Raw genomic sequence first — 60948 nt, forward strand, 5'->3', positions numbered from 1 at the left:
TTATACCTCAAGGAGAAATAGAAGTATACTATTGTCATCATTGTTGTTAAAATTACGAGTTAACTCGTAAAATCATATGATATTTTATGAGTCAACATGTATCTAAAGTGCAAAATCGAACTAAAAACTTGAAAACCAGTAAAATCAAACTTAACTCATGCAAAATCGATAAAATTGGTAACATCAGTAAACTTGGTCCGATTTTATGAGTTTACTAAATTTGTGATATGAACCAAGTTAGTTCCAAATTTGACTTTAAGATGTCTACTGGCCAATTTTGCAACATTGGACACATCTTTCAAACCGTACATTGGATAGAGCTAAAATTTTGCAAGGATATATTAGACACATGAAAATATATTGTGGTAAATTTTTAGGTCAAATGAAGTTTGGAAACATAATATTTTAGAAGGTCAAAGTTAGTAGACAAATCTTATCAAATATGTCAAATTAGACCTTCGTATATTATTTAGGATATATCTGGAGCTATTGGTGGAATTTTACTGCAATTAAAGTTAGGCTAGAAACTAGACATCGGAAGCTTTCCAACCATATATTGCAGGCTCAGTAATTCATCCAAATAAGAGAGAACGACATGTTTAAAATCAAGACTTAAATTTGCCAAGAATATGCAAAAATTAAAGATTCGAGCTACATGGAGGAATTTTAACAGGAAAACTTTTTTATTATTATTCTATTCTTTTTTTTTTTGAATAATTATTTTTAATTTGAATTTTTCTAGCATATTAGACATTGTTTAGGGGTTTATTTTATTATTAAATTTAAGTTAGTTAATTACTAGTTTAGGCTCATTAGCTTTCAACCTAAAAGGGATCCATTAGGATTTATTGTGATGGGAACCAAGTTGTCACTAAATTCATGTGTATTTCCTACCATTCAGCAATTCCCTTGTGTTGAGAAGTTTTATTATGAGACTTTTTATTTCTCTATGTCATTAATTTATTGATTCATACTATTTATCTCTCTTATTTTATTTAGATCACTCATTGATTATAATATTATTGACTTATTTTATCAGATTTTAATGTAATTTAATTTCTTAACTAGAATTGTCTATATATAATTAGTTAAAAAAATTACTTACGATTTTATGATTTTACAATCCGGGTTTATATTTTATTTTTTGTGTTGTATCAAAAAAATATTTTTAACAACCTTAATTTTCATTTAAATTGATTCTAGAGTATCATCAATTCGATAATTAACATTCAAATTCGTGTTTTTTAAGCCTTAATGTATGTTTGCTATGGTTGTGTTTTTAAAACACTATTGCTTTTAACTATTGTGGCCCAAAAATAATATTTGATTAAGATGCAAAAACAAAGTTGCCGCTTTAAAAAGAAAACTATTTTATTTTAAAACAAAGTGCGATAACCTTTATTTTTATTTAAAAAAAATACAGCTACTTGCTAGGGAAACCTTTTTTCATTTAAAATGATAAATCTCTCTATTATTTATTTCAACAAATTACATAGATACTAAAGATGTTAGTGCTATTGTAATTCAATTTCAAAACTTTTCCTTATATTATTTATTATTTCTGAAATTTTTTTATTAAAATAATTCTTTATATTAAATGTTTAGTTATTGTCCCGAGACAAAAAAAATAAAATAAAATTTATTTTCATGTTTTTTTTTGTTTTAAAATAATATAAATTCACTCCAAAATTATAAGAGAAACATATTTATTTCATGTCTATTTATTTGTTTCTCGAATCAAAAATATTTATGTCTCTTTTGTATTTATATTTTGTATTATAAAATACTAATTAAACGTAATCTAGAAGTATTTTTATATATTGTGAGATATGAAATCTATTTATTTATTTCCTTAGTAACTCTTGATTAAAACATAATCCTATTTTTTAAAAGAGACCACATCGTTTAAGCATAAATTAATATGACGACTGCGTCTGCTTTTGTTAACAATTAATTTAATGGGAAAAGTCTAATGATATCTGTATCAAACGACGGAGAAATTACCGTGAAAGAATTATGAAAGGGAGAAAAAAGAACAACCATAAACGCCACGCCATTGGATCACCAATTCAATGAAAACTGATGGCAAAAATCTCGAATCTATCGTTCCTTGACTTCCAATGCACTAATTTTCTTCGTCGTGATAGAATTATCTCAACAGCCAAAAAGACTCGGACAACTCAACGTAATTGTCGGTTCACTTCACTCGGGACAATTTGTCGATGTATTCGATGTAGTGGTCGTCGAACATTTTCAATTGTCAGAAATCATACCGCTGGCGCTGTCGAGCGAGATCATTTTAAAATCACTTTCTTTCTTCTTTTTTTCGAGAAACGATTTTGAGCTCGTCCACACATCGGTCGAGTGCTCCGAAGAATCGAACAGATCGCTCGATTAACCACGAGAACGCGAGAATCTTTATTCTTTTGGAGAGTGATGTTCGGTGGGTAAAAACAAGGACCACACCGGGTCTTCATGATGATGCCTAGACCCACCTAAGCTTTAGTGCCATGTCTTTTTTTTGTTTTTTTATTTGATGATATTGGTATGTTTGCATCAGATTGTGTTTATCCTGAGATTTTAATTAGAGAAAAAAAAAAGTATCGGAGCATACTTTTTTAACCATCATTTTTTTAGAGATTATTATATATTTTTTTTATCATCATTAAGGCTAAAGATACCTGTAACTTTTTATAGATTTTTTTACATAGTAATGTGACATTATTCATTAGGGAATATGTTTTTTAAATCATGATAAATTATATCTCACAATTAATCGAGTGGTGTCGTCGTTATTGAATTGGATTGGATTTATATGCATCTACCACATCCTACTACATCTTTAGCTAAAAAATTCAAAAGGTATTTATTGAAGTCACACGCACTATCAGAAAATGTTTATTTATTGATAGAATTTATATATGGAATAATTTTCTAGCAAAAAAGAAAGATTCATTTCATCGGTATAAACTTAAAATACTAATGAAATTGCTTCTTCTTTTTAATTGTATATCAACATAAATCTTCATGGGTTCAAAAAAATTAATAATACCGATAGAATGGAATTTCATCCGTAAATAATTGAGATTTAAATCCCTATAGTGTTTTTTGTTCCCAAATCAGTTCTTTGTCTCGCCCTCAACCATATACACAACTAAAAGTAGCCCCTTCTTCACTAAATCCATCCCACGGGCTAAGCCCCCCTCTGATGATCGCCACCTTAATCGACTAGACCTAGATCCACATCGACCTCTTTAATGGTGGTTCTCGATGCCAACCAGAACGGCCTTTGACTTTTCTCATCGTTTCTCTCAACAAATACATGTAAATCTTTGTCTCTAATCATCTGAAATTTGTTAAATTAATGATTTTTAATGTGCTTCATGTAATTTGGTTGGATTTTCAATTACTAAGGATTTGGGGTGCGGGTACTATTTAAATGAACGTTGCCCTAAATTTTTTTTCATTTTCATGCTTAAATTTTTTTTCAACTGTATTTTTTTTACTAATTTAATGAGTTACAATTTAAATTTGCAAAAAAAAAAGGATTGAAACATAAAATATTAGAAACCCACATAGCCAATCTAAAATTCACATGAAAAGTTATTTTTATCTAAAAGTTTATTTTATTTATTTTTTTTAGCTTTTGAATTTAAAAAAGAAGAGAGAAACTATAAAAAAAAAATAGTGAAAAAGAAAAATGTTATTAATTGACCATATTCTAACCATAAAAAAAAATGATATTTGTGTCAATGAATTACTCTTCATAAGAGGAGTTCAATGAAGATATTTTTTTTTCTATAAACATTATAGGAAAAGCAAATTAATGTCTAGTTGTTTTTTGTATTCAATTAATTTTTATTTTCAAGAGTGATTTTTGAATGTTTTGAAGTGTTTGGGGATTAGTAAATAGTTTTTTGAAGCTAGTTTATATCATGTTTTTAAGGTGTTTTCAATTAAAAAAAAACCTGAAATTTGAGTTTTTAGAATTCAACAACTTGTACCTTAATTTTCCAATCTATAAAGATGTTTGGAAATTAGATCAATTAGTGACAATTTATCTACCACTATAGGAGACTTGTCTCCTGGTTTAGAAAAAAAAAACGAATAACATGTCATCTAATAAAAAAAATAAAAAACCCTAGGACATCGATGTCCAAACATGCTAGGATTTTCTATCAAGGCAAAGCACGTGGGCTTGACCCATTAGTGACTAGTCTTATTTTGTTTTATTTTTCACCCATTTCAATTTTAATATTGATTTATTCTCTTTATTTTATTTCTTAAAAAATGAATTAGCTTTGTTTTCTAAATAATAATTAATATTTTTATTTATTTATGATAGATGTTAGTTTATTATGGTTAAAAAATTGTATTAGTTAATTGGTGGTTGTGATTATAGTGATGATAATAATTTTAATTTAAATGTTTTTATTTAATGTATAGTGGAGGTGTTTGGTGTTAATAACGGTGTAGGCTAAAAAAACAATTTCAGTAGCGTGTCACTATCACGTTGCAAAACTGATACATATATATGATATAGGACATTAAGTTACTAAACTTTAAACTAGTTAATTGTAATTAAACATATTATTATAAAATAAAAGATAACATTAAAACTCATATAATTACCATGCGCATGACACCTAAGGTGAAAAACAAGTTAAAGTAAAATATATCTATATTAAATTAAATAAATAAAATATTATCGAATATGTGGAACTAAATTGCCAAGGTTTGCAACGAAGATATACCTTGTACTGTAATTTATAGATTAGAATTTTTAATTTTTTTAATTTTTTTTTAAATTTTAATCTTATAGAGAAGTGCTAGAGAGAGAGAGAGAGAGAGAGAGAGAGAGAGAGAGAGAAAGAATTCAAAGAAAAAGACATTTTAAATAGTTAAAATGTGATTTTGTTTTTCAATTTAAATAGGAGTGAATGTATGTGTGATATCTAAAAGAATATGTGAATAAATCAAGATGGGATATAGTTTTAAGTTTTTCAATTTGAGGAATTTGCTACCAGTGTTAACAAGTGGGGAAAGACCGCCGCGTTTAAGCGGCGAGTGTAGCCTCTTCCAACGGCCAAAAAATGCTGATCATTGTATCTCTATCATTGTCGAGTGGTGTCTCTTCTAATGGGATGGTGTGCACATGGCGGTTGGGTGACAAAAGATTTTCCTTTCTCCCTTTTTTCTCTCTCTCCTAACCTTAAGATTTGCATTGCCCTAACCAGTGTCCTATTGTTTTTATATGTCAATTATATTTCTCATTGTTTTAATTGTTTTTTGTTTGTTTTAAATCTTTTTTTATTTTTCTTTTTACTTTTATCCCTTGACAAAATTAAAATTCGTCCTCCCATTTTATTTTTATTTTAATTATTGTCTTCATTCTTTTAATTGCTATGGAAAATTTATTTTGTGTTTTAATTTTGATCCTTATTTTTTAATTGCTATTTTTTCTTGAATCCTCTTGTATAATTAATTTTTTTTTAATTTTATTTTTTAATATTTGATTAATTGAAAATTAAGTTTCTTGATTTTTTTAGATATTATACTTTTGATCTAATAACCCGCTTCATGGGTTAAAAAGGTTAACTCAAGTTGATATATTCTTTTTAAGATGGGCTTTGTGATTTTCTTTGTTTTTTTTCCCACCGAGTTATCCTAATTTCATCATTCAGCATTTGATTGATTGATAATTGAGTTTCATGGTTTTTTCAAATATGGTACTTTCAATCTAATAACTAGATTTATGGGTTGGGAAAGTTAACTTAGGTTGATATATTCTTTTTAAGATTGGCTTTTATGATTTTCTTTGTTTTCTTTTCTACCGAGTCATCCTAATCTTATTACTTGGACCGCAAATTTGGTAGGATAATTGGGGTTGACTTGTCCCTGATTATCGAAGTTACAGGTTTGTCATGTTAACTTGAGTTGACTTAAGCTGATTTTTTTTAGGTTTTTTTTTATCCAATTTGGAATTTTTATGTTTAATAAGCTTGAGCTACATCATTTTCTTTTTTTGAAAAATTATTTTTTCCCCAAGTTATCATGATAATGTTTTTTAAAAAAATTATAGTCTATCTGTTTTTGTTGCCTATTTTTTTAATTAGAAAGACTTGAGTTGTAAAATAATTTTTTTAAAATGCATTCAAAACACTTAAACATTATTTTTTATATAAAAAATGGTTCCACAATATAGCACGATACACGAAAAATCTAATGGTCTATTTGGGAACACGATTCAAATGGCGTTCCCTCAAATTTTTGAATTTTTTTTGCTAAAAAATATATTTTTTATGTTTTCAGATCATTTTTGTGTGCTGATATAAAAAATAATTTTTAAAAAATTAAAAAATATTATTTAGATGCATTTCTATGTAAAAAAAATATTTTAAATCGCAACCGTTACCACAATCTCAAACACACCATAACTCTAAACCATAACTCTAAAGTAAAGCAAGAGAGATGAGAAGTAAGTTTTGGAATCTTGAGAGGTTATACATGAGAAAGAGTATGATAAATTTTTTTTTAACAAAAAAAACAATACGAGATTTGTTGTTAGATAAATGATGTTCATCTCTAATAAAATAAAAGGTGTATTAATTAAATGATTTCTCACTCTAAAAATCTTAATCAATTCGTTTCAATAATGAATAATTCTCCAACTCCTCTTTCCAACGATAACCGTTCACTTCGAACTCTAACCTCTTTATTTTTATTTTGAAGATTTTGAACTCAAGCTTGTTTGGATTAATTACTAGGATCCGATTGCTAGGAGTCGAGCGATCCGTCCAACTTCTCTATTTAATTGTTTTTTCTTCACATCATCCACGTCGTGTAAATTGGGCAAGTAGTGGTGATTATTCTTGTACAAAGAAGAAAATGCAAAGCAAGTGGCTAAAAATAATTGGTCCCATCACTATTGGTTGTTGTTACCAACAAATTCAATACCACTAAAGGTTACTTTTAAGACTTAAATGATTTATTTAATTCAATGAATTAATTAATCAAATTGCATTTGTTCTAGTTCAAAGTGGAAAACTATCCCTCAAGAGGCCTCCTCACTCAAATTTAATCCGAAAAATAAAAAGTAAAAAATTGACAATTGTGCTGCTACGAATTATTGGCTATGGTGAGTCATTAATTGATAGCTATGGTGGAACTATCAAAATTTGTATTCTCTCTTCAAAATTATTTCATTTTCTAATTAATTTTCAAACTTTTCTATGAATAGAAGATATAATATTCTTCGTTCTCAGTTCTTCTAGTATAATCGCATAATTCGGTTGAACAAAGTTTAAACTAGCGCTTATTTTTGACTTTGTAATTGAAAGATTAAAATGTTAAATTAAAGGCTCCTGTAAAAATCTAATCTTGCTTAAGGTGTTAGAATCAATTACGTGTTTGGTGGGGTGGTGTATAGTTTTTTTTTTTAGAAATTTATTAATTTTTTTTAATTTTTAATATCATCAAATTAAAATCATTAAAAATATATGTAAAAGATATCAATTTAATATATTTAAAAAAAACATTAAAAAAACAAAAGTTACCACACTCTTAAATATAGTTTAAAAGCTTGTTTATTATTGTGATAACGGTTGTTTTTTATTGTGTTTTTCACTTGAAAACACATGAAAATAATTTATATATTTTTTATTTTTTAAAATTTATTTTTAACATCAAAACAATATAAAAAAATTAAATTTTTACAAAATCATTTTCTAATCACAAAAACAAACCGCATACGCCTGCTATGGAAATTTAAATTTAAAATTTGGAAGCTTTGATCAATTCCGATTTCGAAACTTTCATGCTGACTTGATAAATGTGCCATGTCAGCTAAAAAAAAAAAAAACTCTCATTTCAGAACATATGTATGGGAGAGCATTGTACGCAAGAGTTAAGAATTAAGAAATTTAGGGGCAAAACAAAATTTCAAATTCACGTTAATGGGGCCGAATGGAGCCTTTGAAACTTTCTCATCGCGCGATATCACGCGACCATGCTTTTGTCAAGAGCCGTTGCTCGACGGTTTGGGAGGGAGACCAAGAAAAACAAAGGAAGACTTTGATCTGAAGCGTGTCTTGCTTATAAATAGGATCGGGCCTGCCTTGAAGCCAATGCACTCGAAACTTTTGAAACATTCTGGTGCCTAAATCAATACTGCCCTCAGGGAACCAGCAGTCTGTTCTCTATTAGGAGATTACAGGATCTCTCGAGGTGAATAAATATTTGAGTAGGCTTAATTAGAGCTGTGATCGATGGAGAAGTCATTTCTGAAACTCAGGAACACCGAGTCAATGAACGAGGGATGCAGCAAGTTAGTCAGAAATCGCCGGGCTATTGCAATGAAGAGATTTCGGGTAAGTACGTTAAGATTTTGTTTTTTGTTTTTTTTTCCTTTTAAGAATGAGTTTTCTTATACTAATACGAAAGAGATGTCCTCTGCTTTGTAAATTCTTAATTTATTAACTACACTATTATCAAACAAAGTTATAGCTTGCATGCCTAATTCTGCTTTTAATTATGACACCGGCGTTTAACGCTAGAGTTTTTAAGTTCTACATTATAGAAAAAGAAAATAGAACCTCTCAAGATTTAAAATTATAGTGTACTAAAATGTATAGAAAACTTTGAACCAAAGTTCTGAATATCAATAATATCAATAATCAATTTTACTATAAATAAATCCTTTTAAAATAAAAATTCTAAAAACTTTAATATATTAACCATACATTTTATCCGTGTTTGACATTAGAGCCCTCTTTCTTTTAATTCTGTATCTTTACTCAAATTTTAAACCTTATTTCATAGAATTAGGCAACAAAATGATCAAATCAAAAAAATAAAAATAAAAATAAAAGTATTAAAACAAAAAAATAAAACGATAAAGTGAGAAAAAGAAAGAAAGAGAAGATGTTTCACTATTTACATAAATAATGCATGAAACAAAATAAAAAAATCCCAGTTCTTTTAATGTTTTAGTTAATTGTGAAATGACATGGATTATCAATGGTCTATGTGTACTATATAATTAAACAATTAAACCCCAGTATCAAGTATTATCAACTTGTGTACCTTAATAAACTAGAAAAAAATAAATAAAAAAAAGACCGAAAGAATCAAGCAAAGAGAAAGAAAAGCAATGAATGATCACTATTGTTGCAAAAAGTATTCGGATCGTAAATAAGTGGTAAAAGAATTATTAATGATAGAATTACTTTTATCTCATTTAATGCACTTCTATTTAAATGTTGTAAGAAATAAGAAAATTAGAGGCTAAAAACATGTTTCGTCGGTACCTTTATTTTGAAGGATAGTTTTTTTTTTTGGTGAAAAAAACTTGTTTTTCTTCTAAATCTAACTCTGTAATTTTTTTTTAAAAAAATTACTTAGTACGTTCTTGGGTGTTTTAGATGGCATTAAGTGGCTTTAAATTGACTTATTAAAATTAAAATAACAGCTAAAGATAAAGGAAAAATCATTATACTCCGATAAACATTTTATTATTTATTAGAATAGTAAAATGATAAAATTGTACTTGAATTAAAAAAAACTTTGAATTAGACACAGAGAAAAAATGTTATTTCTCATCATAACTCAGTTGTTTTTTACAAATTATATAGAGTACTTAAATTAGTCGTTTTCTTTTCTATTTCATAGTAAAATTACTAATTTAATTCTAGAATAAAACAATATAATCCTAATGCTTAGGAGCATTTTGATCTTTTTTATTGTTTAAAAAAATGTAATTATTTTTGTTCATTTAAAAACAAAATCAACATAATTCTCTCACAAGGACTTTTTTTTTATCATCTTATAAAATAAAAAAAAAATTATGTTTTTAGAAAATTCTAATTTCAGGACCATAAGAGGAGTGTTTTATGCATTGTTTTCCCCTCAGCGGTTGTAAAGAAAGAAAGAAAGAAAGAAAGAAAGCTCACTCCATAAAAAGTTAAATCATATTTTTACTAAAACCATAATTTTGGCATGCAGAGATCAAAACAAAACCGAAAACTAAAAGCAAACATGGAAAGCTTAAGAGAAGACATGGCGGAGATTGGTGAACAACAACAGCGCATCAAAGATGGGCAAATGAAAATCAGAAGGAGCTTCGAAGAGATTGAATCTCAATGTGATCAACTCACCAAGGAAACGTCTCTGATATTGCGACAAACTCTGTACAATCAACAACGCCTCTGTCTTATATTCAAGATCATAAAAGCTCGAGAAGACAACGACTTTGCCATGGCTGCTGAGCACACTCGACTTCTCAGGTCAGCTCTCTCTGTCTCTCTCTTTTTCTTCTTTTATCTCTTATTTTTGTTGCCTAACTCTTCTTTTTTTACTTTGATCTTATTGCTAGGGAACTGATGAAGCAAAATATGGGAAGCAATATTTGACATTAATTTGCAGATGCAAGTGATGGAGTAATAAAAAGAATGGTTAATTAATAATGATTTTAGACCGTCGACGCCACCCATTCTCTAGATAGTTGGGATTTCTTTAAACAGCGAGAATTTCAGTAAGTTTAGGTTTAAGAAGCAAAAGATCAACGAGTTCTATCAAAATTCTCATTAATCAACAAGTAAATTCTTTAATTCTCTTTTTCAAAAAAGTTCAAGTTTCTTTTATATTTTCTAAAATACATTTTATTAAATATGAAATCATATATTTTTTTAATTAATTGTTTTAATTTTTTAGGAAACTTCTATATATATACCCTTATTTGATGTCCCCATTTGTTCGAAATCTTCACCATTATTTTTAATGCTCTTTTTTTTTTAAAAAAAAAAGCTAGCTACTTTAAATAAAAAAAAGACCACCAAAATATGGAGTCGAACATTTTTTTTATATTTTCTTTTAATATATTTTTTAGCTCATTTCATCATTCTTTGGCTTTAATCATAAAAAAATAGGGCACTTAATTTTTATTTTTTATTTTTTAATAATGGCCTATAAGGTGCTGTATTTTTCTTAGGTGGTGGATTTTTTGTTTGTTTTTACGTTTTAAAAGCGTATTTAAAAAAATTTGAATTTTTTTTTAATTTTTTATTTGTTTCAAAATAATATTTTTTTGGTGTTTTTAAATTATTTTGATGTGCTGATATAAAAAATGATTTTTAAAAAATAAAAAACATATTATTTTGATATATTTCTGAATGAAAAACACTTTGAAAAATAACTGCAACCACACTCCAACACGCAAGATTAGAAATAAATAGGGAAAAAACAGTTATGATCAATTGTGTTTGTTATTTTTTTTTGTGTTTTTTTAACAACAATAAAAATCATACAAATAAATTTTTGAAAAATATATTAAAAAGAAGATGAAGAAATCAAGCCAAATATTCTAATGTGTTCACTTATGGAAGGAAAAATAATTAGTGATAATTGATAATTTAAAAGCTTGTTTTATGAAGTATAAAAGTACTTGAGCATTTTCGGCAAAGAGATCTAAACGATGAACTTATTGGTTAACGAAAAATTTCATAGCTCTCGTTGATATTTTGTTTATAAAATTGTCACTCTTATATATATATATATATATATATATATATATATATATATATATATATATATATATATATATATATATATATAAAAAATAAAAAAAGTAGTAGGGTATTTATAATGGGTCCTTCTGGACAAAACAATTAGTCTTCTTCTATATCATAGAATTTACAATATCAGATGTACTAGTTTGTGGATTGAAAATTATATATGCACCCTGCTCGTTGTAATAAGACTTTTGAATTTAGTTTAATTATGGACAACTTTTCGACTATATGCAGTTTACTTAACTATAGAGTATATATTGAGATTGTTAAAGCTCAAATCGACTGTTTGATTTTATGTTTTAAAAGTATTTTAAAAAAAATTAAATTTTTTTATTTCAATTTAATATTTTTTTGGTATTTTTAGATCATTTTGATGTATTGATATTAAAAATAATTTTTTAAAAATAAAAAAAATATTATTTTAATGTATTTTTTGAGATTATTACCACACTCCTAAATAGACTTGCATGTTTTAAGATTATTGCCAAAATCAATGTTAAAAGTGTTTATTACAATAAATTAATAAACTCACTTGATACAACGCCAAAATCACATGATTATTCAATAAGCTATTTTTTAATATTTTTTTTAAAAAATTAACATATAAATTAACATTGGACTCACATTAAACTACAATAAAAACAATGATGTTTTTGGAAAAATTATCATTCTTATTTAAAAATAAATTTTTTATCCTTACAAATGTTTAATTTTTATTTCTATTCCCATCTCATTCTTTTCAATCAAATATCTATAAAATCTATAAAATAAAAATAAATTCTTTGTTCTCATTAATTTACCCCATTTTATTTCTAATTAATCTTAATTTCCTAGAGCCGGTGCTTACAGAAATTGATTAAAACATTAGCATCGGGCTCTTGAAAATACATCTTGAGCTAATTTTAATTTGATTCTGAAATATAACAAAGGGGAGACGTCGTTAAATGACAGACTTTTTGTTTGTTTGGCCTCAGGTAAAAAAACCAACAGAACCCTAGAGTTAAGAGAGGGATCACATTGCAACAAGATTAGAGTTCAGGGATGAGAATTTAGGGGTTCCTTTAGTAAATAATTTGATGTAGAACTAAAGTTCAGGGATACAATTAAAACAATTAAACCTAAATGAACGGACGGAATTCATTAACCCTAATCCACTTGTACTAATTTTGAATTAAAAAAAAGGGAAACTTGGAAGCGAAGAATCGGGCGTTTGGTGGCGCGATAAGAAAGAATCGCGCGGCATGGAAGGTGTCTCGCGCGACTCCGCTCTTTCATATTTACATGTTAAAATAACTTATAGCTCTCCATGAAGATAGATCAGTCACGGTTTATTGGATGAAATGATTCCCTTCTACCAGCCGCACTACCCAACAGCAGCAGGTAACTACTCAACACTTGCTGTTATTATTATTTGGATTTATATCTTGACTACGAAAGCGATTATCAATCAAGCAATCAGCTCAACCGTTTCTTTAATGATTTTGATTTTTTTTAATTTTTTTTTTACCTTGTTTCGAATTTTCTTATGCAAGCTTCGTTGTTGTTGTTTTCGTATAAAATTGCTCGTGAGGGCTTGATTATAAGTCTTATTTTAAAAAAAATCAAATCGGGTTGGTTGTAAGATTAATTCCAGTAATTTGTATAATTGTATTTCTGCGGTGAGTTTGTTAGGGACGATGGACGAGGAAGGAAGGGAAGGATCCTTACCTATTCTTTCTTCACTTCCAATTTGGGTGGATAGGCTTGCTTGCTGCATCCTTTCCTTTCCTCGTCAGCAAAGCAACTAGATGGATGGGTCGTTTTATCATTTGTGTTCATGCTCAGTGGAAGTTTACTTCCAATTTTAACAAATCCAACCCATAATTGCATGCTTTTATGTTAGTTCACCTTTAATTCTAGAGTTATTCATAGAGGAGTGCTAGACCATTAATGTGATGCATTTGTTGTATGGGTTTAGAAGATCTGACAGTGCCTCAACATATGTTGGCCCAACCAGCTATGCCACAATATGGAATAATTTTTTCTGTAACTCCACAAGATAGAAGGGAAAAGAAAAGAAAAATTGATGCTGAGTATCGACAACGATGTAAGGTATAGCATTCTACTTAATTGTCTTCACCACTTGAGGCAAATATCCATTTTTTTACCTTTCATGATGTCTCTTGATTTCTTTTTGGCAGGTAAAGAAAGAAGATAGAGAGATTGAATTGCAAAATCTTCGGGAAGAAAATGCCCAGTTGAAGAGGGAGAATGAATCCTGTCGGGAAGAAAATGATTCGATGGCTCATAAATTGCGGTCAAAAGAAGTTGAGATAGGGAACCTTAAAAGCGAAATCTGCAATTCAAAGAAAGTTATTTCTAATCAAGAAATTCTATTGGACACACTATCACAACAGCCGTTTTTGCAACAAATAATGGTGCATCTCTCTCTCTCTCTCTCTCTCTCTCTCTCTCTTTGTGTGTGTGTTTCTGTGTTCTTTTATTCTAGTACCCCACCCCATTAAATTATTCACCTAGTCTAAGCTGATTTGTTTGTTGGCATCACATTGATGCTGTTGGGCATATGAATTAAAAATTATTAACATGCTTCACCTTGGTTTGTTGAATCTATCAGATCATGTGATGTAAGACAAAACTTCAATGGTTAGTTGATAGCAGCTACACATGAAGAAAAAGTGTCCATTAGTCTCAAAACCTGATGCTAAATCTGTAACTATTACTTACATTATCTCTGTACATCTGTGATGAACCACCCATGAATGTTGATGAATGCTGATCCATTATAAATTTAAGGAGAATGCAGAGGATTTCATTAAATTTGAGATACAATTAGTGCCTTAGAGCCTCCTTGGTTCAGTCTTGTTATCTGATTTGCACTTCTCTCGGCTTGGTTCAGTCTAACTGTCTCTGCTGCTGCTGGTGGTGGATAGAGTATTACCCTTAGCATCTCCGAAAATATTAATGATCATGATGATATATTCGTGAATGTTGATGGATGTTCATCCATTATAACTTAAGGAGAATGATGAAATTTTATTAATTAAAAGATGCTATTGATGCCTTACCTTTTCCATGGTTCTGTCCACTTATCTGGTTTTTTGCACACTCTCACCTTGGTTCAGTCTAATTGTGTACTCTGCATCACTTGTTCTTTCTGCCTTGGTTTTGTCTTTGCTGCTACCCTGTGCAATGTGATCATGTCCATCCCTTCTGCTCTAGCTGGATCTTGAAATGTTTATCCAAGAAGTTTCATTAAAACTCCTTAGTGGCTGACTTGAAGTGCCTCCAGCTGGGTTCCTTTTTTTCCCTTCACTTCCTTAAATCTGGGTCAATTTTTTTGGTTTATGTTTAGTTCTTGTCTTAAATTCTGATTGGGTCTTTATAAAACCTTTTTATTTTCTTGGAATAAAACTTCTGCAAAAAAAATATAAAATAAAATATCAATAATATTTGTAGCCAATTACACATCATAGGGGGGCTGTTGATCACTTTGCTTAAAACTTCACGGCTTGTAGCTGCTGCTTCAAGTATACACCCTTATCTTTCTGTTTTTACTATGACTGCCTAATCAAGCAAGTCGATATGAAGGATTCATTTCTAAAAGGTAAGTTGGATGAAAATATTTTCTACTCAGCCACTGTGCTATGTTAATTCTAGTTGCCTTTTTCTTGTTTGCAAATCAGATGAATTTTGAGAGATACTAGTTGTTGAGCTTGGCTTCAGAGTTTTAAGCTTACTTTCTATTGCTTTGGGTTTTTAGTTTATCCATGCCTATCTATCCAAGATTATGATGGCAATTTGCTCAAACTCACATTCGATGCATCTGTAATCAGATGGAGTGAAAATATAGCTTGGGTTCTAGTGTTTCCAGTACGTGCTAATTTTATAGAATCTGGCTAGTGTAATTTCTGGTGACAAAACTACTTTTCCTAATGAGAGGTAACTAATTAGATAAATATCCTGTGGACTTTCATCTGTATTATTGCATGATACTTTTTTGCCGATTTTTTTTAAATATAATATGGATTTAATTTCAACCATCTTTTCTATTGCTAAATACTGGTACTGTGGTAGCCATGTGAAAAACTTTCTATCTCATTTCTCTTCTCAGTAAACTTGTGGTCGCACATCTTTTTAGCTGTAATAAGTTTGAGAACTTCTTGAATGACATTGCATTCCTTACTCTTGTAGCAAGGATGTAACCAACTTGAGGTGGCGCTGCTAGAAAATGAACGCAATATATTGTATCAAAATGCCAATTGGGATGGTTGGGAATCCGAAAGAAAACAACTTTTGGATGAGATTGAGAAGCTGAAACATCGGAATGTGATGCTCAAAATGCAAAATCAAGTTTTAGGCGACAAAATACTGAGCCAAAAAGATACGGAAGCAAGTATGAGAAGGTACCATTAGATGTTTTGCAAAAAGTATTTCATAGTCTCACACAAAAATTGCTTGCAAGCTTTATTCCCGTACAGTGTTTTCTAAATGTATTTATGTAGTTTCCTTGCGCCAAGTTTCTCTGCAAGCATGCCTATTTCGTGGTTGTATCATTTCCGCTACTTTTATTCTGTCTCCTATGTTTGAGTACTCAAATCAGGGACCACAAACACATTTATTTTTCTCATGCATTATGTTCAAAAAGAAAATGAGCAGGAGGAGATTTTTCACCACATATTGCTGGCTTTGCTGACAATGGTGGGAATCATTGCTGTCTTGAAGTGATTTCTTAAACTTGTTTTCTTTGATTAATTGAATTTGATCTCATTTTGCCTTTGATAGAATAAAACATGAAAAAAATCAAAAGCCAAAGGCCAACCACAAAACCAGCTACACTATAAGCTTATCTGTAGAACAAGCGAACTCCACACACCACAACCAGCACAGGCTCCTGATAAGCAACGGCCCACCTAAACAACAAACAGATCTCAGAATGACTCTGTGAAGTGAATAACCATTCCAGTCCATTGCTTGGCCTAACTATTAGCCACGGTATTTGCACCAAGTAAAGTATGTCTTAAAGTTGCCTTCGAAAAAAAATTGCATATTAACCATACCTTGTTTAGCACCTTTTCATCTGTCATGGCACCTCTCCCCTCCTTGTAGCCATGCAATAGCATCGCTGGTAGAAGATTCTGCAACAACCCTAAGTGTCTGCCTGTGACAGAAATCTCTGTTACCCTGTTAGTGGCCATCATCACTCCCATGCATGAGACCAGAACACCTATCATTTCAACATGAAGCACGCCACCTACCCCTGCAATCTGTCATGGTTTCTGCAAAGCTGAGCCGTCAACAATCTACTTTGTCCACCTATGATCAGGAGTTAACCAGGTCAGTCATGGCTTAACCTTCCATTTGTAAGACCGTTGTTTGATCCCATCTCCTGAAATCGATGGATCCAAGGCTCGATATTGGAAATAATGTTTTAAAACCTTGCGCCAAACAGCTACCCTAGCATCCACGATAGTCTACAATATTTTTTGAATTCTTCTGTTATAGGTGGACAAAGTAGATTGTAATAGTATCAGTATGGGCTCTTTAATTAGAAGAAAAAGTGCATGGGCTCTTTTCAAGAAGATTCGCAAAAGATAACTTATAATGCTCAGTCTTATGTATTACACAATGAAACGAAAGTAGGTAAGGTTTGGGTTACAATGTTGGATGAAGTATTAGAGATTCTTGAAACTTTTAAAAGCTCTTTGTAATTGGGAGTATAGTAACCTAAATTCATTCACAACGGAGAACTATTGGCCTATTAAGGTCTCATACTGATGACTGTGCTTGGTGTGCTCATGCAGGATATCGGGAGGCAATCTTTTCTCAAAGGGCGTAAAGCTTCTGATGTGATGGGTAGGGGTTAGAACCACTTGTGAATTAATTATTTTCTAGGTGTACGGTTTTAGTGAACAGAAGCAGTGTAGACATGTTCTGCAGAAGTATTGATTGAATGTTCTTGTTGTATCTTGATTCGATTCTTGCCATTATTCGATAAACAATGAATTCTTGTAAATTATATTAACCTCATAAACAATGAAGTCTTATTGCCTGAATGGAATAGCATGTCTGATCTATAGAATTTATAAAAAATGAAGAGTGCACGTGAACTTTCGTAGGAAGGTCATTGCTAAGAAGAGGTCTGTCTTTTGAGTGCTCATCTATGGTGTTTTAAGGTATCGAAGAGCACTTAATTGTCTCGGTTTGTGTGTTCCTTGGTATTTTTCGATTGATGGAGAATATGTAATGCTGCTCCTCCTTGACCCTGGGAATCACCTTTCTTTCTTGCCTCGTGTTCATTAAGGAAAACTGGCTTCTTCCATGTTTCATGCTCGTGAAATACATCAAGGGTTTGAATATTTTGATGAAGTGAAATTAACTACTCCAACCATTGCAAGGATGGAATCTTTGACTAAGAAAATTTGAATGATAATTTAGATTTAAGCATCATGATGACCTATAAGAAAGTAATGATTAAGTATTGTTAATGTATTTAAAGAAGAAGAAAAAATCTACGACTTGACATCATTAAAAAAAAAAATTAATGAACAAGAAAAAAATTAAAAAAATCATGGATAAAATTATCAAAACTTTTTAGAAGAAAAAGATGAAGCTTAATTTTTAATTAAAAATAAAGGTTTGATTTAAAAAGGACTGGATTTTGAAAAACGAAACCGAAAAGGAAAAAGAAAAAAAGGCAACCTTAAAAAAATAGCTGGACCACTCCGCCACACCATCTGCTGCCTATATCTATATTGTGTACGTAACCAGATTGGAAGGAAATCAAAAGGAATATTAGGTCCCGTTTGTTTGCAGGAAAGTAGTTTCCTTTTGGAAAGTGAATTCCTGGGAAAGTGAATTCCAGGAAAGTGAATTCCGGGAAAGTATTTTCCGATGTTTGGTAGTGTAATGAAAAATAAGTTGGAAAACACTTTTCAGTGTTTGGTTATGTTATGGAAAATGAGCTGGAAAATAACTTATTAATGTTTTATTTTTTCAAGTTTATTAAAATAATGAGGAACAAATCTTACAAATTAAAAAGTTGAATGAGAATGAAATTGAAAAAAAAAATATAATTTCATAAATTATCTCAAATAAAATAAATAATAATCAAAATAATAGAGATCAAATCTAAAAAATTAAAAAAAATAAAAGGTGAAGAAATTAAAATAATAATAATTAACATTTCATAAATTATTTTAAATAAAATAAGTAAAAATCAAAAGAATGAGGATCAAATTTGATAGATAAAAAATTTCAATAAAAAAATGATAAGGAAAAAGCAAATAGCAATTATAAAAATAAGGACCAAAATTAATATAAAAATTAAATTTTAAGAGAAGAAATTGAAAAATAAATATTCAAAACAAATTATATATAGCAATCAAAAGTTTGGGGATCAAATTTGATATAATCAGCAAATAATGACATTTCTAAATTTTTCACAACTTCCGAAAAGTGTTTTCCGCCCAAATTTTTCAGGAAAACACTTTCCTGAAAACCAAGCTAAATTTTTCTTTGACTGGAAAGTGTTTTCCATTGACCAACTTTTCCAATGGCAAACAAACACATGAAAGTTTGGAAAGTGGTTTCCCGGAAACCACTTTCCGGAAAACAAACACAAATTTTTCTTTGACTGGAAAGTGTTTTCCGTTGACCGAAAAGTGTTTCCGTTGACCAGAAAGTGTTTTCCGTTGACCGGAAAGTGTTTTCCGTTGACCAACTTTCCTAGTGGCAAACAAACACAGGAAAGTTTGGAAAGTGGTTTTCCAGAAAATGAATTCCGAGAAACAAACATGGCCTTATGTTTTGATATTTTATAGCAATCTTGAACGGGACCTATCATTGATAGCTGAGCTAGGTTTGATAGGATCCTTTTATTTTGCAAGTAGGAATTGGTTTATTGCTTATATAAAGCAGCCTAGGTTATCATTGTAAAGGGAAGGAAAACATTTTATCTAAGTGGTGGTTCTTTCTCGCCCAAGAAAGAATATTATCTTCTGATGTTTCATAGCAATCTTTTTAACACGAGACCTATCATAATACTCTCTTTCATCAATCTCATGCGGCAAAAACAAGACAACTCAAGTTAACTTATTAAATAATAAATTAAAAAAATTAAAATTAAAAATTAAATCAACTCGAATTAACTTCTTAAATATATAATTTAGGTTATAAAATTAAAATATGACAACAATTTTTTTTAATAAAACTCAATTCTCAACCAATTCAATGTAAAATGATATAATAAAAATTAAAAATCAAACTATAAAAAAGATTAAAAAAAGAGGGGCCTAAGCAAACATGAGCAAACTTGTCAAATCTCATATAAGGTCATGAGATCAGAATACCTCCATAAAAAGCAAGTAAAAAAAAGTTATGAAGCTTAATCTCAACCAATTTAATATCGAATAATGAAATTTAAAAAATGTTACTAAAATCAGGAACCAAAAGAATAAGGATCAAATTCAATATTAAAAAATTTATGTAGTCTAATTTGCTAAATTTTAGATAATCAGATACAAAAATCGAGAAGATAATAGAAAAAAAAAGAAAAAAAGAATGGTTAGCTAAAGCCAAAGCCAAACCAAATATCCCCTGTCAACATGTACTACCATTAAAGAAAACCCTCATCAAGATGATTCCAACAACATAAAAAAAAGATTAACGACTACACCCGTCATTTAAGTGTGACAACCTACCTCACATGTAAGCGCATTTTTGTATATGTGCCAAGAACTCTTTTACCTTTTCATTCAAATCAATCACTAATTTGACAAGTTTTGAATTCTCCTTTAAAAGATCAATTGTTTTGAACCAATTAAAATCAAATTTGATTTTGTCAAACAAGTATAAACTATGCACTTAATCTTTTTTCTTATCATTGTGAGAATTAAATGTGAAGCCATTAGAAGCAATCCTTCGCATAATCAATCTAATATAAAAATGATGAAAAAAAAATTTTAAGTTACAAATAACATAATGTGGAATCATTATTGTAATTCATATTGTTTTGGGTTTACACTAACAATTGTTTTTTGCTATAGTAATTTTACTATTTCTTTTAGTTTTTTTTATAATAATAATAATGATGATGAAAATATTTTTCTTTCTTTTAATTTTTTAAAATTATTTTTTTATATATTTTATATCAGTTTATAAAAGTTGAGATTTGGGAAATGATTTTTTTATAAAATTATCACAATAAAATATTTTATGATGTAAGTAAGTGACACGTAGTTGCATTAATTAACAGAAGTATCTATAAATAGCAAAAATATAACAAATATAAATGATATTAAGACAAAGAATAATAGAAATATATATCTTTTAGCAAGAGAGAGGTATTGTCACTATAATCTTTAATCAAACATTCAGAATATACGTGACGTGAAAATAGAGGGGCGGTTATCAAGAGCAGCGATTAACAGGGCGGCGCGTGAGCCTACTTTGAGCGGCCACGCCCCCTATATTTTCATAAAATCACTTTGGTCCCTAAATTCAAAGTCTATTTTCATATCAATTACTTAAAACTATTATTTGTCCCCCGGTAGGTTCTGCCTCTGGCAATAAAATCATATTTGACGGGTCTCAAACTCTCATTACAATTTCCTCTCCCTTTCTTGCAAACAAAAAAAAAGTTTTCATCATAACTTCTGAAAATATTATAAATTCGTCGTTCCATCGCTTAGTATTTTAGTCCCATGGTAACATACTATGACTTGTCACACGGTGCACTTGCCCATATATGTGGTTTTTTTTTTTTTAATTAATGCAAAGACTTCGTCAATGTTTATTTTTCCTTTTTGGATTTTGCCAACGATTCCTTGTTGTCATTTGCAATAAATTTTTACAACATGGACCTCATACAGTTTAAATTGATTAATGGCAGAACGGCTCACAAGACTGCTGATTGGTTCGTACAATTAAATCAAACGATATAATTGGTTTATTCCAATCGGCTAGATCTGAAAACAAAGATTTCTCGGCCAATAAAAGCCAAGTCCTCAGCTATTGTAACGTTCTGTAAAGTCTTCGTCAACGATCGGTTCTTTTCCCATTTAAAGAAGAAGAAGAAGAAAAACCCTGCTTGCCCATGATTCCTCACAACTGCATCTCTCCGACCCTCAATGAGCATCTTATTGTCCAGCTCTTCGGACATTTTCATCTGAAACTTGGGTATTGTTTCTGCTGGAACTAATGAATGTTCTGGTTCTGGTTTGCCGAAAAGGATCTAGTCTTGAAACTATGGGGTACGTACGTGAATATGTTTTGATTTTGTACATTATCATGTATCTGTCTCTGTTGCTGTTTAGATTTTTAACCTTGGTCCAACCCTCTCTCTGTTTATAACTCATAATTTGCAGGAAGGGCAAGAAAAGATGAGTAGAAAATGTGGAAGATGTTTGCTGTAGAAAATGCGAATGATCCAGGCTCGAAAAAGGGACCCTTAACAAGGGATAAAAGGATTCCATGAGTCACTAGCTGCGTCGATCTAGCAGCTTCATGGGGGGGGGGGGGGGGGGGGGGTGGGGGGTTGGGGGCGGCGCATCAAGTTAAAATATGAGAAGTACTGAAGCTGCATAATTAGCTTCGTCATCAATATTAACAGCTTCATGGGGGCGCATCAAGGTACCCCTCTTTTATTGAACAATTACTTTAATTTGAAACCGAGAACCAAAAAATGGCACTTACAATTATTATTTTTCAAAGATGTTATCCCTTAATATCACTTACAATATTAACAGCTTCATGGGGGCGCATCAAGGTAGCCCTTTTTTTAACACTGGATTTAAGCCACAGATATAAGTAGTTTTATCTTCCTCTTTCTAAGTTGTGTTTTTAAATTAATTCCTGCTTACCAACAGCTAATTGCTTTATTCCCACCACACTTTCCACCAATCCAACTAGCTTAAGAATAGGCCTCCCGAATTTTTTATAACCAAGGTAGTTGGTAGCTATACTTGTGTGTGGTAGGCCAAGCTAACTACTACTTGCAAAAAATCTTTTTTGATAGAGGTGGAGACTCTTCATACTTAAATAAATATCTTTTGATTGAGAGAGAAAAAATACAAGAATATTCTAAAGAGAGATAATCTGAAAATATATATGCACCAGAGAATGAAGATTGTGAATCTTTGTTCTGAAGGTCTCATAGTGTATTTATGGCCCATGAATCTTGTTCTTTTGTGAAGAGAAGAGTTTAGAGTGTACTCTTATCCTGATAACATTTAATGAGAAATAAATATTTCATATATTTGTATTAATGTTTGATGAGAATATGATGGGTTCTTTAATGACTTTTATATACTTAAAAGATGTAGGGAGATTAGGGTCCAAGACATTAAATGTAGTTAAGTCCATGAAGGCTGAGTTTTTCCTCGAAATAAGACCTAAAAGAGGTTGTTCATTCTTCTAAACGTGCAAGAAGAGACCGGTTTCTGTTCGGTTTGATTTTTTTAGAACAAAAACCGGTTTGACTCTGTTTTTTCGGTTTGACTTGTTTTGGCTCGGTTTTTTTCGATCTTGGTTTGGTTTGGTTATTTCAATTTCGAGCTTATAAAACCGAAACCGAACCAAACCGGTCGATTTTTTTAAAATTTTAATCATTTTTTCCAGTTATTTTTTTTTGTTTTCTTGGTTTAATCGGTTTTTTAAATTTTTTTTGCTCATCCTTAACTATGCCTAGCATGCCCGAGTGTGGGTGTGGCTGGCACCAAACCCAACATTCTTGAAGTTTCGCACACTATCAAGCCCTCATGTGACTAGACTTGACACACTATCAAGCTTCTACTTAGAACATGCTCATTTATTGGGCATGTATACTGTGAAGTCTAGTATGTCTAGGACTTGACACACTATCAAACCTAAGAGAGTTTGGGTATGGCTGGCACTAGACCTGTTATTCTTGATCTTGGCAGTGTGATTGAGCTTGACACACCCCGAGTTCCCGCTCAGGACATACTCATTCTTTTAAGTATCTCTAGGAAGGAGGGTTATAAGGGTTTATATATATATAAAGCAAAAAAACTTATGATTACAGTACGTTTACGGCACGCAGGCATCCCCATTCAATATCCTTTGGAACTTTTGTTTCTGTGAAATTCAGAATAAGCTTTGGTAAAACAGTTGCAAAAAACATGCGGAGACAACAACAGACACAAACTGATCTATTTTTGAAAGGTTTTTTTATTGTCAATGAAAAACAATTACTTCCAAATACTTCTTTTTTGTTTCTTTCAGAATTTGGTATTATTGTTCTGCTAATAAACAAGAAAAAAAAGGTGCAACTCAAGAGTGATGCGCGAGACAGCATGCAGCAACAGTAGCTTAAAAGGTCATGAATTGAATTTTTATTTTATCTACCGACCAATATATAAAATCCTGGGTAAAAGGAGTCCAGGCCCTTTTTGGCAAAATGATACGCATTTAATTAGATCATCACACCCATTCAATCCAATTCAACCCAAGCGTTTAATTAGGTCTGCTACTGTTTTTTTCTTCTTCCAACTTTACTTGTGTAGTTGTGTACCAGGTATAGATTGTATGCTACGTTGACCTTGTTAGCCTTTTCTCTGTTTTCTGTTTTAATTCGATGTCCTTGTCCGCCTTGCTCACGCGACCTAGTATGATCATTATTATTTTTTAAAATATATTTTATTTAAAAATATATTAAAATAATATTATTTTATTTTTAAAAAATTATTTTTAACATACGTCCATCAAAATAATATAAAACTATTAAAAAATTAAATTTAAAATAAATAAAAAAATAAATTTTTTTAATTTTTTTAAAAATACTTTAAAAAAGAAATTAAATAAAAAAAGAGATACTTGATCATTCCTGACTTCAATAAAATCCTAAAAGGACCACGGCGCCCTTTGAAGACGAGGACAAAAAATGAACACACGAATTAAAGCCAAAGGTTAATAAAAAAAAGTGAAGACCAATGGGTCCCTGAGTGACGTATCGCACGAAAGTTTATAGCCATGACAGGATACCTTCACGGTGCACGTAGATATCGCGCGTTTTCGCACAATTTCACTAAAATGCCATGCTTTCACTTATCAGCTTGTATATCTAAACATCATCTCTCGAACTCAATTGACAATTATGAACAAACTTCGTTAAGATCGAGCTTTATGAGTATTTTCTCTCTTGTCTTTGTTTCCATTGTTATCCTTTTTTGGAGTTGGTCTTCTCTAGCTAGTTCTGTTTGCTTTCGTTTTGTACAGGTAGCAGCTAATGGATCCGCTCGATGTTGTGTATTTAACAGAGCTGTTAGATACGATGCATCAACCTAATAGAAGTAAGTTGATCCAAGCACTACATCTATCGAGTAAATAGAGAAAAAGAAAGCGTGAGCTGTAATATATAATACTCCCTCCTCCCTGTTCTTTAATTTTTTTACAGTAACCAGTTAGCCAACCTAGTTCGCGTCAGACTACATAATCATATTGTTTCTGGACAGAATTTATAAATCAGCTTTAGTAATTGGATCTAGTCAGATCTGGTCGTATTAGAGGGCTTTTCCCCCTTGAATTATGGGTGCATGTTATGATTGAGGAGAAAAACTAGCCATCAAGATTCCGAATTCCTGCAGGTTCATTTTTTATTTTATTTTTTTGTCAGGTGAATGTGATGTTCACTTTTTAACTTCAATCTCCTTAGTTGCTGTTGTGGATGAAATACGGCAACTTCTTTGTTAGCAAGAAAGATTGTGGAATATATGTGGGTGGTGTATGCATGAGGATATGTATTGTATTAATGGCACCATTTTGTTTCACCAACAAACCCTAAATATGTCTTTCGGAATACGATGTGGCCATAACAGAGCAGGTTTTCTAATTGCCCATGTTTATTTTTCCCTTAATTTGTTAGCTTATTAAAGAAAAAGAAGGTCTCTGTGAAGGGTTTTGATCTTCTAAATTTTAAATGCAGGTGGAGCCAACGCATCTGCACTAAATGAAACCGCCAACAGCGCTTATGGAGCGAACCATGTGCCAATCGAGCAGTACCTATCACCTTTACCTGGAGAGTCTCCTAACACAGCTCATGCTAATCTGAAAAGAAAAGCTCCTTCGGACCGTGAAAAGAAAAGGGAGATTGACAGGGCATATCGGCTGCGATGCAGGGTAATTAACTCATTGCTTACTTGCCATATATTTATCCTTTGTGTCTTACTATATTTTTATTTAAATCACATCCTTAAACTCTTATGCTTTGAGAAATCATGCAGGAAAAGAAAATGAAAACTGAACAGGACTTGGTTTTGCTCACCGAAGAAAATAATAAATTAAAGAGAGAGAATGAACAGTTGAAAAGGGAAGGAGTTAAGCAGCCGGAGATGGTGCAAACCCAGGAAGAAGAAATGAAAGTAGTAAAGAATAAACTTTGCCATTTGAAGGACCAGCTTCAGATACAAAATGCTGTCGTGGAAGTGCTCTCAAACCAATTAGTACGTGTTTCTTCTTACGTCCTTCTGCGTTCTATTTTGCCAGTCACTGCATCATATATGAAAAAATATTTAGGTCAAATTATCTGACATAAGTGGTGGTAACGTACGGTTGGGCCTCTGTCTGCTCGCTCAGTCATCCAATCTTCTTTCAATCTACTCCAAGAGTTTTGAAAGGGATCCAGTTCTCTTCCCGAGGGATTAATGGTGTCAATATTTCACTTGAACTGAGAATAAAAAACCTTAATTTTTCCTACTTTGGATGACATGAATGGAAGATTTGACAAGTGATTAAAACTTTAAAAGAAACATTTGCACAGTTGAAACTTTATAAGAAGAAATTATATTGAAATTAACCCTTTTAATTTCTTTTTTATACATTGCATGGAATCATTATAATTATAGCCGCTCCTCTCTTCTCACCAAACAAAATTAGCAAATATATGTGTGTGTGTGTCAGTTGCGTGCCTCAGGTTTGGTGAAGCCGCTTTCAGATTGAAAAAGATTAAATCATAAAAGAAGTAATACATAAATGATCAATGTGGATGGAAATCATGAGTGATAGACAGGGAGATTTAACTTTGATGTGTAAATTGATGAGAACCTCACATTAATTAAAGATATATAGTATAATGCAATTATGCACATAGTTTGGTTATTAGTAAATGTGATTTAAATTATATTTGGAGTGTCATTTGATAATTTAACATTTTAAATTGAATTTTTTTATATGACTCAAAATTAATTAAAATTAAATTACTTGTTATCATTCTTTATTAAAATCTTATTGCTATATCATTAATTCTTTAAAAAATAAACTTGGTAAATTAGTTACTATATATCATGAAATAATTTATTTATTTATTATAAGTTGCCTAACTCAAGATTTGTGCATATAATTAACCTTATCATTTCTTTCTTGTGATTACAGGCTAGTAGGAAAAATAATATGGATCTTCAGTGCGAAAATAAACAGCTAAGATTAGAAAAAAGTCTATTGATCAAGAAGATTAATGACAATGACTATTTAAACGACGTCATTCAACTTCAAGAAAACTATACAAAATTAGAACAAGACAAGAATGCTCTCCAAGAGATTATCGATGCCTTATGTGAACAGATTAAAGAAGGATAATGACCTCATGCGTACCAAAACAAGCATTCTAAGGTAACATTAATTTCTACCTTATACATATAATTAACCTTTTTTATTTTTATTTTTTACATTCTCTTAATTTATAGTATCCTTAAATGATCAAATACAATTTAATCTGTATCTTCTTGCTATTTCTTCAGTTTTACTTTGTTAAGTTTTTTATTCAAGAAGTGAATCAATATGCTTGATTTGGTCTATAAAGCGCGAACATGTACATGAGACACTCATATGAAATAATACAGATACTTTGACTTGATAATTAAAAAAAAAAAAAGGATATGATATGTAAGGGATGAGTTTAATTTTTTATATATTATAAAAAATTATTTCGAAAGTATAGGAAAATTAGCATTAAAAAGATTATTATAGCGAATTGTAAAATATAAAATGTATAAAAATATATAAAAAATGATTGTATTATTTCTATATTTTTAAATTTTGAATGGATTTGAATTTTTTAAAATTAAATTATCTTGAAAACTATTATGATGGTTTTGAAAAGATCGATCAACCATAATTTTATTTTTTCTCCTTTAAATGTAATTAGTGCTACTCATATTTCATTTGATTTTTTATTTATGAAAAAATAATTTATTTTTTAATCTAAAAATAATGATGTTATGCCTTGTCATAAATTTTTTGTAAAACAATTATTGCTTATGTTTTAACTTCAATTAATATGTTTTTTTTTTATGGTATTAGAAAGTAGATACAATAAGCTTTTTTCTAAATCTAGATTTTGGTAAAACAAAATGCATATATTAATTCAATAAAGTTTTGGGATCAATAAAAAATTCTTCATCAAACACTTAAACTAACAACTTCTTACTTTTATACCTAATTATTAACCTAATATTTCATTAAATTAAACAATCATTAAACACTTTTAATCCATTTTAAAATATCATAGAATCTATCATATTAATCAATCAATTTAATCATAAAAAAACTCCACAAAAATTAACTTAATAACAATCATCTTTTCTCTCAATCTATTATTTATCATCTTCAAACGCTTTATAATCCATTATCAAACCCCATCCCCCCCCCCCCCCCTTATGGTATTAGAAAGTAGATACAATAAGCTTTTTTCTAAATCTAAACAAAATGCATATATTAATTCAATAAAGTTTTGGGATCAATAAAAAATTCTTCACCCCCCCCCCCCCCCCCCCCAATTCCATCTTTTTGTCAACAATTCTGGACACCTAACTTGTGCTAAACTTTCTGCCAGACTTGCAGCCCTTGTTAACAATGGACGATGCATATCTCTTGCAGCTACTTATTGTCAATGGACGGTGCTGCCATTCAAGCTTGGCTGGTGCATGTGGGCTGCTATTTGACATGAATGGCAACAACCCAACAAATTCCGTGGGGTGTTTTGTAACAGGTTTTGTAGTAGAGATTTGTTATGGAATTTGGGGATTAGATCGATGTTTGCATCTTGAAGTTGATTCCTTTATGTTTAGACTTTGGTAGATGATCGAGGAGAGGGAAGGCCCTATTAAAGTTAAATGCAAGAAATAAAGTTTAGTTTAACTATTATATTGTTGTTAATGATTATATCATCTATTCTTCAAATTTTATTGCATGTCACCTGGTGAAAAAATATTGAACACATAATTCAGCCTCCAATGGTACCATCACCGCTTTGATTAATTGCTCTGTTAATCAAGGTCAACGAACTCAAAAAAAGAAGAAAAAAAACTAAATGAACGAAGAAAAATAGAGGTGAATGTTGAAAAAAACAAGGAGGAATGAGGCAAAAATAGTTATTTCTTGGTATATATGCATAATTAACATCTTTCATTTAATCTTTTTTTACACTAATTTTTTAAATTAAAACTGATTCAGAATCACTAGAGCTAATTCTTGTTACCTTAATTGTCAATCATAAAAAAATAAAAATCTGACAGTTTGAAAAAACATGGTAAAATTATATATTTTGAAAAAACAAATACAACATTTGTTTGAGAACAAGTAAAAAGGGTTGGATATTTATCTATCTCATAAAAAAATTATCCTAAACTTTGAGTTAAAATGAACTCAGCTCTTAAATTTATTTATTTTTATTTGAGTGCTTTAAATTATTATTTTAAAAAAAATAGACTTTTTCGTTAATGTTGATTATAGGTAATAGTTTAGAAACATAGTACATATCTTGATAACACGTGATTTGAGAATAAAAAGAGATTAATGGATAGATGGGAGCCTGGATCGACAGGCTTTTCTAAGAAAAAATAGTTCATGGTGCTTAAATAAAAAAACAAAATCCAAGGACTAAATTTGATTTAATCCAAAGTTAGAGGTATTTTTGGATAATTTAGCCTATCTTGAATGAACAGCTGAAAGCGTCCTTGTTGGGCCGAAGTTTCTACAATTCATTACAGCTATCGTGGCCCATGAAACTGTCTAGTCGTCCAAGTTCCCACTCTGGACGAGCGATATCGAACGGCTTTTGCATGATTTTTTATTGACCGAGCTGTGTACCTCACGTTGCTTATAATTTCGATGCTTTTCTTCGCAAGAACAAAAGTCTCTCCATCTCTCTACAGAAGACAGATATTATGGAGGGTGCCACTACCAACATGTGGGAAATTCTCCCAGATATATTATCTCCAGGTGATGGTAAGTAAAAATAGCAGTTCAATTAACCCCAGATATATTGTAATTCCTTTTGTCTGGTAACAGCTATGATTGAATTGGATTTTGAATCAAATTTATGTCGCTTGCTTGATCTCTTTCGTGAATATCTTTTTTTTCTCTGTATTGTTCATTTAAATCTTAAAAAGCTGGGGGATCGAATACATTATTGTTCATGGAACCAAGTCCTAGCTCGTCGGCTGTAAGATATCAATTTCCAAAAACAACTGATGCTAATCTCAATGGAGCTACTAGATACACAGCAGCTCAGAGAAAAAGATTGGCTGACAAGGCATATCGGCAACGATGTAAGGTAAAACCCCATTTTTTCTTCTCTCTTTGGATTTCACTTAAATTCAATTAAATTGTTTCGCTCGCTCTATACTGTGTAAACAGAACTTATAATCTAGGGAGTAACTGATTTAATTTGTTTGCAATTATTTTTTCTTATGGGAATAATTTGTCTTAAGATTAATTAAAAAAGGAAAAACAACATTATTACTTGTTTTACCCATGTATCAAACAAAACCTTATACTAATTTCTCATAAATCCTATCAAACACATTTTGAATCTATTTAATGATTCTCTCCTATCATTTTTTTCTCTTTAATTATAATTTTTTTCTTTCTTGTATTCTACTATTTATTTGTAGGAATTGAAAATGATCACCATGAACAAATTGGATGAACTTACCATTGAAAATGATCGTTTAAGGAGAGAGAATGATTCCTTAAAGAAGGAAGAAGTCCTACTGGTACAGACTTTGCAACGTCAAAAAGATGAGATGAAGCAACTTGAGAAGGAATTTGGCCAATTAAAAGGCCAGCTTAATAGTCAAAATACGGTTGTGGAAGTGCTTTTAAAACGACTAGTAAGTGTTTCTCCATTCTCTTCCTTTGCTGTTTGTTATACACAACTACTTACATTTTATAAACAACCATAAATCAACAATTTTTTTTAGGGGGTTCTGATAGAAAAATAGATCAGAGAAAGCAAAATGTCACCAGAAATAGCAAAGGTTTCAACCCATGTAATGATAGGATGTAGTGAAAGCAATACAAGAGTCATATTCATTTACATTATTCCACCTGGCTAGAAAGTATAAGCTTACAAATATGATGGAATACTGGCCATTCTTCTGCCTTTTGATAACTTAAGTATATATGTAAAGGTTCATTGTATAGTTGATTTCTGAAGTTAACATCCTTATCAATTAAGCTTTTAACAGTTCGTTTCGACTATTGTCAAGTAGTTTTTTCCTTATGATACATCGATCAGATTGATTGAAGAGAGAAGAAAAGGAGTAGTACCATCAAGAAGATGGCGCATAAAAAACCCAAACCAGCTTACTAGACGACACCCTTGCTTTAAACTACCAAAGCCAAGTTACGTAATCAAAAGAACATTAAACACCTTGCTTAGTTAAAATATCTACTGCTGTATTTGCTACCCTTTTTGAGTGGCTAAAAGTAGCAAGTTGCAATCTCTTAGAGATGGAGTTGGTTAAGAAGTAATTAGTCAAATGGCATGGTTATTCATTTTAGTGGGATATGTAATTCTAAGCGAACCACTATTGTTGTTATTCATATTTCCGCAACATCTTAGACCATCATGAAAACCCCAGAAAAGTTTTCCTACATATAGCTTTGAATAATCAAACTCGGAAACATTCCATACTTGACCGTCTTATCATGTCCTTTTTGTAGATTTTATCTATAGCAAATTATGATTTAGTTTTTCAGATTTTTCTGATTTTGTATGCAAGTTTTTCTAGTTTTGAAAATTATAAGCTAGTCTTTTAACAAAACTTAACAATTATTTTTTAAAAATGTCCAAATTCCATTTTAAAATGTATTTTTTAATTTTGTTTGTTATTTGATTAGAAATGAAAGATATTTCCTTGAAAAAAAATTAAATAGAAAAAATGAACAAATAAATATAAAGATATTAAAATTCAAGGTTTGCGTAGAGGTTGTGATCATCATCAATTGATGAGGTTCATATAAAACTTTACAAAGATCATGGTCTTTGTGAAGTTGCCTTCTAAGGTTGTGATGGAATGTAAAACTTTACAAAGATCATGGTCGTTGTGAAGTTGCCTTCTAAGGTTGTGATGGAATGAAAGGCGTAGAAGATTGGATTTGAGTAACTAAAACACTTGAATAACCAGTCCTCTTAGGGTTCTAATGGATCATATGATGCTTAAATTAGTACTGATGGTGGAGGGGAAAAAAACATTAGGAGGTTGTGTTATGTTTGTTTCCAAAATAAAGCTTAAAAGGGAGGAAAATGAGCCTCCAATCTCTAGGAGAAGATTTTTTACTTCGAACGTTATTTATATAAACTTGAACCAACGTGGATGTGTCCATGTAAAGTTAAGATGATCAATGTGTTTGTTAGCTACAGTTTTGTACATCTCGGAGATAGGCTTTAAGTGACAACAAGTCACTACAAAAGTTGTTTTAATTCTGGGTTTTGTGAATTATGGATTGTTGATGACAATAACAGGACCAACCCCTAAAGGACACATTATCAAGAGGTGTGCTTTCATTTAAATCGTGTACTTTTTGTCTCCGTGGTCAATGGAGAGTAGACCATGTTTGACAAGGGAGTAGAGCATTTGGGGTAGCTATTGGATTTGAGCGCATTTGAGGGTAGCAGTTGGATTCAGGTGCATCTAGGTCTAATAGCTAGATTCGAGTGTATAAGTCATGCTTGGGGTTTAGTCTTAATTGATTCAGGGGGTATGAGCCTTGTTCGGGGTATTGTCTTATAGATTCAAGAGGAATATTCTTGTTCGAGAGTATTGTCCTCTTGGACTGGTAGTGAGGCTTTTATATGGTATTATTGTCTTATTGGGTCTTGTAAACGCTCAAAGTCCAATCTAGTGGGTTTTGTGGGAAACCAAAATTTCATCCCTCGGACAAGAATCCATCAAATAAATGTCATCTCATGAGAATTGTTTGAAAACAGTTTAGGATCTATGTCTTCCTACTCAATATAAAAGGAAGTAGAAGTTTGGTTGGGAGTCCAATCAACAAATTAATTTGGAAAGAGTATGGTAACCAATATTTGTTGGTTTCACCTTCTATTCAGTTCATTGTAGAGGAAATGATAGGAAGTGTACTTCCTCTAAAGATTAACGACGGCCAAGTGCAAGTAGTAGTTTATTATCAAAGCAAGGCCTTGGTTACACTAATTGAGAAGTTTTATTTAGCCTTATAATTCTCTTTCACCAAGATATTACTTGCTTCTTATAGTAGTCTATCCTCTTTTACACTACATAACACAACTTAATCAAGAATGTAATAGCACATGCAGCCACCTGCATAAAGGGAAAGGTTGGCTTGTGGAAACCAATTCACTTTTATGAGGCAGCGGTTCTCTACTTCTATGGTTGCTTGTTTAATTTCCCTGCGCTATATAACTGCATCTGATCACTTAGACTTCAATTGAAATAGCATTTCAAAGCTATCTCCACTGACTGACACTTATCAGAACATTTTAAAGAGAAAATCCAAATTTTGGCCCTCTTTAAGACTAGTGGGGAAGGACGCATTGTTGGTAACAACATGCTTCTCAGTCTAGGACAGCCCTGTATTCTAAGACATGTCAGTCGTCAAAGGCTCTCCTAGATTTCATCGATCCCTTTGATTAGCAATTCTGGCAAGGCAAAAATCCTCCCTTTCCATTGAAGGGAAACTTGTTGAAGTTGCCATTTGCATGAAAAGACCGAAATAGCTGCTTGATAACTTGATGAAGAAGTACATTCATGTCCTCGAAGTGTTTTGCCAACAACATTTTCCCTCCTAGAAAAGAATGGGGCAATATGAATTAATGAGACATCAAACTAGCAGTGAAACAAAGAATAACGTAAAAGAGTAACATAAAATCATTCATTAGACTTCACCTAATAGCTTAAGTTTTCAAGTCGAGATGGTTTTTCACATAGTTATCAAGGTCTAAATAACTAAGGATCATGTGTAAATTTCAAGATAAAAAGGATTTCACTTACAAACCCCAAAAGATAGGGCTGTTAGTGAACATATCTCACACTAAAAAAATATAAGAGCATACCCACCTTGAATAAATATAAGAATATAAAGTAATATAAAAGATTGAGAATGGGTTATCCACCATGAGGTTTTAAGTCTTTTGGATGGAACCTAAATTCAATTATTAAATTCTATATACTTGAGGGGGAATAAGAAAGCAATATAAAATCATTACTAGAACTTACTAACTATTAGTTTTTGGGTTGAGATAGTTTTTTGACAAGGATGATTGGATACTAGTAGGCATATGTTTTGAATCATATTTTTAACTTTGAGAGCTACCCTGTAGAGGTCAAAGTGTTTCATTTTTCAATTCTCATTTGACTTTGGCATGTTAGTTCAACAATGAGGTGAGCACCCACGAGATTCGGTTTCAACAGACTCTCTTTGGATGATAGGGGGCTCTTGCTTTCCTCCTGGACAGTGACTATGTAGTGTGTAAGCTTTTGTTGTATGTTTTTCAAAAGTTGAAGACCAGGTGTTGCTTGATTATTGATGTCGCACCCTCCCGAGAGCTCGACGTCGCGGCGACACTTCCTTCGTAGCGGGGATTTGATGTTGGGGTCTTTCTGTTGTGAAAAAAGGAGTCGCCACCTAGTATTATGGTCACTAGGAAACCTAACTGGTCTTTCAGAGATTCTAAGGTAAGGGACTGGTTGCGTAAAGGGAAGGTTTTAGCACCCCTAGTACGCCCTACCTAAGGTAAGCTGCTTGGTGTTTGATTTGCCTTATAACTGTCATGGTGTTGATGTTCTCTAATCCCATCAGTTTCCTAGGATAAGTCTGCTCTGATGAATGAAATCTAGGATGCTTTAAAAACCTATTTTTTCGTCTCGTAAACCGTGGAGTAAAAAAAATTGAAATGTCCTCGATTATAATCAAGGCTTCTTTCAAGGATCTGTGCGGATTTATTATTCCTAGAAAATTATTTTGGATATTTACCACTCCGGGTTTCTTTATCCAAATATTAACAGTGAATAATAACAAATTATTCCCAATAATATTTTGGATATTCGTCCTTTAAGGATTTCTTTATCCAAACATTAGCGGTGAATAATAGATGAATTCCCTCAAAATAAGATTTTTATATTTTTTGGAATATTAGCCAATACCCTTTGGAGTTTTACAAACATGTTGTAAAATCCAGAAATGCAAGAAAAATGATTTTTGTTGTGTTTAAGAAATCCATGCGAAAACACATTTTCAAAACTTCAAATATTTGTTTTTTTTATATAAAAAAAACGTAAAAACAATGTTAGGGTATTGGTCGTATGCAGGAAAACAAAACATTTTTCATTTTATATTTTTTTGATGTCTCGACGAAAACCGGGTATTTTCATACCGGACTTGTATCTTTACCATATAAAAATACAAGCAGATATTGATAAATAATGCATCAACAAACTTTCAGAAAATCACATATTTAAATAATTCTTTTAAAGAAAATTTTCCGAACGGGCCAGACCCGGCCCACAAAGAGATTGGGCCGAAATCAGCCCAACATAAAATAGGCCTACTTTCTACAGGGCTGGACTCAGCCCAGCCCAAAACCACATGACTAGTTACTGTTCACTGCAAAGTAACCGGGTTACTGTTCACCTATACAATACACATTAATTAATTAGCCGGTTACTGCGCACCTGTACAGTACCGGGTAATTATCTTCTTGCCAGGTCACTTGCCCAAACCAGTGACCCGGCTGGACTCATTCCCGCCAGCGTGCGTGAATAAGCCACGCACTCTTGTTGCAGCCACCATGTAATTAAATTCTAAGTGCACAGTGTTTGTGCAATTATAAACGGAAGGAGAAGGAATGAGAAGCTTACCTGGTTCACAGCGGCTGCTGGGAGAAATCCCTCCTGAGCTTGTCGCTGGGATTCTGGGAAGAAACTATGATGCCACTTCCTGTCTTGCTCGGTCTGGTTCCTGGTTCTGGAGAAGGGGAAGTTGGTGGGGATGCCGTTTTTGTCTACTGGCTTCTTGTTTCCTCCTCTTTCTATCTGCCTTCGGGTTCCCCTGGTGCTGGTGCTTGCTGAAGATGGAGGTCGGGAAGGATATCCTGCTGTCATGTTACTGCTGCTGTTTGCTGCTTCGGGAGGAAGGATCCGGCTACTGTGCTGTTCTTGCTTATTGCTGCTCAAAGTGGCTGAGGAATTGCAACTGGTGATGACCGCGCCCCTGCTGGTTTATGCACCCAGTGCAGAGCAGAACACAGCTACTGCTGGCGACGGGGAAAAGATATAGACGACTGGGATCAGCTGCTGGTGCAGAGACGAGACTGGTTGCCATCCTGGATTGCTGTTGCGGCTAGTACCCACTCCTGGTGATTGAGGGCCTGCGAGTCAGCGATGGCTGCTGGAGCTGAAGACAACGCCGGTGTTGAGGCTGGAGATGGCTGCGTACTGGTGCAGGACTCAGAGAAGAGCTGTCTGTTTGGAATGTGAAGCAAAGCTCCTGACGCTGCTTGTGGCTCACGGTTTTGGCTGGTCTTAAGAGAAGCTGCTGGATCGTGGGGGGAGAATCTGGTGGTGTTGGGAGGAAGCCGACGATGCCTCACGGTGGTTAGGAAGGTGGCGGTGTGCTTCCAAACGGTGGAGGGAGAGAGCAGAGAGAGAGGTTACCCTTCTTCTCTTCCCCTCTGTTTTCCTCCTTTAACTGCCATTTTTTTTCGTTCAAAACTTTCCCCCTCCTTTAGTTTTCCAGCCCTCTCTCCCGTTTTCAAAAACTCTTCCCCCCCCCCTTTTTGTTAATTAATTGTGAGCGGTATTCATAGGCACAAGTGGAGCAGGCTCTGTCATGCATGGACATCGAGTGAGGTCTCCAATAGGCGTGGCTTTGCAGGGCACACCTGCGCTGCTCTCCACTCCTGGGGTTTTGGGTTTTTGCAGCAGCATGCGGGGAGAGAGAGAGGGGAACAGTGTTTCTTAAAACGACACTGTTTCCCTCCTTTTTTTATTATTATTTATTTTTTTATTTGTGGGGATCCAAAAATGAGTTACAACAATTGATGTAATTATCTTTTTAAGATATATTTGCAAGCAAGTTATAGGATATTCATAGGGATGGTAATTAAACTCAAACCCGATGGATACCCACCTAATGATACTTATTGTCATCCCTAGATGTCCCGATTCTGCTAATTAATATATGGCCTATATGGTGATTCATTTTTACAAGATTAGCCATGATAAAATCTCTTCCGAACAACAAATTCATATACTAAAATGTTTTCTAGTCAATTTTTTTCATAGTAGTGAAATCCTATGTCAGAGCAGTATGGGCAATTATAGTTGTGTCATAAATTAATGAATAGAGAAATTTAGCCTGATGACATTGTGATGAAGAGTGTCTCTTTGATTGATTACTTTATTGGTTTCTTATAGAGTAACTATTCATTATTTTGTTTGGCAGACTGGCTCCAACTATAAAGATCTCCAGCGTGAAAATACTCAGCTTAAACATGATATTAATCTGTTAACAAAAAGAATCAGCAATCCAGAAAACATGAATGTAATTCAGCTTCAAGCAAAAATTGAACAATTAGAAAATGAAAAGAATGCATTGCAAGTGATAATCGATGCTTTATGTGAGAAGATAAACAAGGACAAGGACCGGCTTGAACCTCAGGAACTAGCATCACAAGGTACTGTTTTAATGTTGTAGCTGGATATGTTAGGTTCGTGCAAAATTGCGGGATTCATTGCCTCGCAATTAAGTTTTTTTTTATATTTGCTCTTTAGTCACCTTGTATTTGCTGCTACTTCTGATTTGATGACAGAAGAACATGTACAAATGAAGAGAAACTGCAGCATCCAAAAGTTTGAAGACGGTGGGGGTATCCCGCAATTGGCAGCTCTACAAGATTTATTTAACGGGGATTTGTGATTTCAGACAGTTGCAGTTTAAGAGACCGAACAAAGGAAAAGAAAAGAAAAGGATTGCCTGAAGAGCTAGCTAGTCAATGGAACCATTATCATTATTGATTTGCATATGCTTTGTTGTCAACTTATATTAATCTATTTCGAGTCCAGTTGCAGAAATGTTAGTTGTTGTTGTGTCATGTTCGGATGAGCTGGTTGTCTCATTTTTTTAGCTCTTACAATCAATAAATTATGGTGTGAGGCTATCAATTCCTACAATTAGTTGACTTCTCTTTGAATAGTCAACTTGGTTTTCGAAAACCTCACATGGTACACCAATAAAATTTTAGGGTCAAACGTTAACAGATCTGAAGATCCAGATTAGCATAGGCATCTTTTCTGTGTAGAAAATATAGATATTACACCAATTCTCTAAAATAATGTTTTATTTTTTTAATTGTTTACACCAATACCTTTAAGATAAGAAAACAAATATTTATATGTCGAATATCATGGAAAACAAGTTTAATTTACACATGATTTCCATTATTATTTTTCTCCAGATAGAAAATAATATAATATAATATGAACACATTTTTCAGTTATTACATAAGTATTCTCTTTTCTCTGATTCAATCTGCTACTCGTTGCAGATTATCTAGGTGAATCAAACTAAACTGAATGCTTGCTTCAACAACGGAGCATGACAAAGAACACGTGCGTGTGAGTGTGTCTCTATATATATATATATATATATATATATATATACAAAACAGACAAGTCCAAGATTTGCAATAGCATTCCTATTTATGACCTTTAACTAAAACCATTTCTGGGATAGATCACTTCAATAGATGATGTACTTGGCAGCTAAATTTTCTCTAGATTATTTTTTTCAAATGGTACAGTAATTTCTATATTATTCACAGAAGCCATCTCCATAAATTTAATTAAAATATTTACTTTTGAGTCATTTAAATTTAATTTTTTATATTTTCAGATTGTATTAAATAATATTTTTTAATAAAAAATATTATAAACAATAATCATTACTACACACCCGTGGTAAAAATATAAATGCAACGTGAAACCACCGGAATGGTGAAGGATGGCGGAGTAAATTAAATTAAATTTTTACGAGACTCGATGGTCAGCTTTTATTAAAAAACTGGAGAGGATATAGAAAAAGGCCATCGAGTAAATGGAAAACAGACAGAAAGAAAAGGAGAAAAAACATAACACAGCGCGAAACCCAAGCTTGGATCAGAACCGAACCAAGCATACAAGAAATGTTCAGCCTTTGATTTGTCAAATTAAAGGGTTAGCAATCCCATTGCCTTCCCTTCCCTTCTCGGATCAATACCTCGACAGAATTTGCCATTGCGTTCTTCAAGGTATTGCAGTGTACAAACCCACCCAATGTGAAAGTAGTTTTAGGCCAAAAAAAAAAAAAAAGGATGAATGTCGAACTTTTTTATGGTAATTATGGGAGTTTGAATTAGATTATATACACCTCAACTAATTAGTATGCTTATGGTGCTCTACATGCATTCCCTAACTTAACAAGTCTAAGAGCATAAGTATATATAAACTAGGTTAATGTCAAACTTTTTAGTCCCTCCAACAAAAGAAAATACATTAACTCTTGTGTATATGATTGGAAAAGTCATGATGAATGCTAAATTTACTTTCAAGTTATTGTCATTTTACTTTTGATTCAAATACATAAAAGCAAAATGAAGTTAATTGAAATAATGATTACTTAATTTGGGGAAAAAATCCTCTAATGTGCTAGTATTTGTTTGTACAGCTATACTACAGTTTTAAAAAAATTTAAACTGAAAACACACTCTTTTATAAAAATAATATTTACTATAATTTAAAATAAGTACTTGTGCAAATTAAAAACTATTTATTTTTGTTGGGTATTAATTAAAAAGCCAATGACTATATATATACTAGTGTGTTTCAATCAATTATTGGCACACTTTTAAATTTATTTACCAAATAGAAATTGGAAAGCAGCTACCTAACAAAGTGGAATATGACTATACAATCATTTGAAATTGATTTCGATTAGCTATTGCTTTGGAATTGAGTTCCTTCGGTCTTGATTTGCCGAGATTAATTAATTTGTAGTTGGAGGTCCCGAACACTCGTTATATGAAAAACAGTCATTTTATCTAATTAAATGTTAAAATAAGCCATTAATTAGGTTTTTTAAAAATAAGCTAATATATTTAGTATTTACTAAAGTATTCCCTGTAAAATATACATGTATGTTATGCTTCTTAAAATATAAGAATATTTTTGTCTAATTTAATGTCTTGATATAAAGCTCATGATTTTATATATAGGTATTTAGGTACCGGTTGCTATAAATGCTTTTATCCAATGACAATTATTTTTCCTTTCGAACTCCGGTAGTTTTTTTTTTTTTTTTAATCCAGTTAGCTCGTATGATGCTTTCTTTCCTAATTTCTTTTTGAGCTAGATTCCTTATTCAAATAGAAAATTAAAATTTTTGGTTTCGTGGTAAAAGAAACCTCATGGCTACAAAATCACTTTTAAATGCCGTTAAATTTAAAATTTTGGAACTCGAAGGACAGGTGGCTTATGTGATTGGCTCATATTTTGAGTACTGCTAACTAATTAAGTTTTGTGGAGTTCTCGAGTGTTTTTTTTTTTTAAAAAAAAATATGTTTAATATCTATATGTTAAAATGATTTGAAAATAGTAGAAAAATTAATTTAAAAATATTTAAAGTTTTTTGAAACTCTTTCTCAAACAAAAGAAATGTACGATTTTTCCAACACCAAGCAATGTGATATTTTAATTTTCTTTTCAGAAGTCTCGTCGGCAAGTCCTTGTGTCCACACAAAACGAAATTTGTCTCCTCGCCTCAAGTCTCCGTCAAAGTTCTTGTCTTTCTTTTTTACACCCAATCAAGGCATCGCACCATGCAGGAATAACTTTCACCTGTCCTTTTGATGATTTTTAATTATTATCAAACACCCACTAAAATTAGAATTTCAAATATAAAATCTTAATATGAAAGTCACATTTTCTTAACGGATTTGCAATGCCTTTTCACGTCCTCACTCACCTGTATTCATTATTCAAAATTCTGAATTACACCATTGATTCTGTAAAAACAAAAAAAGAAGAATCATGTTCTTGATGCTCTTATAAAAGAGAAAATAAATTGATTATTAATGATTCGTGTGACCTTATAAAAGTAACCCTTTAAAAGTCTTTCAAGATATTAAGATATAAATAATACATGTGTTTTTTAAGCCTCTACTGTACAAGCACTACTGTATTCTTGGATGAATCCACACATATATCTCTTTTCATTGGATTATAAATGAAAATCCAATTCTTAATGTTTAAGCTGTCCTATGAGATACCTTAATAGAGCATCTCGTCTTTCTATATTTCTAGCGTCCTTTCTTCCAAGGGAAAGCATTATCGATCACAGCCCCAGTACTGTACTATTTATTTATGTTGGGTCTGCACAGACAGTGTACCGGTGATTAACCAAGAGACCAGATGGTAGGTAGTTCATATATCCAGGAAGCCTTCGAACATATATGTTTTTGTCTGCAAGTAGTATATTTCCTGTCCACAGTACTTAACTTACAGATCTTCCTCTTGACCTCTAACTCTCTCTGCTACTCTTGCTTCTCCAAGGTGCAGGAAGGCAAGGACGTATTTCTCCGGTACTGCAAGATCCTCTTTGCCACAGCTAGAAGATGTGAGAGCTCTAGAACGTCCTCGGAGATGGAGCTGCTGGGGGTGAGAGAAACCTCTGCCGGGACCACAAGATGCAACGAAAGAAACAAAACCTGGTCCAGTATGTGGTTGGAGAAAACGGACAGCACCAGATGCCCAAATTGCGAAAAGCAGCCCTTTCCTGTCTGGTGATATGCACATTGAAAGGAAGTTTGATACTCCATTTGAGAGGTACAACTCTAATCTGACAAATTATAGAGGTAGCCTTATATATCCTCTATAAGTGCTAATTAACCATGTCATTTCCAGGACAATATTTTTTGATCTGACTGATCTTAGGAGTAATTAGATGTAGCTTTCTCTCACATGTTAATTTTCTCAACTCTAATTGGACTACCATTGCAAAACTCCCTCTGCTAGCGCTTACTTTGATTTTAGATCCAAGAGTGACGGTACTGTGGGTAATCTGCAAATTGTCCTCCCTGAAGTTTGGAGGTTGTTTTCATAAGCAAACTTTTTACTGAAGTCGTTTTAAACTCAATTGTCTGTGTTTTTCCTACTAAACAGTTCTCTATCAGCTATTTTCCTAAGGTTGATAACAATTTCACCTCCTCAAGTTTAAGGTTATTAATTTAGGTGGTTTTACGCATAATCCATAAATTATTAATCTCACTTGTATTTATTATAAGTTTTATTTGTGGACCAGTTTACCTTTTATCTTTAGTGTAAGCACGGAATATCTTATTTCAGCGTAATCAATGGAAACATTAATGGAAACTTTTTTAAAAAATATTTGTGAAAAATTTAATTATCATCAATTGAGGAAAATATAATTATGGGTATATATTTTATTATATTTAAGTAATAGAAGTAGTATACTGAGTGAAACTAACATACTATTAATTTTTAATTTTAATTAACCATTGAGGTTTCGAGTCATTTTTAATTAATTCCTTAAAATTTGGCATGGTTCGGTGCTTAACATGAAAAATCTGTCTTCCATTAATTATATGCTAATGATGGTAAGAAATTTCTCTAACTAAACCAAACCTCTTTGATATGTTAGATTCTCTTGGGCCTACACCACCTTTAAAAGAAAGCCCACCAAAGCTTTAGAAGGTAAACCTAGGAAAGTTAGGTCCAGGGATATGGCAAAACGTGACTTCCGTCAAAACCATTTGTTTTTGCGGTTTAATATGTTTTTTATTTAATATTCTACAAAATTAAATTAATATTTTTTATTGTTTTAATATAATTTATTTTTAAATAAAAAATAGACCAGTCACTATCATAAACAAGACTTGAAATGGGCCTGCTCTTGAACCACTTGCAGAGCCCAGTCATCTACTCCTTTTGTGGGTCCAACGGGATTACCGTTACAAAGGGGGCAATGCAATCATCTAATCACTCTAGCTTCTAGATTCTTCCCAATAATTATAATATTCCTTCGTGGTCCTACTTTAAGAAACTACATTCATCTATTTTCTTACTTAAAATTAGAATGACGTGTTTAAAGCATGTCGGATTCAACACAAAAGTGGTAATAACAATCTTGAAGAGCTTTATATGACGTCCCTTTCTTTTTCTCTTTCTGAAAAATTATCCTTTTCAGCTTATATTTATTTATTAAGAAAAAAAAGTAATTAAAAGCTAAAAACATTTGGCAAAATAATTTATTGTGCAGAAAGTTTTGGTAAAATAGTACATGTTCGTACTTACCCGTGTTTTTCAAATGCAACATCTAAAAATATCACAATTAAAAAACATGGCATTTGATATATATCGTGTTTTGAAATAAAGATATTTACTAAATCACAAATTAACCCTAAATTTACTCATAAATTAAAACTCTAAACTATATCTCAGACCCTATCTAAATTATAATCCCAACTAATTAAAGCCTAAATTTTACTACCCACTAACTAATAAATGATAAACAATAAAAAAAAGAGTTAACCATGATCCAAATTCTAAACACTCAAAAACCATAATCCAAACCTCAAATCCTAAATTTTACTTAATCATTAAAAAATAATATTCATCTCTTGCAATTAATTTTTTCCCTCCTATTACTTCTTACAATTTCTTCGATTTATATGACATCTGTTCAACAATTAATGATTAATGGGTTTGTTAATAACACAACATATGAATTTTCAATTCTTTCACCTGGAAATGAAAAACTCAACTATATTTAAAAAAGTTAAAATCACACCTATTTCTCAGGTCAGCAGAGGCGGCTCTGCAAACTTAAATTAATATTTATATTTTGGAGCTAAAACCCACAAGTAGTATTAAGTATTAACAAAAACTGTTCATTTCTTCGAGGCTTGCTGTCAGTTTGATTATGGGTATTACTGAAATTACGTGGTATTAATTTAAAATATTTTTAATTTAAAAATATATTAAAAAAAATTATTTTTAATATACACATCAAAATAATTTAAAAATATAAAATAACGCGGTTTGAACGCGTTTCCTTACAAGCGTACATGCAGTTACCGAACGTCATATATCGTTTTCTCCTGTTCTCTTGCGATTGGGTCCCCTCGAATCTTTTTTTTTTTTTTTTGATGATCCCACCAATACTATATATCATAATTTTTGTTTTTCTGACTACTCTAAGAGACTTCACTCCCAGATTTCCAGCACACCGGCGGGTCATCATCTCCTCACGCGCCGTCGATTTCTAGGACCAATCAGCCCATAACCATCAGATCTGGTAGTGTGTATGGAAAGAAAAGCAAAAGGTGTGGTGTTCTCAGCTGCTTGATCATCAACCTCATCAACTGATTTTAGTACTCTTTCTCAAAATATTGTATAATTTTAAACTTTTTAGGTTGATCCTTACTTCTTTTCTCTCTCTCTCAATTTTCGGCAGATCATATCAAAGAAGAACATCTGATGTCTAACGTGAAGTTATCTGATTCAGAGGGTAAGGGTAATTTCTTCTTCTTTTATATATAATCTTCTCAATATATAACATATTAGATGCCACTCTTTCTTTGTTTATGCTGTGCTAAATCTATGCGAAATTAACAAGTTATAATAAGGCATATAAAGATTTAATATGATCACATGTTCTACAATAACCTCATTATATGGGTGTGACATGGTCTATAATAACCTCATGCAACTTCCATTTTAAGCCAAATTATTTGCATTTTTATGCATATTTCTCATAACACGATCTCTCTCTCTCTCTCTCTCTGCTCACAGAAGGAAGTTTGTTGTATGCGATCTCTTCATTAATAGCTCTTTTGTTAGATTGATGGGAAAAGTCTAGCTCTAGCTAGGTCAATTCTTGTTTTCTAGCACTCAGTATAATATTATTAATTCTTAAAATCTAGGGTTTTCTTTAGGGTTTACGATGTTTCAAGCCTAAAATGAACAGCTAGCTATGCAAATCTACTATCGAGGTGGCACAGTATATCTCATTGATTTACTTAACCTTTACATCAACTGACAAAGCCTTCTCAGGTCAATTTAGGGTTTTTGATTGTCTACAACACTGTCATGATATTAGCTTATCACTTATCCATGAAAGATACAAACCTTCTCATCGAAGGCTATACTTGTTGGTTTTGATCACATTTTCAAATGTGAAAAATACTATCACAAGCTAACCAAAAGTTCTAACTATTTTTCATGAAAAAGATTTGATTCGATCACAAATGCCGTTTTTAATTAATTATTTAAGCATCTGATAACGTGGGCGAATGATATATATCCAAGGATTTAAAACTCTCAATGTTGAAAGGGATTTGGTTTATGAGAGAATTAAATGCCGCAAACCCTAACTAGTTTGGGATCGAATCTTAATTAGTTTTGTTGCTGTGCTGTTGTTTTTGCTTATGAAGCAAATTTAACTTGTTTGAATATTCTCCTTGAGGGTTTGATTGGTTTCAATTTCAGGAAACTACACCAACGAGTTTGGAGATCGTAGTGATGCCGAGAACCGTGGAATATTGTTCAATGATCATATTCCCGACCTGCGCCAAGCAGGTATGGCCTTTCATCACTATTAACATCAGAACCTGCATGTGTGTGTGTGTGTGTGTGTGTACAGGCTCATCAAAATAGGCTGACTAATTTAATTAAGCTTTGAGTAGCTAATTTTATGTTAATCGGCACAATTAGTGTTTCTTTAAGAAACTTCTAGATATCTCTTTCAATGTTTGAGCTTCTAGAGTACTGGAATACAGATGAATCAGATGGAGCAAACAAGTCCCCCCCGGGGATATCTATCGATGGTGCACCCTCGAACATGTTGAATGTTGCTTCCAAAAAATTGAGGAAAAGAAAATTTGGCACGAGCAATGGTGGAAAACAGCAGGTGTTGATATTAACCATCTGTACGTATAGTTCTCAGTATTGATGTTTATTTGACCATATTTCACTATTTATGGTGCAGAAAGTGAAGATAGACAACAAAAATAAATTTGACGAGTTTGGATGCAAGCGCATCAAGAATGAAAACACATCCATGGAGGCTGAGAATGAATTACTGATGAGCAAATGTGCTCGGGCGATAAATGACCTCAATCGTACAAGGCAAACTTTGGAGTACGTGAAGGACAAATTGAATGAAGAGACTGCTGTGATTGCAGAGCTTTCCATGATTCTGGTAATTAGTAGCTTCTTCTCTCTTCCTTCGTGCGCTTTCGTTTCATCAATCCACTAATATGCACCTCTTAATTAATTGTCATCAACTTGATAATTTACACTAGGTGCTTATTTATTTTGCAGATAAATAATGGCAATGAGTAATCCACTTCAGGTGAACATGGATTTAGTTTAGATGTGGTCTTTATAAAGTTTACAGTGCATGTCTCAAGAGAAAAATGATCTATTTTGCTTCAAGGAAAATTGCACTTATACAACATTTTCATTTCATAACAGCTTTCTTGCAGGTGATCCGTCCAGTCATGTTTAGGTATCCAAGGACGAGGGTGTGGTTGGTTTGCTTTGCTTATTTGTGTACCATTTTCTTTAAAGTTGTGTGGAACATTTTATATGTCGACTCTATCGAACTTGTGTATGCTTAAAGTCGTGTGTATCGACTCTATCGAACTTGTGTATGGAACTTGTGTATGCTTAAAGTCGTGTGTATCGACTCTATCGAACTTGTGTATGGAACTTGTGTATGCTTAAAGTCGTGTGTATCGACTCTATCGAACTTGTGTGTGCTTAAAGTTGTGTAGTAACATTTTCTATATATATATATCGAACTTGTGTGTGTTTAAAGTTGATATATGATGCAATCTCAATAATTTTGCACTGCACTTGAGTAGCATACTTGTCATATATATTTCTTGAATTAGTGTGTGGAAATTATCAATGGGGAGGAATAATGGTAGAGCCTATTTTCTGATCTGCTTTTGGGATTTCAATTACAAGTAAGCTTCACGGAAAAGTTCGCGTTTAAGAAAGTAATAAAATATTGCTGAGTATTGATTGTAAAAATCTCCCTCAGTTTTAAAGCACCCTTACTTACAAGGTCCATTAAAGAGCGGATATATAAATCAAGATAGAATTTGGGATGAAGAACAGATTGAAGGGTGCTCATGAAGGTGAATTTGGGATCATCTTGTTTCTAGCTCCAATACATTCTTTCCAGTAATATAAAGGTGAATTCTTGAAAAGATTGAGAAAAAAATATAAAATCAAAAGAAAAAAATCTCTCGTAGTAATCCCTAACTTAACTTAAATTTAAAATTAAATCGTGTAAAAGTTATACAGTCGACATGATAAATCTCAAAATAACTCAAAAAATTATTAAAAATATATATATATATATATATATATATATATAAACCTTCACCATTCATCCATAAAAATAGATGAATTTAGAATAAATATATAGCTAGTTATAAACTTAAAAGGAGTGTTAATTTAATAAAATTAACTCATAAGTTTGGTCGAAGCACAATAAAAGAGAAAATGAGTCCTTACAGGCGTGGAAGATTGGACCTGAACCATGGCACTGCAATTTCTACCTTCACCTCCAAATTCTGCCCATGATTCGTATTTATACCATTAATTTCCACATTTTGGAATTGAATAAGCTCGAGCTTATCCAGTCGAAAATTACCGCTTAGGTTTTCTTTGTCGTTGATATTCTATATTTGTTAATCATTTACCCTTACCGAACTGTCCTGTTTTTAACCCGTGGCGCCTGATTCTTGGTATCCTAACTCACAGTGGCCCAGAGGTCAAATCAGTCCAAATAAAGATAGTGTCTGATTATCGTACCCATTCATCAAGATCTTGCTTTTTTGTTAAATCAAGCCTTAAATGGGTTTGACACGTATGCCACACCCAATCCTTTTCTCTAGTCAAAAGTCTAAGCCGACCATAATATTATATCATATGAATTGGTGGGTCCATGGCCGTGAAATTGTTTCGCCCTCGCGCGACCTTACAAGTAGTTCGTCCGATCTTTCCGATATCGCACGTTCTCGCGCTGCACCCGTTCGACTTCGCTGGAATGTCTCGTGTGTTCGGGATTGTGCTGCTGCTTTTTCTTCTTCTTTTTTTAATTATTTTTTATTTAAAAATATATTAAAATAATATTTTATTTTATTTTTTTAAAAATAATTTTTAATAAAAACACATGAAAATAATTCAAAAACATAAAAATACTAATTAAAAAAAAATTATTTAAAAAAAAACACCGTATCAAATGCAATTTCAAACTGCATCTGCCTCTGCTGCTGCTAGTGTCAGTTTACTATATATATGCTCTCTTTTAATTATAACTCGATTTTTAGAACATTATTTCCTGAAGAACTCTAAAGTCTATTTCTTTTCTCCTTCTTTGATTGTGTTGTGCTGTTTCCGATTGCCTTCACCAGTTCTCTGCTTTCAATTTTGTGCAGGTATAAAGCCAGCTTATCTACCGATATTCCCCTTGATTGATTCAATGTGGCCACCGGCACTAGCAACTGTAAGTTTTACTTGTAATCTTCTAATTTTTATCCAGAAAAAAAAAAGAGCGTGTAAATATCGTTTGTCGTTTTTTCACTGTCTAGTGTACCAGCCAACCGATCTGAAGTTTGCGTTTATGCTGCAAAATTAAGTTTAAATCACAATTAAAATTAACCCATTCAAATCAATCTTGTTCTTTAGGCTTTGGATCAAGAAGGATCTGGTGTTCGAGAAGCTTTTTCTTTCTAACATACTGCCTTTATGATTGTGAACTTTCTATATTTTTAACTCCTAATATTATAGGTTATATTTTGTGGAGAAGATCTTGACGAAAGGATCCATTTTGAGCTTGAGTTTGCGGCTCATTTTTCATTTATTACATGCTATATCTTTTAATTTGTTTAGATTTTTCATATTTTCCTTAGCCAACAAAATTAATTTATGTGTTTATAAATATTCTTCTGCTTGCATGTGTATAGAAAATTAGATAGACTGATGTGCTTATCACAGATGTTTTGGTTGAATGAAAGCCTTCTGACATGTTTCAGTGAGCAAACCCAAGTATGTCTTTTGAAGGTTTTGCCCTTTTAAATCTCATCTGCAGACGTCTACAGCTAATGAAATTGGCGGTAGCTATGAAATAAACACAGTACCGTCGATGATTCAGCCACCAGCAGAGCAGTACATGTCATTTCTATCAGGATTTCTTGATTCTCCTACCATACCCGATTCGAAGCTGAAAAGAAAAGCTCCTGATGATGTAAATAGGGATCCAGAGAGGAAGAAAGAGGTAGACAGGGCCTATCGGCAACGGTGCAAGGTAAGCAACATGCTCCTCTCCATGATCACTTGCCTGTTGGTATTTGGTAGAAGGAGGTTCGTGTTTTTGTTATATATTTTTATTATAGGAACTTCTCTTTGATTCTCGTGTGCTGTAATTAATTATGCAGTTTAAGAAAATCAAGAATGAGGAAAACTTGTGTGCGCTTACCGAAGAAAATAATAGATTAAACAGAGAGAACAAGCACTTAAAAAATGAAGAAGTTCGGCTGAAAGAGGTTGTGCAAACTCAAAACGAAAACATGAAACAACTTCAAGGTAACTTTTGCCAATTGAAGTCCCAGCTTGACAAGCAAAACATCGTTGTGGAGGTGCTTTCAAAGCAGCTAGTACGTCTCTCTCTTTACCTTTTGCTATATTTCAATTCAGTGATTTTCTTCATCAATCTAATAAATCGGATATTTTTCTACACTGGTTATGTTTTTAGAACCAAATTAACCTGGATTTACTCAATAGAAAGTATTACGAATCAAATACACAGTTGTAAAAAATATCATAGCAAATATATATAAACAATCATATAATATAGTAATTTTACACAATCAAATATACAGTCTCGCAACTCTGATGATTTTTTATACATATATTTTTTATTTTTTAGTAAAAAAGAACATGCTAGGTCTATGTCGGTGTATAAAACTATAAGACTTGTTAAGGTCTTTATACTCATTATGTCTGGCACTGAATAGAGTGAATATTCTCTTTACCAATATCTTAAATCAATAATGGGTTCTATTGGTTGCTTAGAATCTAAAAAGGGCAACTAAACTGGACCGAATCTTTTGTCCGGCTAATGTTCTCTTATTCCTTAAAAGTCATGGAGTAAGTCATCAACTTCTCAATAAGTTTTTTTATTCCATAATGTACTCCTAAGAAAAAACATTGTTGCACATATAAATAAGGTACTCTACGTAACTGAGCTAGAACCTTTTTGCTTGTGATATATATTTTATCATGTGCATAATTTATTGTCAAGATGAATATTACTTGATCCAACATCTAATTCGTTATTCCTTATAAATAATATTACATTTATAATTCATTGATGTGATGAGTTCCATTTCTTTCTCTTTTTTAGTCTAAATGACCTTCTTAACTCAATGGTTAGAGTATTTCTTTTATACAAAGGGACTCATTGGTTCAAACCCAATAGTAGGTATACCTTATTACATACCTAAATTCATGGTATCTAATTAGTTTTTCTATCTGCCTTATTTTTATTGATTTTTGATCTAGTCATTAAAAACCAAGCTTAACCAAAACATTGCTAACTTGATAAAAACTCGTCGACATATTTTTGAACTCATTTTAAGGTTAAAATATTATGTTAGGTCTGTTTTGGTCTCTAAAACTATGAGACTCATCAACATAACCATTTAAAAGCCTATACAAAACTTGATGATAACTCATTGATTTATCATCAAACTCATTTTAAAGTTAAAAACAACTTGTTAGGTTTATGTTCTCCCTTAAACTAGGAGAGACTTGTCAACCCTAACATTAAAACAAGTTTAAACTTAACTAGATGAAAACTTATTGATTTATCGTCAAAACTCGTTTTAAAGTTAAAAATAATGTGTTGGATCTACGTTTGTCTCTAAAACTAGGCCTAACCGTAAAAATATGTTTAATCAAAGCATATTGAGGGAAATACCAATACACATGCCACCAAGGGAAACTATTTTTGGTTTCACCAAAATTCATATCACTTAAACTGTGACATTCAAGCTAGAGATTGCGATTAAAATCTTATTCATATCAAATTCTAGGCACAATTTGAAGAGAAACAACTCTTAAAACAAACAAACTGAACTGGAAAATGGTTCAACCAAGAGAAAACAAATCCATCATATAAACACTTAACTAAACTCTCTACCGTTCAAGTTTTCAAGGGAAAGAAATCAAGAAAAAAAAAAAGAAACATGCAATTGTGTAGACATTCTGAAAAGCAAGATTATACATGAACAAATATATTTATTCTAAAGAGGTCATAAGTTTATAGCTTGATAAAACTGTTGCTGTTGCAAAAAGGGATGTTTCTGCCTTGAGAATGTAGGTCCAGACCTCAAAAGCCCTTTTCCCTAAAACAAATGGATTGAACTTGATGTTTTTGCTACTGCTGCGAGAATGAAGGTTTGTTATTCTAGACCTTGGTGATGATACCACAACGTATTCTCTTCTTTTTGGTCATTTTTCTTTTTTCTCCTTTTTATGTTTCTTCCTCCTCCTAGCTTGGCTAATTGAATTCCATCTACATTTAGAGCATCAAAATGACACAGTTTGGAGTTGGTCCATTAACATATGTTTTAGACCTCGTTATCATCTTTTCTACTCACATAAGCATGCTTTATTCTGACATCTATAACTTTAGATACAGACTAAAAATCAAAACGGGGTTTATATTGTAGTGAACTTCTGGGCAAATTGGAACTTCCCTGTTTATGCTATGTTTTGAACTTCAATAGAACTGAATTTTAGACTCTTCATAAAAGTTTTAGGCCTACTTCTTACCTTTCTTGTAACCCAAAAAACACCTAAAACCGAGGTATTTAGCTCTAATAAGAACCCAAAAAACAAAAAGTATTATGGTTTAACTAGACCAAAACGATTAAGATTTGCTCTTTAAGCCAAACCTAATTCCTGCATCATCTCAGTCAAGCCTATGTTGGTGTATATCCTATCCTTTATTTCAGTGTTTGTTATCTCTCGATCAAGTCTCTATTTTATAAGCCATAATAAAGGAACTAAAACTTCATCCCTTTGCAAGATCGTGACCCTTTATTCTTCAATAATAATCTTGGTCGTCTAGCTTTTAGTGTACCATATGTCAACTAACTATTTCTGTCCTATCTTGGCATTAGGATTCAAGGTTTGAAGGGGGTGTATTTTATGGTTTTGTTATAGCTGATACAAAGGATGAATGAAGGTGTTTTGGCTTTACTCAATAACTATAAATGAGAAGCAAGGATTGTGGTTTCTTGTACGATAAAACAATCCTTTCAAATGCTTATGGCCTTGTTGCTGGATAAGGCTTCTGCAATGGCAAAGAGCATATGATGCCTCAAAGTTAGGGTAAGTGGGAAACCACCTATATGTTTTGTTCCCTTAAACTTCTTAGCTTTCCATTTACTAAGCATATTTACCTCTTCTTTAATTAAATGGACATCTAGGTAATAAACTAGCCTTTGTTTAAACATCGTTTAGATGTCTGACCAACCTGTTCTGTAGTAAATTAGGATTTGAGACTTGAATGCAATCCAAACTCTATTAAGATCCCCATTGTTAACTTGATATAAATGATTAACAAAGGACTGAATTGGCTGAGAGCAGTTTTTGAACATCTCTCAACTGCAAACTTTAATCTAGCTAAACCATCCAGATTCGACGTAGAACGCCAATGCGTGAGGATTAATTTTTTATTTGACTATAATCTGATTAACCAAATCCTTGTGCTTGATGAGGGTGATTTGATTATCAAGGACTTGTCTAAATTTCCTATTTAGAAAACTTAAATGCTTCCCTTTTCTTCCTTCCTGAATGGTGAGGAACATGGATGACCACTGATTTTCTTCTCCAAATTAGCTGAGAAAGATTAGTTTTCTGAATAGATCTTGCTTAACCAGGACATAATGATCTTATATAGATAAATTTCACTATAATTAGAACCAATATAATTTGGAGAACTCTTAAACATGAATCTCTAAGTGTATCTAATTTTCAAAACACAATGAGTTGCTCTTTCTTTTCTTCTAGGTATATACTAGGTAACTTCCCACGCCATGTGGTGGGTTAGACTAAAAGTTTTTTGAACATAAAAAAATAACATCCATGTTGTGAGGAACACTTTAATATTGTCATTAAACTGGTCCACAAGTCAAACTTGTCAAACTTGAAAATCTCGACTTGACTTATTACTTGGTTCGAGTTTCAAATTAAATTATGTAGGAGTTGTCTTGACTTGACCTGGTCGACTTGGCAGGTTCTAAGATTAAAAAAAATGATAATCTAAGTTTCCATTAAGATCAGTAGATGTTAGTATGTGGTATATTTTTTCCTTAGATATGTGGACCATAAGTTTTGCATATTATCATTTATACTTGAATTTCTGGTTTACTTGTTATTGAAATCTTTATTGATGTTTTCTGTGTGAATTTCTGGTTTACTTGTTATTGAAATCTTTATTGATGTTTTCTGTGTGCAAATTGGCGTAGATGCATGTGTGTTTGGTAATGTAATATATGGTACTTTTCAAAAGTGCATTTTAATTTAAAATACATCAAAATAATATTTTTTTTAAATTTGTTTTTTTATTTTTAACATTAGCACACCACATCAATTTGATACCTTTTCAAGTAAAAAATATTTTGAAAAACACTTTAAAAAATAATTAAACTGTTTGTAAGGGAAAAACAGACAAAAACTCATATAAATTATATAGCATTTATTTAACCACAAATATGACATGGCAATTATTTAGATGAAATGGTAACTAATTCTTAATAAAAATATAGTATCTTTATCATTAATCATTATAGCAATGATTGTCCAGACATGTATTCTTAAATTCAAGGATAAGAGCTTGGTAATAAATTTATGGTTATATTATTTGTTTGGTTATATAAAATATGCATACCTTTATTGTTTTTATTTATTTATTTTGTTTTACAGGCAATGTGCAAGGATATAGATCGACAACGTGAAATTGAACGACTGAAATGTGAAAATGATCTGCTGTCTAAGAGAATCAACAATCGGGACAGCTTGAACATAATACAACTCGAGGCAAAAAATACAAAATTGGAACAAGAAAAAAGGTCACTCCAGATGATAATTGATGCTTTGTGTACGAAGATAAATAAGGACAGCGAGCATGAACTGAAAGAAGCGTGCTAAGGTTATATTAATGATGGCTGTGAATGCTGTGAATTGTAAGGTTCAAAAACTTTTATTTTTAAGAATTATGTTTTTTACCATGATTTTTGTAATATACCTTTGCTTATTTGCTTTATATTTGTGCACTCTTTAACTATTTCGATTTTTTTAAGAAGCCAAGTACTTGATGTAGAATTAACAGGTTGAACAAATTTTAAAGCTTTTGTTTGTGTTTTTAAAATATTTTTCAAAAAATTAATTTTTTTTTCTTTACAACAAATTAATATTATATCAAGAGAAACAGTAGACACTAGGCCTGAAATCCACTTCGCCAAAAGAAGTTGTCAGGTACATAATCTCGATGTCAACAGTGTTTATTGAAACCATCTATAATTTGCTTATTTTGATAATAAAATTATTATTGAATTAATACGTTTGAACTTTGGTCATGGATTATAATGCGTGTCATTAAAGTAAGATTATATATATATGTATGTATGTATATATATATGTATGTATGTATATATGCGCTTTCGAATCACAAAATAGTAGAAGCTAGGTATTATAGGTATTCCTCCATCAGTACTGATAAAAAATATATATATAATTTCTTAAATCAACTCTGTATAGAGAGTATTTTACTTAATATTCTGTAAAAAAATATATATATTCATTCATAATTTATGTCATATGTAAGAGTAAGGCCATAAAACACAAACTTATTGTACAGAAAAAGGTTTGGTATTTACAAACTTTTTTTTTATTCATGATAACAAATCAGTTTGCTCAAATCTCAAGCTTTCCTTTCAAACCTCGTTGTAATGGTAGCCAATAGGCTCGTGTATTAGCTTGAAATTTGAGCCATTATTGTAAAGAGGTCCCTAGCAAAATTTCTTGGTTAGCGGGAAGCATGGAGTGTTGCTAAAGAGGTTAGTGAGAGTGAGGAGATATGGTTGGTTCTAGGCAAACAAAACCTCCAACAATACACTATCCTAATACCACCAAAGTATTACATATTCAAATTTCATTATTAATGATAATAAATAATAGTTTTTACAAGGATATTGCTACCCTTATTTTTAAAACACATCAAAATTATATTCTTACCACTCTATACACGCACGCGCACTCACGTGTTGTTAGATCCATTAATTCACATTAAAATCAAATAGATAGATATTAGAAAATGTAATATATAAAGTTGAATGTTAAAACCATGAATCCCATTTAACAATAAAGTTGACTGTGTTTATTTTTCTTTGTTATCCTCCCCCGGACAACATACTTGTTCATCCCCTCTCGTTATGTTCTATGAGTGGGTGAGATGTGTATTTCATTTTGCATTGAATAAGTACTTTGTAAGTTTTTTGTTTTTTTCAAATTAATTTTTTTTAAGTTGTGATGTAATGATGTGAAAAATAAATTTTTAAAAATAAAAAAATATAATATTAATTGTAGGTTAAGTTTTACGCTACGCAACTTTCTCAAAACAGGGGGAAATTAAGCAGCTAGAAAATCAGCTCATTGTATTTTTGGCTCCTAGACCAGAGACAATTAACGCACGTGAGCTGTTCGCCTTCAGTTAGCAATACCACAGGCTAACTGTCCATGGTTTTCTGCGACCCACTTTACGATCCTTGGAAATCTTGTCATGCAGCTCCTCAGTTTTTGGTTTATTTACGCTTGATACCCCTACTCAATTATAGCTGCTACTCTAGTTTTCTTTTTTCCTTTTCTTTTCAGTCCCACCCTCCTGTATTAAGGGGTACGAGTAATATAATTAGAGCAAAAGAGATGCGGCGAAATGGGAAAAAGGGAAAGGGGACCAAAACAAAATAATACCTAACATCAAGGGACGTGACACAAGAAGAAAAAATAAAAGAAAAACCTTTCACAGCAGAATCATATTTTCTTAAATACGTTAATGTGAACTACAAAGACGACTCTGTCCTCCCCCCCCTTCTCTCTCTCAGAGAACTCAACTGTCTTGCCATTGATAAATATAAGCACTTGCACATGTATATATGTACATACATGGAAAAGAGAGAGGGTTCAGGTGGGTGTGTTCCAAGACCTGTTTGTTTCTTGTAAGAGCAGGGAGTCCAGTTTGGAGCTCAAGATTATAGTACAACTTGAAAGTTTTTTTTTAAAAAAAAAAACCATTGGTGATTTGATTTGCAAGAAGCAAAACTCAGATTCCTTTTCATTTCGGCTTCTGGGTATGTCTACTTTCCCTTCTTGCTTAATGGGTTTTCTTTTTTCAATATTTTTTTTGGCTACTCCTTCGCATGTCTATACAACTTGACTTCCTCTTCTTTTATATATATAAAGAAAAGAGGAATCCATTTCCTTCATATATTACTTCTTTTTATCTGTCAAATGCATGATCTTGCTAATACAATGTTTAAATTAAAGAAAATTAAGGGAACGGGTTAGATTTGACAGTGGGTCATGTACATTTGCTAAGCACGATACATCTGGGGTGATATTGAATTGGATTTGGCTAGTGATTCCTCTCTCTATGTCTCTTGCTTTTGTGTGATGCAATGGCTTGCTTAGTTGATGAGTTCTTTGGGCCGGATGTAGTTTTTTTTTATTCCCGCTATGAGCATGTGTTAATGTGTTTCACAATCTTAGAGACTATTAAGGAACCCATTTTATGCCTATCTAATTCAACCTGGTGATAGAAGTTTTAGACTTCACAAAAAAGGAAGAAGAAAATAATGATTAAAGCGTTGATCTTAGATTTGCTCAGTTGTCATGGTGAGTGAGAGTTTATTTAGTCAGTTCATAGAGCAACATTTTTCTGACTTTTGGACAAGCTCCTCAAATTTTGGCTGGACATGCATAACACGAGGAGTTTTTTCATAAAGAAACGGTGGAAAGATTCTGATTTCTGGGGTTTTTGTCTTAATTTTGGACATTCATCCGGAAACTGAGGGTCTATGAAATGCGCATTACAAATGCAGTTTCATTAAGGTGTTTTGGTATGGAAAGTTTATATGTTGTTCTTCTAGAGTTTCTGGGCTTGGATAGAATATGTTGGTTTATAATTGAATATGGCTTTGTGGTCTTGCAACAATACAAAGTGAAGAAGAATTTGTTTTCCATGGTTTCTGGAGAAAAATCAATATAAATAGTTGGGGAAAAATTGAATATGCATGTTGATTTGAATGCAGGACAAAAAAAAATGACAAGAAGTTTCTTATAACAATTGCAATTTTAGAGCTCCTTGAGAGAGGAATATAGAATGGATGTTCCTTGGTCAAATTCAATAATCATACAATTGACTCTGTGCTTTAGGGTTTCATCGATTGATATTAGTGAAAAATAGTTTGTCAACTTAATCTAGAAAACAATAAATTAAGAAGATCTAATTGATGAAGTTGCACCAAGGAGATTCTCCTCCTGCTCAATCAGTAAGAATGAAAAGCCTTTATAATCTGTACCCGCCTCCTTGTAGGCTGCCTAGGAGTCTTCTTGATGCTTATGCATGGGACCATTTTGTGTTTATCTTGGATCAATTGATTGGCAGTATTTGGTGCTTTTCTATCAATGAACCATTCAGCCATGGTATGAACCCTTTTCCTCAATTTTACTATGCCTGCAGTATGAAGGACAGAATGTCACCTACAACCACTATTATGTGGCAAGTTGCTGCAAGCTGTTTTAGTTTTAGAATTATCTGTTGCTCTTGATATGCTCCTAGTTTGTAGGCTCAGAAAGTAGTTTCAGTAAGTCTTTTTCTTACAGGCCAGTTTAAGTAGGGAGTCCTGTACTCTAGTGGCTTAATTCAGTAGGAAATATTTAGCTTTACCACTACAAAATGTAGCCTTTATCATCAAATAAAGGCAGCTGAATATTGTTATTAGGTTAGTGTATTGTTGGGGTCTTTGTTTCCCTAGAACGAACCATCTCTCCTCACTCTTTTCATGTCAAATTAGTGTTTCTTCCAATTGCAAAAATTAGGTCATCCAACCTATTTGGCAACACCCCCATACTTCCCACTAACCCATAAATTTTGCTAGGGGCCTCTTTAAAATAATGGCTCAAATTTCAAGCTTTCCTTTCAAACCTCATTGTAATGGTACCCAATTGGTTAGTGTTTGCTCACATATTATTCACTTTATAGGTGGAATTACTAAATCTAAGCTATTTAGCTTCCAGACCTCACCTCTTCTGGATTCTACTTGTATTACTAGGCATGCCTCTTTTCGTTGCTTGATCAAACCTTATCAAATCAGTTATTGGCTTCCTCCATGCTAGTAGTAACTCTTGGATAAATGTCATAATGAAGCAAACGGCCTACATGTCAAGTAACTATTCGATAAATGTCATAATGAAGCAAACAGCCTACATCCATATTACATGCTCTGCTCATGTTTTCTTAAATTTCAATTGATCTGTGTCAACTTCTTGAGATTGCGGACTTCAAATGCAATTTAAATCATAGCGGACATGTGTGTCTCTATACTCTGTTAGCTGTGAACTGTCCATTAGAAATAGCTCAAGTGCTTGATTGGAATTTGCCTTTTTAACATGCCTAATGTTCAAACAACTAGTTTTCGAAAATATTTATTTTGATAAAATGATGTTCACTAAATGTTTTATTATCAGTGGAGAATCAACTTGCTGTGTTCTTTATGTATTGACTACTATGCTGATGGCATTTATTCAATTATGATTATTTGTTGAAGTTAGCATCACATAACCTATTCTTGTCAATTATGCAGATCCAGGACTCGTGTGATCTATTGAAGGAACTGCTTGATCTGGGACGCCATCCATTGCCTTTAGGATACTATTTATATTGATGAGAAAATTGAATTCCCCCCATTAGGAACTTTGATATTTTTCATTTTTCTGAAGCCCCCTTTGCAATGTCTCTGCTGTCAAAATTACGCTGCATCACTGTGGATGTCACTGGTACACTCATAGCTTACAAAGGTGAGCTTGGTGACTACTATTGTATGGCAGCAAAATCCGTTGGCCTGCCATGCCCTGACTACAAACGTATGCATGAGGGCTTCAAACTTGCATACACAGAAATGGCCAAAAAGTACCCATGTTTTGGGCATGCTGCAAAATTGCCTACTATTGTCTGGTGGAAAACATGTGTGAGAAATTCTTTCATCAAGGTATGCATTTAGGGATTCTTTGTTTGTAAGCTGTGTCTCTCTTAACGAGCTCTTCTGAATTGTAGAACCTCAGATGCTGTAAAGGCAGTACTGTTATTTAATGTTAACATGCTGGATGTGCTCGCATGATGAAAGTGGCCTCTTCATTGCATCTGGTATTCAATGACATTGCAATATTGAAAAATAGAGGGCCAAATCACTATGCAAGTGGGTTAACCTTGTTCATATAATAGAACAACGAGGGATTAAAAGTACCACACGGAACCTAATGGACAAAAAAATCTGGCATTCCACATGGAACCTTATTGGTGGGCCATTTTGGAAAGTATTGTTAACTATAAATGCAGGTGATAGAGTCATGATACGTGCAGTTTTTTCCTCATCTTATAGTCTAGCTATTTATATATGTGCATGCATGGACAGATGCGAATCTTTTCTTTTCTTTTCTTTTTGTCTGGCAGGCTGGATATGATTATGATGAAGAGACATTTGAGAAGATCTTTAGGCGTATATATGCATCCTTTGGTTCATCTGCACCTTATAGTGTTTTTCCAGACTCCCAACCTTTCCTTCGATGGGCTCGTGGAGAGGGTCTTCTTGTTGGGCTTGTTAGTAATGCTGAATACCGTTATCAGGATGTGATTCTTCCAGCCTTGGGTTTGGAGCAGGTAAACAGAATGCTATCTTCGCAACAAAAGAAAAAGAAAAGGATAGTTATGGTATTAATTTGTTATTACAGTCCAACTATAGTTAACTTTAGACTTCATCCGGTTTCATGGTGTTTTCTTAATTGCACCAAAGATCACTGTGAAAGCTATAGCATGCATGCATGTGAGTTTTCATCCTTTGTATTACCAAAACCTACTCATGCTTTTACGCGTTGTCCATGCTGAGCTCAAGAAATCTAATGTGAATATAATTTTGGAAAATCAGGGATCCGAGTGGGACTTTGGTGTATTCTCCGGTCTAGAAGGGGTGGAGAAACCAGACCCGAGGATTTATAAGATTGCCCTTGAGAGGGCTGGAAAAATTGCACCAATTGCACCAGAAGTAACTCTGCACATCGGGGATAGCATGCGCAAGGACTACTTGCCAGCAAAGAGTGTGGGGATGCAAGCATTGCTGCTGGATAGGTTTAAGACACCTGATGCGGTGGAGTGGAAAAAATCTGGTGCAACTGTGCTTCCTGACTTGGCCGCAGTACAGGAATTTCTTACTTCAGGGAATAAGTTAACCTGTTAAGAACAGATTTCTCTCCCCAGGCAGCTGTTATATGTCTAATTTCCTCCCATCATCCATGAAAAAGCTTTTGAAACTATTATAAAAGACGAATTATAGGCAAATTTATGATGAGTCCTATGGTTGTTTGCAACTTTGCATACCTGTGTCTTTATGTTTTCTTTCCAGTAGCTACGGACAAGCTTCTCTTTACCTATTATGTGTTTTATAGGAGACGAATTGAGGGCATGATCATTTAGGTACAGGTTTAAACATTTAGCGAGAGGAGCTGTAAGCTACTGTTACTCGCAACAGTATAGCCAGCCTAGATAATAAATATACTATGGATGGGTTGAGTTCCTTTATCAAACTCGTTACTCTTAGATGGCCTTCATGCGATCCATTCATCTTTCCTTCAGATTCCCAGCTAACCCTGTCCCCTTCTTTCAGCATTGCTTTCCAAACGGGGGTTTGGTTAAA

At 32.4% G+C, this 60948-nt stretch overlaps 7 protein-coding genes across 26 annotated transcripts; all 7 read left to right on the forward strand.

Moving 5' to 3' along the window:
• Positions 1-8115: 8115 nt before the first annotated feature.
• On the forward strand, positions 8116-11570 carry LOC133701433 (uncharacterized). The gene is made up of 3 exons (XM_062125347.1): positions 8116-8369; positions 10003-10283; positions 10373-11570. The coding sequence occupies exons 1-3, from the start codon at positions 8268-8270 to the stop codon at positions 10407-10409; spliced, it is 420 nt and encodes a 139-aa protein (XP_061981331.1). The 5' UTR covers positions 8116-8267; the 3' UTR covers positions 10410-11570.
• A 932-nt stretch (positions 11571-12502) lies between these two features.
• On the forward strand, positions 12503-17620 carry LOC133702177 (uncharacterized). Of its 6 annotated transcripts, XR_009843676.1 has the most exons (7): positions 12648-12947; positions 13525-13658; positions 13748-13984; positions 15759-15970; positions 16350-16577; positions 16674-16901; positions 17369-17620. XR_009843676.1 is itself a non-coding variant. In XM_062126433.1 (5 exons), the coding sequence occupies exons 1-5, from the start codon at positions 12908-12910 to the stop codon at positions 17415-17417; spliced, it is 672 nt and encodes a 223-aa protein (XP_061982417.1). In that variant the 5' UTR covers positions 12715-12907; the 3' UTR covers positions 17418-17620. The 6 variants fall into 6 exon arrangements, 1 of the variants encoding a protein (XP_061982417.1); XR_009843677.1 differs by having other exon boundaries at positions 12503-12947; positions 13528-13658; positions 16350-16901; XR_009843678.1 differs by having other exon boundaries at positions 12503-12947; positions 13564-13658; positions 16350-16901.
• Positions 17621-21477: 3857 nt separating this feature from the next.
• On the forward strand, positions 21478-28721 carry LOC133701055 (uncharacterized). 6 transcript variants are annotated; one of them, XM_062124829.1, is made up of 8 exons: positions 21479-21817; positions 21932-22196; positions 24801-24874; positions 25198-25404; positions 25507-25700; positions 25805-26023; positions 26952-27188; positions 28411-28721. In XM_062124829.1, the coding sequence occupies exons 4-7, from the start codon at positions 25308-25310 to the stop codon at positions 27153-27155; spliced, it is 714 nt and encodes a 237-aa protein (XP_061980813.1). In that variant the 5' UTR covers positions 21479-21817; positions 21932-22196; positions 24801-24874; positions 25198-25307; the 3' UTR covers positions 27156-27188; positions 28411-28721. The 6 variants fall into 6 exon arrangements, with proteins under 6 accessions (XP_061980815.1, XP_061980816.1, XP_061980814.1 ...); XM_062124831.1 differs by lacking the exon at positions 25198-25404 and having other exon boundaries at positions 21478-21817; positions 21932-22332; XM_062124832.1 differs by lacking the exon at positions 25198-25404 and having other exon boundaries at positions 21478-21817.
• Positions 28722-29629: 908 nt separating this feature from the next.
• LOC133701729 (uncharacterized) lies at positions 29630-38014 on the forward strand. 3 transcript variants are annotated; one of them, XM_062125777.1, is made up of 5 exons: positions 29630-29804; positions 29969-30132; positions 30473-30691; positions 37287-37518; positions 37657-38014. In XM_062125777.1, the coding sequence occupies exons 1-5, from the start codon at positions 29744-29746 to the stop codon at positions 37758-37760; spliced, it is 780 nt and encodes a 259-aa protein (XP_061981761.1). In that variant the 5' UTR covers positions 29630-29743; the 3' UTR covers positions 37761-38014. The 3 variants fall into 3 exon arrangements, with proteins under 3 accessions (XP_061981761.1, XP_061981760.1, XP_061981762.1); XM_062125776.1 differs by having other exon boundaries at positions 29636-29804; positions 37654-38014; XM_062125778.1 differs by having other exon boundaries at positions 29652-29804; positions 29915-30132; positions 37654-38014.
• A 2930-nt stretch (positions 38015-40944) lies between these two features.
• LOC133700365 (uncharacterized) lies at positions 40945-46596 on the forward strand. Of its 5 annotated transcripts, none has more exons than XM_062123869.1 (9): positions 40945-41290; positions 41429-41701; positions 44112-44220; positions 44352-44411; positions 45386-45475; positions 45676-45806; positions 45885-46097; positions 46220-46250; positions 46384-46596. In XM_062123869.1, the coding sequence occupies exons 3-8, from the start codon at positions 44202-44204 to the stop codon at positions 46238-46240; spliced, it is 534 nt and encodes a 177-aa protein (XP_061979853.1). In that variant the 5' UTR covers positions 40945-41290; positions 41429-41701; positions 44112-44201; the 3' UTR covers positions 46241-46250; positions 46384-46596. The 5 variants fall into 5 exon arrangements, with proteins under 5 accessions (XP_061979853.1, XP_061979851.1, XP_061979850.1 ...); XM_062123867.1 differs by having other exon boundaries at positions 40952-41290; positions 44097-44220; positions 46373-46596; XM_062123866.1 differs by having other exon boundaries at positions 40953-41290; positions 46373-46596.
• Positions 46597-48115: 1519 nt separating this feature from the next.
• Positions 48116-54269, forward strand: LOC133701726 (uncharacterized). Of its 4 annotated transcripts, none has more exons than XM_062125772.1 (5): positions 48116-48194; positions 48352-48419; positions 49005-49220; positions 49351-49569; positions 53909-54269. In XM_062125772.1, the coding sequence occupies exons 2-5, from the start codon at positions 48396-48398 to the stop codon at positions 54131-54133; spliced, it is 684 nt and encodes a 227-aa protein (XP_061981756.1). In that variant the 5' UTR covers positions 48116-48194; positions 48352-48395; the 3' UTR covers positions 54134-54269. The 4 variants fall into 4 exon arrangements, 3 of the variants coding, with proteins under 3 accessions (XP_061981756.1, XP_061981754.1, XP_061981755.1); XM_062125771.1 differs by lacking the exon at positions 48116-48194 and adding an exon at positions 48210-48269; XR_009843612.1 differs by lacking the exon at positions 48116-48194 and adding an exon at positions 52102-52312 and having other exon boundaries at positions 48216-48419.
• A 1752-nt stretch (positions 54270-56021) lies between these two features.
• On the forward strand, positions 56022-60622 carry LOC133700415 (uncharacterized). Its single transcript, XM_062123932.1, has 4 exons — positions 56022-56331; positions 58846-59250; positions 59712-59918; positions 60184-60622. The coding sequence occupies exons 2-4, from the start codon at positions 58993-58995 to the stop codon at positions 60490-60492; spliced, it is 774 nt and encodes a 257-aa protein (XP_061979916.1). The 5' UTR covers positions 56022-56331; positions 58846-58992; the 3' UTR covers positions 60493-60622.
• The last annotated feature ends 326 nt before the right edge of the window (positions 60623-60948 follow it).

Source organism: Populus nigra, chromosome 8 (assembly GCF_951802175.1).
Source record: "Populus nigra chromosome 8, ddPopNigr1.1, whole genome shotgun sequence".
Classification (NCBI taxonomy): Eukaryota; Viridiplantae; Streptophyta; class Magnoliopsida; order Malpighiales; family Salicaceae; genus Populus; species Populus nigra.

Coding starts and splice junctions, on each gene's coding strand:
- LOC133701433 (XM_062125347.1), top strand. CDS start 8,268: ATGGAGAAGTCATTTCTGAAACTCAGGAACACCGAGTCAATGAACGAG. Junction 8,370..10,002: donor TTGCAATGAAGAGATTTCGG/GTAAGTACGTTA, acceptor TTTGGCATGCAG/AGATCAAAACAAAACCGAAA. Junction 10,284..10,372: donor GAGCACACTCGACTTCTCAG/GTCAGCTCTCTC, acceptor TCTTATTGCTAG/GGAACTGATGAAGCAAAATA.
- LOC133702177 (XM_062126433.1), top strand. CDS start 12,908: ATGATTCCCTTCTACCAGCCGCACTACCCAACAGCAGCAG. Junction 13,659..13,747: donor AGTATCGACAACGATGTAAG/GTATAGCATTCT, acceptor TCTTTTTGGCAG/GTAAAGAAAGAAGATAGAGA. Junction 15,971..17,368: donor ACGGAAGCAAGTATGAGAAG/GTACCATTAGAT, acceptor GTGCTCATGCAG/GATATCGGGAGGCAATCTTT.
- LOC133701055 (XM_062124829.1), top strand. CDS start 25,308: ATGCATGAGGATATGTATTGTATTAATGGCACCATTTTGTTTCACCAA. Junction 25,701..25,804: donor CATATCGGCTGCGATGCAGG/GTAATTAACTCA, acceptor GAAATCATGCAG/GAAAAGAAAATGAAAACTGA. Junction 26,024..26,951: donor AAGTGCTCTCAAACCAATTA/GTACGTGTTTCT, acceptor TTGTGATTACAG/GCTAGTAGGAAAAATAATAT.
- LOC133701729 (XM_062125776.1), top strand. CDS start 29,744: ATGGAGGGTGCCACTACCAACATGTGGGAAATTCTCCCAGATATATTA. Junction 30,692..37,286: donor AAGTGCTTTTAAAACGACTA/GTAAGTGTTTCT, acceptor TTTGTTTGGCAG/ACTGGCTCCAACTATAAAGA. Junction 37,519..37,653: donor TCAGGAACTAGCATCACAAG/GTACTGTTTTAA, acceptor ATTTGATGACAG/AAGAACATGTACAAATGAAG.
- LOC133700365 (XM_062123869.1), top strand. Junction 44,412..45,385: donor ATCTGATTCAGAGGGTAAGG/GTAATTTCTTCT, acceptor TTTCAATTTCAG/GAAACTACACCAACGAGTTT. Junction 45,807..45,884: donor GCAATGGTGGAAAACAGCAG/GTGTTGATATTA, acceptor TTTATGGTGCAG/AAAGTGAAGATAGACAACAA.
- LOC133701726 (XM_062125772.1), top strand. CDS start 48,396: ATGTGGCCACCGGCACTAGCAACT. Junction 48,420..49,004: donor GGCCACCGGCACTAGCAACT/GTAAGTTTTACT, acceptor TCTCATCTGCAG/ACGTCTACAGCTAATGAAAT. Junction 49,570..53,908: donor AGGTGCTTTCAAAGCAGCTA/GTACGTCTCTCT, acceptor TTTGTTTTACAG/GCAATGTGCAAGGATATAGA.
- LOC133700415 (XM_062123932.1), top strand. CDS start 58,993: ATGTCTCTGCTGTCAAAATTACGCTGCATCACTGTGGATGTCACTGGT. Junction 59,251..59,711: donor TGAGAAATTCTTTCATCAAG/GTATGCATTTAG, acceptor TTTGTCTGGCAG/GCTGGATATGATTATGATGA. Junction 59,919..60,183: donor CAGCCTTGGGTTTGGAGCAG/GTAAACAGAATG, acceptor TTGGAAAATCAG/GGATCCGAGTGGGACTTTGG.